The 72,089-nt window shown below is 41.0% G+C and overlaps 1 protein-coding gene across 4 annotated transcripts; it reads right to left on the reverse strand.

Moving 5' to 3' along the window:
- Positions 1-2,592: 2,592 nt before the first annotated feature.
- On the reverse strand, positions 2,593-52,819 carry insyn2ab (inhibitory synaptic factor 2Ab). Of its 4 annotated transcripts, none has more exons than XR_010795353.1 (5): positions 52,764-52,819; positions 36,604-37,726; positions 24,147-24,221; positions 4,472-4,921; positions 2,593-2,714 (listed from the first exon to the last, which is right to left on the reverse strand). XR_010795353.1 is itself a non-coding variant. In XM_066644355.1 (4 exons), the coding sequence occupies exons 2-4, from the start codon at positions 37,719-37,721 to the stop codon at positions 4,738-4,740; spliced, it is 1,377 nt and encodes a 458-aa protein (XP_066500452.1). In that variant the 5' UTR covers positions 37,722-37,726; positions 50,148-50,207; the 3' UTR covers positions 4,368-4,737. The 4 variants fall into 4 exon arrangements, 1 of the variants encoding a protein (XP_066500452.1); XR_010795355.1 differs by lacking the exon at positions 52,764-52,819 and adding an exon at positions 50,148-50,207 and having other exon boundaries at positions 24,147-24,218; XR_010795350.1 differs by lacking the exon at positions 52,764-52,819 and adding an exon at positions 50,148-50,207.
- Positions 52,820-72,089: the final 19,270 nt, after the last annotated feature.

Here is a 72,089-nt window from a genome sequence, read left to right on the forward strand (position 1 = left end):
TCCACACTGTGCAATTCCCCTGTACATCTGATCTGATCATTTGTGTGAATGAAAACTCTAGGTTGTGTCTTACCACTCTTTCAATAAAGGGTCCTAGATGGTCCAGTCATGACCTAATGGCTAGAGGAAGAGGATTTGTTTTCAGAAGTGTGCTGTTTCAGACCCTAGAACCAGCAGGAAACATGGTGGAAAGTGGAGAGTATGAACAGCGTTTCCTCCTCCATCAACGTGCATGGCTGAAGGGCCCTTGAGAAAGCCATTTAAATCCCAGCTGCTCCCCAGGTGCTATGGCTAGCTAGCCACTACTTCGGCTGCTTCAGGGTGATTTGATACCAAATGAATTTTTCTGGAAGAAGCAAGTTAACTCCGAATTGTTCAAAATGGTGGTGATAGGAACCAGACATCTGATGCATTCAGTAAATTTAAAGGAGCCAATATGTTACCGATATTATGCATGAGATATTATTTTCTGTTATTTCTGGAATTAATTTTCACAATGTGCTCTTAAGTATGTGAAGCACCTATTGGGCATGACTTTTAACTCATTCACATTCTCACTCTGCTCCGGTTTCCTCCCACAGTCCAAAAACACACGTTGGTAGGTGGATTGGTGACTCAAAAAAAGTGTCCATAGGTGTGAGTGTGTGAGTGAATGTGTGTGTGTCTGTGTTGCCCTGTGAAGGACTGGCGTCCCCTCCAGGGTGTATTCCCGCCTTGCGCCCGATGATTCCAGGTAGGCTCTGGACCCCCCGCGACCCTAAATTGGATAAGCGGTTACAGATAATGGATGGACATTCTCACTCTCTTACACAAATAACAGGCTAAAAATTCTCCAGAAGGGGGCACTGTTAGCAAATGATAAATGACACTTATACAGTGCTTCTTATGCTTCCCTAGACCCCGTAAGCACTTTCGATTCTTTGGGACATTAATTCCAATGTTGCCTCCACCACTGGTGCAGCATCCAGTGTCCCATTCACTTGGGTTTTGGGATCCACACGGACCACAGGGACAGCTCCTCCTGTTGGCCAAACCAACACCACCTCCAGCAGCCACCCAAGACTAGGAAGTTCACTGGATGTTCAGGTACTGTAGCTGCTACTCAAGCTTTTGGTGTTTTGTAAGAGGGGCACATTATGACAGTGACGCTGTGTGTCCTTGTTATCTCTGATAATGGTGGAAGGGTACATGCAGGGTACTGCGAGGCAAAGTAGACCCTATTGAAATGTTGGGGGTGGGCAGGGGGGGAACTGTATAAACTATGATGAATGATAAACAAAAGATGATACTTGTTTTTTTTTGTTTGTTTGTTTTTTTTTTGTTTTTTTTGTTAAAAGGTGCATAAAATGGTTGTGTTTAGACATAGTAACTCCTGGTTCATATTACCACCACATTTGTTTACATGTTACTAAATGAATTACTGCTAAAAAATGATTTGAGTTCACACATGAAAAGATTCTTCATTCATCTTATGAACATGAATACATTCTGTCATCTATCAAAAGCTTCTTTAGCCCAGACAGCAGAGGGATATGGGCCACGTCTGTAAAGGTGGGACACTGCTGACCCAGGGTCGGTGCTGGTAATCTGCATGAGAACCAAACAGCTTTAGCCCACTCCTGGCAAAGATATGGCTGTGCTGACCATGGCAAACTGGATGTGAGTCAAGTGGCCCAATCAATAATTTGGTGTTAATCCAATTACACCACAATTAATTAAACAATTAATGGGTGTTTAGCCCTCATGTGTCAAGGGCCAAATGTAAAAATGTGGGCCAGAATAATGTTTTTTGGAGGGAACCAAAAGGGTTCCTGTATTGTAAAGATCCCTTGGCTACCGTTATATTTAAGAGTGAATATGAGGATAGTTCCTCCAGTATTTTTAATGGAGCACTAACTAAATATTTTATTTGGTACTGGAGCAGAAGTAGGCAGTGGCTTTTGAAGGAAGTTGAAATTTCTTGAGCTGATACAAAGCTGTTGCAAGTGACGACTGTCTAAAATATAATATATCATATAAATAAGATATTTACATAGCCCTCTTTTATTTCTGTCACCAATATCTTTTCCCTCTTCAGGTTCTGAGGTTTTGAGGATTGTATGGACAGACGCACAGATGCAGGTCCAGGGGTGTGTGTTGGGGACTTGGGTGAGATTGCAAAAGTACAAAATATGTTTCATTTAGCCCATGGAGAGACAAGGCATTTGCTTTCTTTGTTTCATTTTGGAAAACCCGCCATCTCCACAATACAACCGCAGTCATTGTTGAGTGTGAAAGACAGGCCTTGGCTTGAAAATACAAAAGAATTCAGTTTTGTTTATAGAAATAATTTTTTGTTTTTGTTTTTTTGTTTGAAGAACACTCAAAGGGAAATTGAATTCTTACTTAGTTCACAGCATCTTACAAACTACTGACATAATGACTTCATTGTCCTTAACATTTTTATTCATGAAAAATTGCTCTGTAGTCTTCAGCTATTGTGCATGCAGTCAATGGAGTCTGCATTCACACAGCATAACGTCCACCTTAGAACATTAACGTTTATGTTCCAGCCCCTTTTCTGTGACATAATTGGAGACAGAAAGAAAAGAAGATGAACAGAAAGACGTTGTCATATTTCCCCATAGTTTGTGCTTTGCTGATTTGATGCCTCTGATGCTGCGCTTTCAAACTAGGCTTTAAGCTTTGAAGTTCCTGCTCTGCTCTTTAGGGCCCTGGAGAAAGAGACAAGCATTAGGGGGGAGACAATACAAAACTCCAAAAAACTGGACAAATTCTCCCACAAAGTTTCTACTGAAATATGGAGCACTACCTTGCTGCAGTACACTGTCAGAAAAACTCCCACTGTGGTGCTATCCTTAAGTACATATTCGTACCTTTTAATTAGAAACCATAACTGTACCTTATTCTACAGCGTGAGTCAAAATTCACAGGACATCCTTTTATTTCAGAAATAAAAGGGGAAATGACATATCTGAATACCCCAACATGTAATGACTGAGGGGCCTATCTTTTAGACTATGTCTGAAACATGGCTGCCATCTTGAAAGCCGCCATATTGAATCAAGGGCAAGTTTTTCCAAAGGGTAGTATATCAAAGAAGACCAGAATTGTGTCAGAAATCAATTTACACAATCAGATTTGCAATATCTCTTGTGGTTCAAAAGTTAGCAACCCATACATTTCAAAACTTGTGTTGTTCATTACAGGCTCGACCAGACCCTAAATGCTTATGTTTGGTGAGAATGGATGGGAAAGAGCCTGTAATGAACAACCAACACTCATTAAGCAAACATGACTATTAAACATTGATTTTATTCTTTTAGTGATAGCATTACACAAACACATGGCATTCTCATTTCTAATCTTTTGGAATTTACAGTTTGATTCAGGGCTAAGTTTAGAGTTAGGATGTAAGTTTATGGTTAGGATTAGATTTAAATTAGGTGCCTGCTGTTTCTGACGTTTCAAAAGTTTGTTATTTACAGTAAGTTTACAGTTTAATTCATATTTAGGTTAAGGCTTAGTTTAGTTTTAAATTAACAAAAATTCACAAGTTTAAATGTAGGCATTTTATGAGCACCAAATATATTTTGTACTTATTGTGTGAATCTTAGGAATTTTTGTATAATATGTACAAAACAAACTTGAGACTATCCTTTTGATACCCATTTAACCCACACTGATTATAGGTCATGATGACGTTAGGCTCTTGCTTGACTGATACAAAACATATTATTCTATTTCATGGGCACAACTGTTCATTAGGGTTACCATCACCGTAAGGGAACGGAAAGAAATATTTATGTCACATTCTGCCAGTGGTAGCTGTAGCTGTGCCTGTTCTAGATGATTTGTCCTACCTCAGGATCAAGTGTTGTTACATATAGCAATTTTGGCCAATTTCAGTATGGTTGAAAAGTGTCCAGTTTGCTCTTATAGTGTCATATTAAGCTTTTTACCCCAAAATTGTAGTGGTGTAATGCAGCATAACCTGAAGCTCCAAATGGCTCCTACTCACTATTCTGTATGTTACTCACTATATTGTGCACTATTAAAGGGAACTCAATTCATGAGTAGTGTATGCCATCTAGTGCTAACTGGTGTTATAGCAACATGAGGTGACCAGAACAAAAAAACTGCTCCACATCAGGTAAGAGTGTCAAGTAAGTGTCCTGATTTATTTGTACACAGCAATGTGCCAACTGTTAAGATGGCTAGCTTCATTGAACATGTTATCTTAGCCATCATCACAACAATTGTCTCCTCTAAGAGATTTGGCAGGAGCCACCACAGTTCTACTGGCAAAGCATATCTGTAGATACATTTGTGTCCACTGTGGGTACTGAATCTGCTAATTAGAAGTAGTGTCTCCAAAGGTTTGGACATATGATATAGCAGAGAAAAAAATGAGAGAGAGATACAGATAGATAAATAGAAAGAGAGAGAGAGAGATAGAAGTTATCCTTACCTTGCTAATGAAATATTCATGGGGTCCGCTCTCAGTAAACATGACAGCAGGTGAGTTCTCAGCAGTTCTTCAGTGTTTATCAAAGATTACACAATGAAAACAAATGTTATTCCTCTTTAAAATCCCATCACCGACAGTAGCTCCCGGCGCTCCAGTCCCTAATCGCTGGATTGTGGCAGGATGGGACAGATTGGGCTCTGAATGTTCCTCCAGCCTGATGGCGCACTAGTGCAGCATCCAAGAAATACGTTCGGAATGTGCGTCCATCAGAGGAACCACAGTCTCCAGCGAGCGTGCTTCTTGGCCTCACTCTTAGACTTTCGCTTGGGAGTGGATGTGGTGACTTCGTGGGAGTAAGGCAGAGACGGGTACGGAGGGTCAGCGGCAGGACACAGTCTTTTCATCAGCGGCTGGAGCTTGTCCTCTTGCAGCTTAAAGTCCAGCTCCACGCTAGAGACACAAAGAGATGCAGTTATATTAGGTGGACATTCACAGGTTATTAAAGCCCTGTGGGAATTTTTAAAAATACTGGGTGAATCTTGAGATAGTTCATGCTTATCATCTTTGCATTTCTGTGCTATTGCATGTTTATTTTTATTATTATGTAATTATTCAAATAAAATATTTTAAGGCAGTCACGCAGTTCAAAGGATCTGGGGTTGGGGGTCCCAGTCCCACTCAGCGTGACTGTCTGTGAGGTGTTTGGTGTGTTCTTTCAGTGTCCGCGCAGGTACACTGAGAGATGTACACAGAGTGGGTACACTGAGAGATTGTACACTGAGAGTACACTCCAGTTTCCTTCCACTTGTCCAAAAACAAGTTGGTAGGTGGATTGGCAACGCAAAAGTGTCCGTAGGTGTGAGTGAATGTGTGTGTGTCGGTCTGTGAAGGACTCTCGCCCCCTCCAAGGTGTGTTCCTACCTTGTGCCCAGTGATTCCGGGTAGGCTCCGGACCCACCGCAACCCTGAATTGGATAAACTTTAACAGACAATGAATGAATGAATGAATGCATATGTTAAGGTGAAATGTGTTTGTAGCCTATACTCTAGTATAGTACTAGTATAGTAGTACATTCAATATTTGTGATATTTTTCACAGGGGAAGCCCAAGAAACTCAAACTGGAAAATGGGGGGTGGGAGGTCTGAAGGTGGGAAATTTCAACAAGGTAAAACACAGCCATATTGCCCTTAAGCAAAGGGAAGCCTCAACACACTTCAAAACATACATTTCCAACCTAGAGCAGAGGTCCTGAAGTCTGAACCTTGAAACAGCATTTACATGTCCACCACAACACGTTCAAAGGTTTTTCCAATTCCTGCTCACATTTTGTGGAGTGTTCTGCATGTGCTGAAGTGTCCCACTGACTGACGCTTAGACTTTAATTAGGATTGCTCACTGTTCACCTGCCACTCACTCTAATTTATTAGTCTTCTCTTAACACACTCAGGGCGGCACAGTGGCGCAGCATGTAGTGTCGCAGTTACACAGCTCCAGGGGCCTGGAGGTTGTGGGTTTGATTCCCGCTCCGGGTGACTGTCTATGAGGAGTTGGTGTGTTCTCCCCGTGTCCGAGTCGGTTTCCTCCAGGTGCTCCGGTTTCCTCCCACAGTCCAAAAACACACGCTGGTAGGTGGATTGGTGACTCAAAAGTGTCCGTAGGTGTGAGTGAATGTGTGTGTGTGTCTGTGTTGCCCTGTGAAGGATTGGCGCCCCCTCCAGGGTGTATTCCCGCCTTGCGCCCAGTGATTCCAGGTAGGCTCTGGACCCACCGCGACCCTGAACTGGATAAGGGTTACAGATAATGAATGAATGAATGAATTAACACACTCAGAACATACCATTACTTTCTGTAATACCAGTTATAAAAAGCAGTCTATAAATAAAATAAACTTGAATTGAATACTAGAATGAGTGGCAATACTCAAACAAACAAGGCTTGCTTTATGAGAATGGATGCTCTCATTAGCGTGTCTAACTTTGCGGCTATATGCGGGTGTATCTAATTCTGTAATCTACAGAGGTAGTGTAAACAAATCCCCGAGACATGCTGAGTGTTCCTACCTCTGGAGCTGTGTTTATGAATCTGAGGCTTGCAGCTCCACCGCCCCCCCCAAGCAAATCAATTGCTAGAGCCACTGCCGTAATTGTCCAAACAGCGAAAACCACAGCACATCATTAATAAAGGGGCAAACAGTTAATGCACGCGGCGCACTTTCCCGTAAGACCCCCTCCTGCTAATAACCAAGGCAATTGCAGCAAGAAAAATCAATATACACCCAACATATCATCCAATATCGTCCAGCGTGTCTTCTTATAGGCTGTTGTTCACCTTCTTCTCTTCTGTGTGGGGTGTAAACTAGATAGTGGAACATTACTATGGGGATTTGATTGCATTGAGTGACAAGAGCAATGGGAGGTCAGCTATTGATGTCAGTTGATTAGTTCTGGATCCCAAACTCCACCCAAACTCATCCCAAAGGCATTAGAGGGTGCTCGGTCATTCTAAAAAAAAAACACAGTTGCCCTGTTCGACAGCCCACTGATGGAAGGCTTTATACTCCTCTAACCGACACATATCTGCAGACTGAATTCAAACACTTGGAATGTCTGTATATTTATGTTTATGTACTGTATATTGTGGGTGTGTGTATGGGCTGTTTTGCTGTTACAGGATACAGTAGCCAGTGGGTATTTCTCAGTGTGTCTCACTGTGAGCCATCTGACCCAGTCTATTGGCCACAGTTATAATTCCTTAGCTGATCAGTTGATCTCTGAGGAGCACAGCAGTTAAACTCTGAGATTAGCGCCTTTAATCTGATCCAAATAAAATCACTGAACGAGCGCTGTGTCCTGTGAGCCATGACTCATCGATAAGCAGCGGATACCATGCAGCTCCACATACCATAGCTCTCTCAAGCAGCAGAGCATTCCCTCAGGGCCCTGTACAGACACTGTCTGTGAATCAGATATGAGTGGATCAGACACAGCAGTTGTACAACAGTTGTATATCCTTGAACTCTGATCCACTCGTACCAGCGCAACACACACTACCACACCACCACCACTGCAGCACTGAGAATGACCTGCTCTGTGTTAGTCCTGTAGGGGCTCTGTCCACTGAAGAACAGGGTGATAGGGGGGCTAACAAAATATGCAGAGCAAATGATGGACTACAGTCTGTAATTGTAGAACTGCAGTTGATCAGATGGACAAAGAGTGTAGAAACAAAGAGGCCATTTTGTTGTTATGGCTTGCAATTTCTGTCCCAGATTTCTGGCCTTGACTTCTTGAGGTTTAAGTGGTTGAATGCCATCAAATCCTCACAGCAATGTTCCAAAACCTTTATAGAACAATAACATCAGTGTGGTGCTATCCCACCTTCCTTTAAGCTGTGGCTCTTGTTCTGTCATTCAGTGTATTGTCCTCTCTCTCTGTCTCTCTCTCCTCCCCTGCACCTGCCTAGCCTTCATCTGCCTCCTCTGCAGCTTATTAGACTGCAAACAGACATAATGGAGTGGAAGTCGATACAGTCATGACCATTGATTACATTCATTTATTAAAGATTAGAGGGAGCTCTAAGCAAATCGGAGCAGGCGGTTATCCACACCTCGCCGCAAATCCCCCCAGCTTTATTCTGTTTGTTGCAGCATGTCTTTGGCATCGGAGTGCTACAGTGTGTCAGCCGGCAGAACTGCGTTGATCTTCTACAGCATGCTCTTTCTGTGGGATTTTTTATCCCAGCAAATAAAAGCCAGCCAAGGAGCCTCTGAGTTTGTCTCCTCGTTTATGGCCTAGCGTGTGATGTGCTTCGTCAACAAACAGCATTTTCTTAACAGGAACACGGCTTCCTAGATCCGGGTTACTTCGCAAACCGTCAGAGTAAACTTTTTGTGGTAAATTTAGAATCGGAGTTCACCTCGTCTGTTCTCAGCTGTGCTGAAAGCTCAGCAGTTCTCGGTCTCTTACGGAAGCCCAGAGTAGAATAACTGCACCAGTGAGTGCATGCATAGCTCTACGACGCTATTAATCAGGAGCTAGATCTGGACAATTACTCTCTGTGTACATGCTGCCCATCTCCCAGGAGGCACCCTAAAGCCGTCAAACAATAGAAAGTGAACTGCGTTTCTTCTCTTTTCTTTTCTTTTCTTTTTTTTTCCTGCTGAGATGACTTGGAACGACTGAAATGTGACTGAGTTAATCATCCTCTTCCGAAGCTGTTAGAGCTTCTTGTCTAAAGCTGAGCTCTACTTTTTCACAAATGAGGGACTGTGACTTAGTCATCATTATCCACAAAGAACTGCAATCCATACCAGAAGACTTTCCCAGAAAAGTGATCCTAATTGATCTCTCTGTGCTCCACCCACAAATGAGGCGCTTTCATAAAAATGGCTAAGAAGGCTTTACACCAGATGTTGGAAAACTGTGGTGAGAATTGTATTGTACATAAAAACATTAGTGAGGTCAGGTATGGATTTTGGAGAATTAGTCCTGGGTTTAATACACATGTCTAATTCAGCCTAAAGGTATCAGATGGGACTCTGTCCCTCCAGAGAACAGTTCCAGGTCAGTGCATACATGAATGAAATATGTCTTATTGTTTGGATATTAATTGTTGGAAACCAGTATAATTTAATAGCAGTACAAGTGGTGGCATTATCACCAGGAGATTACTGGGTTAGCTCCCATGTGGTGTCTCAGTTGCCCAAGGCTGGGAGTCCTATGGCATGGGAGTGTCCATTGCATGGTACTTACTCAGCTTGTCTCTACACTTTTTTCAGTCCATGGTTCATGGAAACATTTCCACTAGTGTGACGTCGCAAAACACCATCTCCTAAAGGGAACCATGGGCTTTGAAAACCACAACAATGGCAGTGATCTATTTCACCATTTACTAGTTGTGTATTCATGTGTTGTGATTCAAATGTGATTGCTGTTATAAATTAGATTTTACAAACAGTTAGTTTGCGCTGGATGTCTGCATTTTGTCATGACTGATAATCAGTAGTCTTAAAGGTTTACACATCACATCTACTCGGCTTGTTTGGGACCAGATATCAAATTTACCTAATGGAAAAGCAAAAAACCTGAATACAGCCAAGCCAAGAAGGTAACATGCAGTGGAAATGCCCCACTAGAGAGCCCAACTTGCTCTCCGGACCTTGCTTTCCAGGAGGGTGAGACAGCCCCTGCTCTCCCTTCCACAAGCTACCACGAATGTCTCTCATGTGACGTGACAGATCTGGGCAGTTTGCATTCTCCTCTGGCACATTAGTTTGTCCAGTGACATTGCATCAGCAGCAGTTTCAAAATAAACAGTGGGCTAGTCTCACGTGGTTCGGAGGAAAGAGGGGTTCGGGCCCACCATCCCAAAGCTGGTGGCGCTATGTGTCTTTCAATAAATTGAAAGAAAATCATGCAAAAACTGAGGATATTTTTAAGGTAATACAAAATAATTGAAAGAAAAAAATATAAGTATGTTCCCTTGTACAAGCCCTGTTTGGGGTTAAATATATTCTGGTTATCAAAATCAGCCATTTACTGTTGATAATATTCACTGAATAGAATTGTCTCCACATCCACATTTCTGTTAAAGTCTGTACATGGGAATGCTGTAATATTCCAGCATATATTACTTTACTATGACTGACAGCATAGTTATGGATACATGAATGTTAAAATAACACTTTCTATTGTTAACACCACGTACAAGTAACCCTGGGTCTTTCTCAATTATATGCTCGGCTGCCTCACGTATACACATACACACATACACACACACATACAAACTCCGACTCACTTACTAAGTAGGATTCAGGGAGTATTCTCCTGAGTATTCCTTCGCCTGAAAGACAAGCATAGCTCTGTATACAGCTATAAATATTTGAACAATAGGTTTTCTATCAGGCCACAGCTTGCTCCTCTGCTGGCACCAAAGTGCGATTGAGAGACTGCGACTGATTGAGATCGATTGTGTTTTGTTTACTTGGCAAAATGCTGGAACTTTAGCAGAGACTGAGTTGGAGTACCAGCTGTCTGTTAAAGTAAGTTATGTAGGCGGGAAGCTGATTCTCATTATTCTGGACTAAAGTTATGGGCTAGAGCCTTGAAGCCCATTTCCACTGGTCACTAAAATGTACCCTCAAAGGTATGAGAATAGTCTTAAAGGGGAAACAGTGCATGTGCACATTAATTTGGGAATCTGGAGCTTACCAACACACCCTGTGAAACAAGACCACGAATTCAGTTATTTGTGGGTTATTAAGTCTAAACGAATCTGATTCAGATTTTGCTCTGCTTCCTAGGTCTTTTAGATTTTTCCCATCTCCTCATCTGAGATTCTCCAGTCACAGTGCTGGACCCTCGATTGTGTGAGAGCACAAAGATGAGGTCAAGAAGAGCAAAGCAAACCCAATGAGTGCTGAGAAATATGAGCACTGAGTAAATATGTGAAAGATTAGAAAAGAAAGAGAATGAAGTGAACATGGCTAAAAAAACAGAGCTTCTGCTCCTCACTGCACTCGCACTGAACTGAGCAGTGGCTCCTCATTTAAAGGGACAGGCGCTGAACAGGGCTCTTTAAACAGGGAAAGAACACTGCTGTGGGGTTGGATCCTTGAAGTATTCCGACCAAAACATGACACTGAGATTTCATTAAGATGCCAGAAATGTGTTCTCTTGTGGAAAGGGGTACTTTTTAAGGCCCAAATGTGCACCTTAAATACATTTCCCAGTGAAAGGTACATACCCTAAACTACACCTGCTCCTCTGACTTCTGAAACAAGTAAATTTACTTTTTATTTTGGTGTTAGTTTAGAAAATTTGGAGAATTGATGGATCTCAAGCCAGGTCTCAGGGTATGTGTACTTATATGTCCCCCTAAGAAGATGGAAATTTGAATTTCTGATGTAAAATCTAATTAATCCCGATGCCCAGGGAGCAGTTGGGGGTTAGGTGACTTGCTCAAGGGCATCTCAGATGAGCAAATTGAGGGAGGAGACAGTGTTGTTCCTTCACCACTCCAGCCCCCAAATGTCCTGCTGGAAAAGGGGATCGAGCAGATGTCAAGAGCTGGCAACATGTATGTATGAACAAAGCCTTATATCCAAAATAAAGATACTCAAACCACTGACCCACAGGTATAAAGTGGCAAAGAGACAAACTCAGCTGCACAACCAATTAAATTCTCTGTTTTGGCTTGGGGGTAGGGGGCAGTATGCAGGGGTTGGGATGTAATAGAGGGGTGGCAGGACAATTCCCAGTGAAACATAGCTAATAATGTGCTGAGCCAGAAATCTGTAATGCTTAAAAAGATTTTAGAGCAGGCTAATAGTTAGTGTTGCTGTCACCCAGCTCCAGGGTCTTGGGGTTGTGTGTTTGAGCCCTGCTCCCGGTGACTGTCTGCGAGAAAACTGATGTGTTCTCCCAGTGTCCAAGGGGGTTTCCTCTGGGTGCTTCGGTTTCCTCCCATGGTCCGAAAACACACATAGGTAGATTGGTTGCTCAAATGCGTCCATAGGTGTGAGCAAATGTGTAAGTGTGTTGTCCTGTGATGGACTGGTACTGCCTCCAGGTTGTGTTCCTTGTGGCTAGTGATTCCGGGTAGGAAAACCATAACCCTGTACTGGCCACTGGCCAAATCTGGTCCCTGGAACCAGGTAATTTTTAGTCCCTGGGAGCGCCTGGTTCAAAGCAAGCTGAGTAGGTACTAAATGTGATGTGAAAACCTTGCAGAGTGCCGATTGGTCAGAGAGACCTGCAGGACCACGTTAGTTCATAACATTACCCTGTGGTGTTTTGAAGAGTATCCTTGGATCAGCGGCTGACGAAAACTCAAGAGACTCTGCAACAAGGAAAACTCTGCTGATCTGTGAGAACTGGGTATCAACACATGAATACACAAGTAAACAGCGCCATGTTACCACTGCTGCTGTTGTGGTTTACATAGCTTGCGCTTCCCGTTAGAGACAGGGTTATGCGATGTCACCAGTTCAATTTTGTGGTGGGGAGGGGCCTGTGCTAATGGAAAACAACCAGGGAAAACCGTGTTGAACCGTGCTGAGCCGAGTCAAGCAGATGGCATGCAGTGGAAAAGCACCTCTAGATACTGTCAGGTAATGTTGTTGGATCATTAGCTCTGGATCATAACTGCCACTCCAGCAAACAATACTGGATGGTGGATCCTAACAATACGGGATGGTGTTCCATTACCTCAGAGAACACATTTTCACTGCTCCATGGTTCACGGCTTGGGATTTTAAACTCCTCTAGCCAGTGTTTGGCATTGAGCCGGGTGATTTCTGACTTCTGCACAGCTGCTCCAGAGCATCCCATTTTATTTGCCAATACTTTTCTAACAGAGAAAAACCCATGTGTGCACAACTTTCAGTCCTCAGTTCACATTATAAAGGGTGTTCCCTGGAGAAACTCAGAGTGTCTGCGGGAGGAGGAGAGAGGGGAGCGGGGGACGGCTGATGGACAGATTGCCGCTTCACACTAATGAAGAAGACAAACAGGCGAGGAGGAGCACAGCAGCTTCATCACAATCCTGCAGCACTGAGCCAACTCAGGCTCTCCAGACCTCACACAAACAAGTCAAAAACCCATGGATAAACCCTCACACCCCCAACAAAAACCTTACTCAGACCTCGTACAAACAACTCAATGTTCTCCCTAAAATCAGCCCCCAAAAACCTTACATAGTCTCACACAAACAACCAAAAAGCCATCAAAGCCCCCCAAACCCCCTCATATCTTCACAAAATCCTGACACAGGCCTCACACTAAACTCAAAAACCCATCACAGCCTCCCAAACCCTCCTCACACTGCCACAAAAACTTCACACAGACCTCAAACAATCCCCTTAACCACCTCGCCCTCACCCACCCCCAAAAAACCTCAAACAAACCCCTCAATAACCCATTAAAGCCCCCGGAAATCCCACCGAAATCCCCCTCACACACTAACACCTGAAAGACCATCACAGTCCTCAAAACCCCACCTAACTACACCTCACAAAACCATAACACACACTTTTTTTTTTGTTTCTTTCTCTCATTCTTTCTCTTCTCTTCCATGCACCCCCTGCTCCTCCTACCTCCCTCCCTCCCTCCCTATGTTAACAGCTTAGAGGAATGAGGCTAATCACACGCAGAGAGAGCTCCTAAACTGGGAGAAATCATCTGGATCCTCCATAAAGCGCTCAATTGTCTCGATTTATTCTGCCACCATAAATACTTTAATGGAAAGCGATTCGTGGCTTATAATGAGGAACACGGCCCGTAGAAGCGTCTGCGAGAGAGCTGACCCGCTGAGTAAATAATTAAAGCTAACAGGAGCGTCGCCCTGATTACCTCCGAGAGAAACCAAGAGTTGCAAAACACTGCCTCACACTTCCGGTGTTGAATCTTTGAGCATGTCATGAGACGGATAAATATTTCATACGCATTTTTTTTTCCCTGACAGATGTGCGTGGACTGCCACTTCAGTGTGTGGAGACGTGACATGAATCCGGTCCAATGTGGAGGGCACTAAGCTCATACTGATACAAGCTGTATCTCACAGACCCTCTTTGTTTCTGATGGTTTTAAAAACAAAATGTGTAGTAAATATATTGGTGGATCTTTATGTGAATGTCTGGCTGCTCTTTATGTGATTGAAGACCTTCAGACTGGGGCTAGGGGCATGTGCTGAACTTTATATGTGTCAGATATGTGTTGCACAAGATTTTTATTTTGAAATTCAGTTGGTCCTGAAATTTTCAGACAGCAGATTTGAGCCTCTGACACTCTGGCCATAGTTATATTTCTGAGGAGGTGTGCAGTAGGCTATGGCAGAAGAAATGGTGTAGGATGTACGTGAGTTAGTCTTCATTTTAACATTAGTGTTACACAAGCTTTAGGATTTTTACATTTGGATTATGGCGTCTGACAGTAACATTAATTAATTAATTAATAGCAGTCACACAGCACCAGGGACCAGGTGACTGTCTGTGGGGAGTTTGGAGTGTTCTCCAAATGTGTTGCCCGCGTGGGTTTCCTCTGGATGCTCCGGTTTCCTCCCACAGTCCAAAAACACACGTTGGTAGGTGGATTGGTGACTCAAAAAGTGTCCGTAGGTGTGAATGTTGTGAGTGTGTGTTGCCCTGTGAAGGACTGGTGCCCCCTCCGGGGTGTGTTCCCGCCTTGCGCCCGATGATTCCAGGTAGGCTCCGGACCCACCGCGACACTGAATTGGATAAGTGGTTACAGATAATGAATAAATGAATAATTAAATAAATAAAATAATAAATCACTAATTTCTCATTCTCAATTTTCCTATTACTTTCTTTGTTTAATGTCCGATAGATAGATAGATAGATAGATAGATAGATAGATAGATAGATAGAAAGAGTTAGAAAGAGATACAGTGTGAGAGAGAGGAAGAAAGAAAATGGTTATAATGTACGTTTTTTTCCAAGGAGAAGTGAAACGTGTCTGTTTTTTTTTTCTGTGTGTTAATTGATTTCTCTGGCTGTGTGAATGAGGTGCATATATTTGAATAAATCTGATTAATCCAGATAAACGAATCCCCCCGGCATCTGTGAGGCACTGGAGGTTTGTGATGATGTACAGGAAACAGTCGCATGCACGTTGCCACCACATCAGATTTAGGAAGAGCATGAGGACAAACAAGGAAAATGCTTCTACATGCAAAAAGTGTGCAGTGTGCTTCCTCACAGGCACATACTGTCCTTCTATAAACACACACACACACACACACACATACATACATCCAACTGCCAAGGTGTTAGTACAGTGTGGGTGTGTGTGTGACAAGGTCATTGCGCAGTAAGCTATAATATCCTTTTCGGCCTTGGTCGGCAAAAACATTACAATCCTTTTTAAATGTAACATTCATCAACAGGAACCTAAATGTTTTTTTTAAACTGCCATGCTCTCTCTCTCTTCCATTTTTTTTTCTTTTTCTCTTTCCATTTTGTCTTTCTGTCTTTTTTCTTTTTTTGTTTCTTGTCCTATATCTCCCCCCTCATGTCTTCTCCTTTATTACACTTCACTTCATCTTTCTCTCACCCTGTCCCCCCTCTCTCTCACTCACACACACACACACACACACACACACACACACACACACACACACCTTAATGTGGCTTGTAATTACTAAACGATGTGAATCCAGTGGTCAGTCTTTTTCTCGTTTATCTCTCATTGTCTATGCATTTCTTTTTCCTCTCCCTTATTTCTGTCTTTTTTATCGTCCTCTCTCACTCTTACACAAACACACACACACACAGTGTGGTTTGTAATTACTTAATGATGCGAATCCAGCAGTCACTGTTGTGAGCAGAATGCCCTCTGGCTCTGCTTTACATATAAAAGCTGCATTTACTGTATGATGCAGCCCAATGAAGAACGCTGACTTTGTTGTGTCCTTGATGAAATAATGCTGCTTTTATGTGTGTTTTTTTCCCAACAATGTTCTACACAGTTGTTTATTACTTTGTACATGTCCAGCATTTGCAGAGACATTCTCCAGAGCCTCCACCTAATTCTAATGATGTTGCAGAAGTGTTAGGAGATCTGCCCAAGGACTCTTATAAGCATAGAACAGTGAGCTTAACTGTGCAGGGAATTGAACACTGATCTGCTGTGATTAACTCAGCAGAGTAACCTGCTGGAATACACTAATGACCCCTTGTCCTTATACTATCAGTTAATGACTAATGGCCTGAGATAATGAAAGAACTCTAAACTATGAAAAGCATGAATCAAGGTGAGGATAATGCTCTATTCCTGCTCCATAGGTGGGTAATATTGACTTATTTTAGCTGTTTTGGATTCCATTGGTGGAAATGTCTCCAAATTCTGAAGGCAGCTACTGCATGAAAGCAAACACAGACCAAAAGTGCTACAAAACTAAACAACTCGAGTTACAAATGAGTTTCTGTGGTAATTCAAACAGTGAACAAAAACTTACAGATAAGTTCTACTTCAGACATGTACAAATAACAGTAGTTTGTTTGTTTTTTCTCCAAAAACACACCGTTCCACTTTAAAAGACTTCTGAGTGTAAACAAACTAGAGAGAACTATTTTCCAAAAATTCAGAGCTGAGATCTTGGAGTTCTCTGAGCTCCCTGATGCAGGAAAACTTGAGTGGTGTTGGCGGAGGGACAGAGTGCAGATACATACAGGAATGCCACAGTCTGAGGGAGAGTGGATTAGCACAGCAAACAGCTCAATAACATCAACACAGTGTCAGCAATGATGCACAGAATACAGTTAAACACAGTGTAAATACATAGTACATAGATGATAAAATAATCACAACATAATATTAATATGAAGGATTAACTGTTTATATATTTTTTATAAATATATTTATTTTTATTCATTTATGACTTATGTTTTATTATAACAACTGCTATTATTGTTATCTTATTTATTCGTTTTATTTATTAAATTATTTGGCAACACTGTAACTTACATGGTCATGTGAATAAAGCTTCCTTGAATTGAATTGAAGTGAAATTGAGAACAGCATTTCCCCACCATCGTAGGCATTCCCTTAAGTGAATGGTGTTGAGGCCTGTGGTGATGCCCAGAATGTTGTGTACCTTGTTACTGTAGGGCATTGTTCATTATACCACAGTTAGTTGCGAAGCTGCAATGTGATTGGCCATTCCAGGAGTGCCGATATTACACAATAATGGCACTCTGACCGAAGCCCTTCAGGTATCACTCCGCAAAATACATGTAACCTAGCAACAACACCAGCGCTTACAAGACACAGCTGTGCCTGGACTTTTTCACCCTACAGGGAACTGGTTCATGCACCTTATTTTGAACAGAGTAAAGTGCAGTAGACTGTGCTTTCTGATTTGTAAACAAAAGAAAATCAGAGGGGAAAAAAAACAGTAAATTGCTATGTCCATGTGGTGCCTGTGATTGTGTTTAATAATACACAAGGTTCGTGCTATAACGTGAGATATTGGCACTGGTGTACTGAGCTTCATGTTATAGCACTCCCTCTCGTATATTATTGCATAATTAGGCACTACAACGCGTACAAAAGTCCCTCATAACTACTGACACACACCTAAATAACATTTATATCGGCATAAGTGTCATAACACTACCTATGGTGAAACTGTCTGGTCTTTTTTGATGGCCCATTTTATTCATAAACCACTATGCGCAGACCATACAACAGTCCTTAGCTCCATTGTTTACACAACCAGGTCATGAAAAAAAACCACAAACATTATAAACACTACCCACAGAGAATCAGCTTAGTTTAGCTCTAGCAAACCAAGCCCACAAAGCTTCAGCTAGCTTTGTAATGAATTGAGCAGGTGTGGAGGCAGGAAGCATGTGCAGAAGATGGTTCTGTTTATGTACACAAGACAAAGTTCTTTCTACAAGAACATGAATATAAATTAAACACTACTCCCACTTGGCCTGACTGAATCTCAGCAAATATTACCGGTACTACAGCGATAGACCCTGTATGTCTAGGAGTAGATCAGAGAGATGCCTTTGACACTGTGTGTTTGCAGCAAGTATCGCAGCACTGACATCACATTCAAGTTGTACCAGACCAACTGAACCATGCCTTGGTCCAAGAGGCACTCGCACTACTCAGACAAACTGGATTGTTGGTGTCAAACATGCCCAGTACATGTTGCCTAATATGAGTATACCCTGGGTGTCACAGGGGGTAAAACATGTCTTCTTGCGTTAACATATTTAACCCACAGGACTTCAAGAACTCCTGGATCTCAGAAACATGAATGGCGGGAAGCACTGAGAAAGGGGCAGTTTAATTTTAAGGAACAATCTGGAGAGAATAATTCAAACCCTGCTGACCTTAACCAACCATGAGGAATAGAGTGGCCTTAAGCCCAATTTATGCTTCCACATAACAACTTCCACAACAACTGTGATTGGTCTGTAGTTAGACAGACATGGATCAAACTGAGCCGAAGAGGTTCAGAAACATAAACTCCTCAGACTCAGATTTCATCAGACATGATTTGGATGTCATGAAACGAATAAAAAGTTTGAACAAAGCAAAAATATGGACATCTCAAAATATTTTGCAACAAGAAGCTGCTCCACATGGAAAAAAGTCCCGGCTTTTTATTTGATTCTTTGCTGGCACCACATGTAAACTATGCTCTGCTCCAAACAGTGCCTCCCTAAATAGTGCACTTTAAAGATTGTGTACTACATAGTGTAGAGGATGATGTTTGAGATTGAGCAGTCGTGTTTTTGCAGTGTAATTGCAGAGTGATAAAGACAACAACGCACAAGTATAAACGCTCACAACACAAAAGCATAAATTGGCCTTTACCCTTAAGCAAGGGTGCCTCATGAACATAGCTCTGCTGTCTGAGCTAACCTTGAATACCACCTCAATACCATATAAGGTTTGTGTATTCAGGTGCCACAGGAAACAAACCAAAATTGTATATTTCAGGACATACATGACAACTAAACACATAGCACAAAGATTAGAGCACTCCATCTCTAAGCAGCTACTTCCAGGGACTGGATTAAGACAGGGAGCCAGGGAACTGAGGGTAGATACAAGGACCAAAACAAAACAGAAACCATAAGGAGACGGAAACACAGTGAGACTGAGGAACATGTGGGCAAAATAAACCAACAGCAGACAGGGACAGTGCGTGACAGGCTAACATGTCAGCCATGTCGTTGTTGTTGATTTCTCCACTATTTTTGCTCCACTGAATAGCATATATTTCCCAACTACAGTCAGACTGGTGAACTGATTTTCACAAGCAAGAAACATGCAGTAGAAGCATGTTCCACAGGCATGTGCACAGACAAACCCTGGGAGCGACATGAAACCCTGCTTGTCTTCTCCTCAGATTGTGTCCACTTGGTCAACATGTCCAATAATTGTGTTTTCTTCGAGATGAGTTTCAGAGAGACTGAGCTCAGCCTCGTCCGGGGAATTGAGCTCATAAATCAGTTCAGGTTTCATGAGTCTCACAGGAGCAGGCCAGTCTTGTACAGAGAACATCTAGGGACAACCATGAGAAATAATGGGATTAATGTGGGTGGGATTGTAGACTAATTAGGAAACCATGGGTGTAGGTTTGCATATGAAATTTAGAGACATGTCCTTACCAATATTTAGGATGGAAAGAATTGTCCCTACCAATATTTGAGCGAAATCTTTGGAGTGGATCATTCAGAACTGGGAGGCACAGTTTTGAGGTGACATTTAGGCAGGCTAACATTTGACTGGCTGAAAAGAAGGGGGCTATCTGAAGGATGAAAGCAAGACATGCATATATTGTATTTACTGCCAGGCTCAGAGGAGGTGAGAGCTGATCAATGCTGAAGGCGATGAAATCCTCACAACAATGTTCCACCTTGTAACATAAAACCTTCTTAGAAGTGTGTGAGATGTTACCGCAGCAAAGAGGCACTTACTCCATTTTAATCCCCCTAATGTCAGATGAAGTGTCCTCTTTTTTCTGTACGTAGCTTATGCGCTCTCCTTTATCATTTGAAGAGATGAAATCTCTTTGAATAATATTGTTCATGACGGTCAGTTCACTGGTGGGTGTGCGAAACAGTTTGTGTGATTATGATTTATAATTCAATATCTTGTTTACGGCCACTGTGGAACTGCTGGTGCTCTGAAAGAAGCAATAAGAGGAATATTAGATTGTTGATCGGTGCAAAACATTCATTCCTTCCAGCTTTATATTTCCTGGTGTACTCTAAGGTCAGGGATGGCCAATGAGTGTTCCCTCAAAATTGATCACCAGTACTTCAGTGATATTGCATTATAGGCAGGGCAAAAAGAAGTGGTGGTCTGGCTTCAGGTGTCTCAGGGGTGACGTCTTATTAAAAAAGGCACTCACTCTAAAATTAACTCTAAATTAAATGTTAGGTAAAGACTCTCTCCAGTGAAAAGTAAATGCTTAACATTGTTAGCAAGTCGTTGTGGTGTTGTTTGTATTGTAGAAAGGAAAGTGCTTGAAAAATGCCATTTATTATTAGAAGAAGAAGACATACCATGCACAAATTAAGCCATCAGTTTCATGGTTCAATACTTCTGCTTTGAAAATCTACTGTTACAAAGACAGTCTCAGATGGGCAGATTCAGACAGCCTGGGTGTGTGATGTCATAAAGTGGCCTGGTGGTTAGGGAACTGGGCTTGTAACTGGAACACTGAAGCGCCCTTGAACAACATACTGACCCTCCAACTGCTCCCCGGGTGCCATGGCTAAGGCTGCCCACTACTCCTGACATGTGTGCTCACTGCCCCCTAGTGTTCACTAGTGTGTGTGGAAATGTGTGTTTCACTGCACGGATTGGGTTAAAAGCGGAGAACCAATTCCTCTGTGTGCTAGCACAGTGGCCAGTAATGTCATTCTAATTCTAAGTCTAATTCTAATTCTAAACATCAGGAACAAGTGCCATCCACTTTCAGGGTGGGACCTTCAATCTGCAGGCAAGCATAAGCAAAGACAGGGCCAGGACTAATTGCATATTCATAGATCACTGGGCGCAAGGCAGGAACACACTCTGGACAAGATACCAGTCCTTCACAGGGCATCAAACACTTACCCAGTCACACACAAGGACACACTGAGAACACACCAAACTCCTCACAGGCAAACATTTGAGGCAGGGCTTTAACCCAGAGCCACAGGATCTTGGAAATATGTGAACATAAGATAATATAAAGATAAAAGACTATGTTTAGGGTGGTTTCTTTTTAAGACATCTTTTTTTCTGTAGTGGAGGGACATGAATGTCAGTGTGAGCATAAGGTAGGATGACTCATGAATTTAGTTGTTAAAGACCACATTAAAAGTAATGGAGAGCCTTGACAGGAAGGAGAATTCCTGTGTTGTCTATCTGCTGGTGCATTGCTGCGTGGGAACATGTGAAGACATCTACAGCTGCACTCAAACACGCACCTTCCTTTAACAGAGGCTAGAATGAGTAGAATGACATGAAGACCTGTAGCTTCTACTCAATTCTTCATATTCAGGGTGTGTTTACATTTGTGTGTTGATTCCATGAATTAGAGCAAACCAGAACATGATACAGTGTGTCATCCAGTGCTTCTTCTGAAATGTGTTGTATTCATAGGTAGCTTGACCACTATTTGCTGCAGCAACAACCACAAAATTCCAGGAATATCTTTGCTGTAGAGGTACATTATTGGTCACTAAAGGTATAAACTGTGTAAATGTACCTTTAAAGGTACCGCAGTATGTAAAACTCCAGTTTTGTTCCTTAAAGGTACATTACATTCTCTTCTTCAGAAGGAGAGATACATGTTTGTCAAATAAAAAACAAAACAAAAAAAAACAACATAAAAGTCCTGGAGATGAAACAGCGCACATGAAATCAACACAATTTTAAAATCTACAGTTATAATAAAATAAGGTACCCATAATTAAATGAACAAAGTTGTACCCTTGAGGGTACCACCACAGAGACAGTCCTTCACAGGGCAACACACACACTCACACATTCACTCACACACTCACACCTACTTTTGAGTCACCAATCCACCTACCAACGTGTGTTTTTGGACTGTGGGAGGAAACCGGAGCACCTATAGGAAACCCACACGGACACAGGGAGAACACACGACACTCCTCACGGCTCCCTTACTAAAATACAGATTAAACCTCAAGCTCCATTGTTGATTATCTCGAATAAATTTGTTTCAAGATAGTACCATGGTGAATTTGTCCAGAACTGAAGTATATTGAGTGCAACGTATCAAATCAAAAGTGGTAATCTAAAAGCAAAACACAGAACTTCTAACCAAACAAACAAGCAAACCAAAAGAAAAAAAAACATATTAATACTGGAAGACAAATACAAAATTAAAATTGTATGTAACTAGCCAGGGGAGTCCATACTAGCACATACAACTGTATATATGTAAAGAATTATGCTGTGCTTCTATCTGCTGCTAGGGGGCCTAGGAGAGCAGGTGTCACAATCTCTCAGAACTCCAATTCCCAAACTCCTCAGTGTTAATCAGCACTAACGCAGCACACCTGCAGTGCTCTGAATATATATGCTCTAAAAAAAAACAGCGACACGTTTGTAGAGGGGTGAGTGGAATGGTACTCTTGGGAAGGAAAAAAATAAACTGAAATAAATAAGATCTGATTTTTCCTTACAGTCAGGGAAACATCCTTTGAGAGCTTCATTTTAGGATGTCCTTTGTTTGGCATTTCCTGCCTTTTTCCCGCCAATTTTTTTGTGCTTACTCCACCATTTTCTTCACCTTTCAGTGGTGCACTGGTAGAGCACTTTAAACAAACACTCTTAATCTATTTATTTTCTGAGTATGCCCATATATATTATAACAATATATTGTCACTGTCCAGAGAAAAAAAACAGGAGCTATCCTTCACAATGTGTGAAAATCTCATAATGAATGGACCAATAGAAATGCTCCAAAATGATTTGGGCTAAAATCTTTTTACACTTACTTCCACTGAACTTTAAGGTTTTTCCTTCTTGTTTCTATTTTGGAGACTTTTTTTACAGAGACAATATAAAACAAAACACTGTACACACAGTAACACCAATTAATCCTCTGGGGTCTGTTGTTATATATCACCTTATATTTGCCTTTACATGCATTTGATCTCCATCTTTTTCATATTAAACTAATAACAACAGTCTCAGCTCTCTCTGTAATGAGCCTTGTTTACCCAGAGCACTGTGGACAGAGATAATCAGGCCCTAAATCAGAAAAGCAGAAGTCTGTTTTTAGAAATTCTCCATATCTCTTGTGTAAACAGTTTTATTTACGAGTGTCCACTGGTCAGTCAAACACAAAAGACGGAGATGGATGCACAAATGAATCACTCAGTGAGAGGCAAATGTCTCCTGCATCTCAGCCCCTCTTCACAGCCTCATAACTTTCAGGTAGATGCACAGGGACATTTGAAGAACCCTTATACACCAATCAACCATAGCAGAATGACAAACTCTTTGTTTCTACACTCACTGTCCATTCTCTTAGCTTCATTTTAGTGGTGAATACCCCCACAGAGCAGGTATGATTTGGGTGGCGGATCACTCTCGGCGCTGCAGTGACACCTATGTGGTTGTGGTGGGTGTGTCAGTGTGTTGTGCTGATACGAGTGGATCAGAGACAACAGTGTTGTTAGAGTTTTTAAACCCTTTGGTGTTACTGCTGGACTGAGAATAGTCCATCAACCAAAACCATACAGCCATGAGCTGCTGTCTCTGACTTTACATCTACAAGGTGGACCAAACTAACAGAGAGGACAGTGAGTAGAGACAATGTTTAGAAATTCCAGCAGCACTGCCTTGTCTGATCAATTCATGAATAGAGGCAAACAAAGTGGGCAGAGCAACAGATGGACTACAGTCTGCTTTTCCAGAACTAGAGTGCTCCTGTATGGTCAGTGGAGCTGAGAGAATGGATAGTCCTTGTAGAAACATAGAGGTGGTCATATTTTGGTTGATCAGTGAATATTTATTTTGTTGGCACATTTACACATCATTTTTTATTACTATTTTATTCTATGCCAAATATGGTTAAATTGCTTAAACAATGAAACTCCTATTATAAAAAACACCACACTAAAAGCATGCTTTCCTCAATCTAATCCCGCAGTGTCTGACCTGTAGATGATGCAGGCACTGTTCCGGCACGTGTCACAGTTGGCTGTGTCCTGCCCAGTCCGGTACGACAGTCTGCTGAAAGACAAACACAGAAAAACACCTCAAAGACTCATCCTCTTTCTTCCGGCACAAATGTCATCATCTACACATGTTTTCATCGCTGACATTTTGTCCCGCTGAAGGTCACAAATGAAGGCTAAACACATTCAGAGTGGTGCACCTTATGGATCCGGACACCTGTTCATACGGAGTCCCTTAACAGCCTCTGCTTTTCTAGGAAAACTTTGCTCTGGATGTTGGAACACTGCTGTAAGTATTTGATTGGCATCAGATAGAAAAGAAAACCAGAAGAAAATGAGAGAAGCGAAAGAGAAAGAGAAAAGGAAAACAAAACTAGAAAGGTAAACAAGAAAGGGAAGAAAAATGAGAAAAAAAGAACAAAAGAAAATGATAGAAGCAAAGCAAAAAAGAACAATAAAAAAACAGAAAAGAAAAAAGTCAGGAAAACAAGAAAAAAGAACAAAAACTAAAAAGAGAAAAAGACAAAAGAGAACAAGAACGATAAAATGAAAAACTGGGAATAGGCAAAAGTCAGGAAAATGAGTGAAGAGACATAGGAAAAACAAAATGAGAAAAAGATAAAGGAGACAAGGAAAATAGGCTCGACAATGAGAAATTGCTGTGAGGATTTGCTGGCCTTCAGTTACAGACATTGAGGTCTGATGTTGGATCCTGGGTTCTAGATCCAGTTTCTAAGGGTTTGGATAGAACTCCATCATTCTGTCAAGGGACCGCAGTCTTCTAGTTCTATAGCCCGGAGTGGAGGGTCTTCTAAGGCGACCATACAAGATTAAACAAGCTGTGTGTGTGAGAAATTGAACATTAATGTCCCCACTCGCTGCATCTTTTGTACAGGGAATGTCTACAGCTGTTTGGACCCGGTGTGTATGGCTCGGAAGTGAGATTCTGATGCAGGAGAATGTCCTGTTGTGCGCATGGTCTAATTTACAACTGGCCCAATAGCTCCAGGGGATTGGAGGTCTTCCCAGCATTATGGATTGCCGTTAAGTGTCCTGAGTTTTTTGATGCCGGCCCTCTGGCTAGCGGGTGTACGAATCATGCATCTATCAGCCCGGCCCAGTCTCTGCACTCTCTGATGTATTATTTGTGTGCCTCTGTGGCGTGAGAGTTCACATCTCTCCCGAGACAATAAGCCGCCACACCCGGAAGCCATATAGTTATGTGTTTTCATTAAAGCTTAATGAAAACTTAATTGGATCACTTTATTTTTGCAGTGCACCGAAGCACAGGAGTGGTCATTGATATTCCACGCCCGGCCCCATGTGTGATGTAGCTGGAGTGTTTGTGTTTAAACACCAGCCTTTTTCCCTTTTTCCAATTTCCCTTTTTAGCAAACTAATGTTTTTGTTGAGGTGTTTTATTTGTCTTATTTATTTATCTGTGGCCCTCTAAAGCAACAATCACATGTCATTACTTCTGCGGGATACAAAATGGTGTCTATTTTTGGGCTCGAAAATGCTCTTACATGAGTACAGGCTTAAAACCTTGGAACATAATTGAACCCTTGGAAAACTTTCAATTATGAGTTTTTATTTGCCAAATTATTTTCAAACAAAAGCTTTTTTTTTTTTTTGCTTATTTTATCCATTTGCCTCATATCTAGACTATTTTCCAGCTGACTTCTTGGACTCACCGATGAAAATGGCACTGTTTGAAGATATATTATGTAATGGTTTTTCAACTTTGGAGTGTGGCATGGCTCAAGATTTCAAATCCACGATCATATGTTTTGTCCCTTTTTCCACTGCCAAGACACCCAACCTACTATGTCACTGCACAAGCTGAATTTGGTTACTCTTTTTGTAGGTGTACCAAGCAGGCTGACCTGCACTATTGGGACTGTGCTGCCTTAGGAAATGGCATAAAATGGACAAGAAGTTTTGTTTTTACCTGCCTTTTTTGAGGTATTTTGTGGCCAATGATATGACTAGTAACATTTTCTTTTACTAGCTTCCATTTACTGGTGAAACGTAATGGTGTTGTATGAAATGCTGCAGTAGTAAGTTCCATGGTGGAAAAGGTTTAAAGAAATAAAAAGAATTAACCACTGAGCAAGATTAAAATCCTGTTAAATATATAATACAACATTTTATTTTCTGCTTTAGGACTTGATGATATGCATCGTAACATGACTTCATCATCTTCATCACAGCCTAAATTTATATTCATAATTATTATTGTTTGGGACAAACATTTTAATGTAATTGAAACTGCTGCAGATCCATTTTTTTAATTTACACCCAGCTTACCTTTGCAGTTAGGACGGTGTTATCACAGTACTTTGGGGAACCCTGCACGAACCCTGCCCCCAGCCACTGGTGAAATGCCTCAGGTCTTTAAGAGATTTATAAACAACCCATTTCCAAAAAATTGGGATTCGGTGCAAAATGTAAATTAAAACAAAATATACTGTGCTCAATTTAAATAGTGTTTAAATTATTTGCACAATGTTGTTTCAAGAGTTGAAATGTTGTCAAAATGGGAATATAATGATAAGCAGCACATTCCAAAACAGCTGGGACTGTGTCAACAAAAGACTGATAAAATTGGGTAATGCTACAAAAGAATACTTTTGACAACAGGGCAGTGTTATGATTTGGTTTTTAAAAAAAATCTAAAAGGAGGTTGATTTATTCAGAGTTAAAAATGGGGAGGGCTTCACTATTCAGTGAAAGACCATGTGGGCAAATAGAGAAACATCTACAGTATATAATATTACAAGTTTCAGAGAATTCAGAGGAATCTCTCTGTATGCAAGGGATGAGGCCCAAAACCAGTATTGGCTGTCTGTGATCTTTGGACCCTTAGGTCTCACTGCATTAAAAATAAACATGATTCTGTAGAGGTAATCACTGCAGGGGCTCAATTTGAGAAACCATTGTCTGTGAATGGTTATTCGCTGTATCCACCAATGCAAGTTAAAATTCTGTCATGCAAAGAACCCATATAGAAACTGTCCTGAGATTCTATGGTCTTCTCTGGCTCCAAGCTCATTTACACTTTACTTCAGTCTGTCTTAAAAGTGTCCTGTGGTCCAACAAACCAAAATTTGCTATTGCTTTTGTAAATCATGGATGGCATGTCCTCTGGGCTAAAGAAGAGGCATCTGTGTAGGCGCTTTTGCTAGGTTTGGTGCAACATGCTACCATCCAGACCTTGTCTGTTTTTGGAGAGGCCTTACTTAGCTTAGTAAGACAATGTCAATCTACATTCTGCATAACTACAACAGCCTTGTCCTTTAGTAAAAGAAAGGTGCTAAACTAGTTCTGACTCACTTAAAATTGTTGGTGCATTATGAAATGAAAAATAGCAGAGAAAATAGAAAATGTGAGACGTTATCCCTGTCCCGAACTGGACACCTTTTAAGAAACCTTTTTGTCAGTTTAAACATTATGAAAAGTTGTCTTTGTAGTTTTTTCAGGGTTTAAAAGATTTTGACATCACTACATTGTTTTATTTACAGTTTACAAGTAAAGAAATAAGCCAAGTTCTTCAGTTTTCACTGCACTGGCCAATGTGACAACACCTCAGAAATGGTACATTGGACTGACCCAGACAGAAATGTGCAGAATGTTAATGGCATTAATAAGAGCAAAGCCATCTATTAATACCTTTCTTTTCTGAACCTGCAGATGTCCACCAACCTTTGACCAGACACTTTACCAACCTTTGTATCAGAACTGAATTCTGTTAGGAAACATCTTGTCCTGAGGTAATTTTGAGATTTGATTTATTTGAATGCTTTTCACACACAAACACACACACACACACACACACACACACACACACACACACACACACATTCCCTTTAATTTGATACTGAAAAACAGTTTGTGCATTTTTCACTATGGCACATTTTTGAAAAACAGTTGAACAAACTGTGCTCTTAAATATAGAATGGCTACAAGTCTGTTTTTTAATCACAGAGGCTAAGGATTGTTTGTGGCCCATTTGTAGATTCAATGGGCATCTATGCTGACCTCTAGATGACCTTCATTTAATCATTCATAGCTTTCTGTGTTGATGCCACACAGAAATGTGGTTCATATTCAGGTGGAGTTTAACATTTAATAAGATCTTCTGCAGTGCTAACCTGCAGTGCCCATATAATCCATTATTTTCATGCAACCAGTACTGGATAGACGTTTCTGAGTGGTTTGCTTGCGGTTAGTGATGGAATTTTAATAGAGGTCAGTCACATGCCCTTGGTCAATGATCGTCATGGCTACCCACAATATGGTGGCTTGCAATGAGCTGAAGGCGGCAGATCCGGGGGGTCCATGGACACAGGGAATTATAGTATACTGAGACGCTGGTGCTGTCGTCCCGCCGCTTCTCGCGATCACTCAGGTTTGTTGACGGTGGAGCGGAGGGATGCCAGTGTTTCAGGATGCTCCCGTGTCTGTGTGTCCTTCTGGTTCTCTCCTTTTAGTTAATGCTGTCATAGTCAGATCTGCCGGAGTCATTAGCCACACTCTGGAAATTTTCATATTTTCTACTTTACAAACACAAAACAGTTCAAAACTAATTCCATCCCTTTACATCTTTCCGAGTAAACGACTGCCCACCTGTCTGTCTGGACACTGATGGATGACTGTCGAGATCCTCCTCCACGCTTCAGACCAGCTGCCCACGCTCCAGCAACCACCAAGTGCCTTGAAGCTGTCCCTACACTGAAGTTCTCATGGACTACTAACTATCATCACCAGTAGATTGACCAGAGGAGGATGGGTCACCCCTTGTGAGCCTTGGTTCCTCCCAAGGTTTCTTCCTCAGCTGGGGGAGTTTTTCCTTGCCACTGTCGCCCCTGGCTTGCTCACTTGAGGGTTTTACATTTGTCTTTACATTTCATGTCAAATCTTGTCTTACTGGAATTCTGTGAAGCTGCTTTGTGACAACATCAGTTGTGAAAAGCGCTATATAAATAAATTTGATTTGATTTGATTTGATTTTTAAATAAATGCTTTTTCTCCACATAGCATTTTTTCCAACATGTTTGTTTGTCTCATCTGTTCACATTATTTGTCCCAGAGTTCCACAAGCTTTTTTTCTATGAGCGTTTATTCATTTACAGAAATTCCATTAGTCCTTTGGTGTCCCCAAGCCCCTAAAGGCCAGCTGGAGAGGGCTCACTACACCTGCGCTGCTGAGGACCTGAAGATGTTGACAATCCTAACACAGTTGCTGCCTTTTAAAAAAGTGTATCAGGGACTTTCATGTCATAATGCTGCCTTCTGAGGCACCAACTCACACCTACTGTTTCAGACACAGCCTCAAGTGTGACACTCATTATCTGTAGGCAGCACCTTAAAGTGAAACACCTGCAAAGGGTGTGCTTGGGTGTATGTATGAACAGAGCCAGGAGGAGTGAGAGTGGAGGGGTGGGGGGAGAAACAGAGACCACTTTTAAAGACAAAAAATGTGAAAAATGTGTGGGCAGCTGAAAGCCTGTGTCCTCTATTGTTTCATTCTGAGCTCCAGGGATGGTATATGGCATGCTTCGGACGGATTTTTTAAAAGATTAAATAAAAATTATATTTTTTTAAGGTAATTAATGCCATTTTTAAGGTCATTAAGGACATACTGTAAGTGTGCTAAAACCTCACTATTTCTGGATCATTCCACCTCAGACATTTTACACCTAACTTTATAATAAGGTCGGAAAAACTTTCCTCAAGTATAAGTTTAACTTCTTAATTGTATATGCTATAAAAATGACAGGTGAATGTATGACTGCCCACTTGAGCTTCTATAAATACAGGAGCAATATTTACCTAATCCTCTGAGCTCGAATGCCAGCAATGTCAAAACCACCTATAACGTAACTTTCAGGAAAGCACCAGTCTGTGGCATGGTTTCAGGGTGCTTTCAGACATTCCTTACACTTGAGAAACACTTGAGAAAAATGCTGCTATTACATTTATTCATTCAAACAATCCTGAGCAACTTGGAAATGTTCATGAGAACTATCAGGAGAGGTTTGGTTGGGTTTACAACATAACACAAATATCCAGTCATTTCAAATACAATTATGTTTAGTCTCAAATTGAATTCATGAATATTTGGCTGAAAGAGTGTTCTCAGGATGCGTACAATGTGTACCAAATATAGTTTAAATATTGTGGATGAAAATGGAGCCAGAAAAATCACATTTCAGTATCTATCCCTTAAGTTCCAAAAGGACTTCTTATGAACAGTTACTGTGGAGTTAACTGTAGACATAGTTACAATACACATTTACTATGGACAGTTACTGTAGACATCAGCTGAACTGAAAGGCACATTGAGGCTGGAAAGACGCCCTGGAAGAGTACAGAAGTGCTGTGCCGTGCTCCAGCAATAACCTGTGAAAAATGCCCTGGCAGCTGCAGCATGACTCAAATTACACACTGCATTAAAATAATTTAATGCACTCTTACACCATAGACGCAGGTGATGAGATTCACAGCACCCTGGCGAAAGCTTACTGGACACATGTTAGATACTGGAGCATTTCTGTGAGGACTTGATTGCATTCAATTAGTAAGGCAGAAGGCTACGTTCACACAGCAGGTAAAAGTGGCCCAAATCCAATCTGTTTCATTATTGTGACACAGATGTGTCGTTTGTGTGGCTGAGTGAACGGCACAAATCGCATCGACTTTTTAAAATCAAATTTGGGACACTTTCACATGTTGTATTGAGATCCAATCCATATCCCATCTATGGCAATGTGAACCAAGAAATCTGAATTTATCACGAAATCAGATTTGGGCCACTTTTACCTGCTGTGTGATCGTTGCCATAGTGATAATCAGTTTTGAATTTCAAACTACTGCATCCAAACGCTGGAGGGCTCTATGTTGCTCTTGCTCACACTTATCATTGAGCATGGTTTTCAGTGCATATTGGATGTCTTTACACTTGCGTTTTTCAATGTTAATAATTTTGCCAAACCAGTCATGAAAAAAACAGTTGAAAGTTGGGCCTAGGCCTCCAGAAAACCAATACAATTTAAATTAATAAATGAAATATGGGAATTCAACCTCCATAATTGACCATATGTTGAGGCACTGAAGAAGTAGGGCTCTTTTAAATCATGGCCTATGTGAGTGCTGTTGTACAAGTGACCGACAGTCTGTTGCCTGTCTGGAGCAGCTTCAGTGTAATTGACACAATAATAAGCCGGCGCTGATAACGATCAAAAAAGCAGTTTGGGCTGTAGAAGCTCAGTTTGGATGCATCACGTAACAACTGTCCTTGAAAAGCATCGCTCCTGAAAAGGTCTCCTGCCATCAGCTAATGCACCAGTGAGATGAATTCCATCAAACAAAACCACTGCCTGCTCAGACAGTGATGCATTGTAGCCATTTTGTGGGTGTGGGCGAACAAAACAAAGTCGGGTTCAAATCCAGGTCTCTAACTCGAAGGGGCTAGCAGTAAAGCTATTAAGCCCAGGAGTCAGACGCAGTAGCTTAAGTACTACCCTGTTGTTTTTCTGGTGCAGAAAGCCTTTGAAGTCTAAATACAGCAATGCAGGCTTTTTAAGGCTTTTCTCTTTATCAACTGCCCCCTGTTTTGTTGCCACTAGTTACCAACCTACAAACTGAAGACCTACATCATCACAATCACATCATGTCAAGCCACATCAAACCGTTAAAGGTTAAACGCCTGGGGTTGAATGTGGTTTATCTTCTTAAATTTGCCTTTAACTCCATTTGATCTCCATATGATTCATAGCCAGTGTTCACAACAGCCTCAGCTCTCTCTGTAATGAGCCCCGTTTGATCCAGAGTGCTGTGAACAGAAACGATTCATCCCTAATTCTCAAATTTTTAAGTGCAGTTTTAGGAATTTAAGTCACATGTGAAAACATACCGCATGGGTTTCCTCCCACAGCCCAAAAACAGACGTTGGTAGGTGAATTGGGTTTACAGGGTGAAACACACACTCACATCTATGGACACATACCAGTGTGTACGTCTGGATCATGGAAGGAAACCAGAGCACCTGGAGAGAACACACTATACACCTCACAGTCAGTCGCCCGGAGCGAGGCTCGAACCCACAACCCCAGACCTATGTGACAGCAACACTACCAGTTGTGCAACCCAGATCAATTATTTCAAATAATAAAACACTGATTAAACACAAATGATGGTACTCCATTCAGTGCCTCAGGGACCTGAGAAGTAATCATCCAACATCAGTACTGACCTCAGTGTTCTCATGGCTAAACATCATCAAACCCTCACAGCAGTTCCAATATAGAATATAAAGTCTTCACAAAAGTTGTTACTGCTACTCAGAGGGACAAATTGCCTATGAATCCCCTTTGGCCATATCTTCAGAGGAGTTGGAGAGACCCGCTGCTACAATGCCTTTTTCTGGTTTCCAAAACCTTCAGTATTAGGTGAGCTCACTTAACAGAAAGAGTACACTCTTCTCAGATTCAGCTTAACACTAAGCCTATTTCCTGAGGCATCCGACAGCCAGAGAAGCACATGAGGTCTCGTGCACATGCCCTGGCCAGAACTGGACACTGTGCACCTTTCAGAATGTGCCTGTCTTGCCTGTGTGGAGCATGCTGCTGTTTTGTTTGCTCTAAAAGCACTGCTCTCTGCCTGAGAAACACATAAAACAACAACCCTTGGCTGTAGCACTCCTGGTCCATGGAGACTAGCGGGGAGCTTTCATGTGCCCCCTACTTACTGCTTTGAAGAGACGGCACGAGCTTGAGTAGGGGGAACAGAGGTGGCTTGCTCTAATAATAACCCTCAGAGTGGCAGAAAGGCACTCTTACGTGCACACACAAACACACACACATATATATCCACAGAGTCCCCCACTCTTTGAGAAGATGAAAGGCCTGCTTGATGAGGCGCTGCTAATTGAGGCTGTTTGAGTGGTGGTTTTGTGCTTCCAAGGCCAGGATGGGGCTTGTGTTGTTTCTCCCAGCACAGGATTTGCCAGGACTGCACCACTGCCCTGGTCTGTGTGGAACAGGCTTAAGGGCCATTAGCTGCCCTCCACGCTGCTTGAGGGCCCTTTAAATGCTCTAAGAGATGTTTTAGCCCAGGTTCGAGTGGCCAGTTTAGCATACTTTGAGGAACAAATTCAACTTTCCTATATATATATATATATATACTCTATGACCCCTTGTATATGTAAATTGTGCTGATGTACTTATGTAATTTTGGGGCCACTAATTTGTAATAATTCACTATTGATATGCCATTTTATTATATTAATTTAGGCGTATTATACACTGAGTGTCTAGTCATACTTCTACAAGTATTGTACGTTTTAATACTGTTTTTCATATTTTTTTTAGGGCAGCACAGTGGAGCTGGACGTTGTGGGTTCAAGTCCCACTCCGGGTGACTGTCTGTGAGGAGTTTGGTGTGTTCTCCCTGTGTCCACATGGGTTTCCTCTGGGTGCTCCGGTTTCCTCCCACAGTCCAAAAACACACATTGGTAGGTGGTAGGGCGACTCTAAAGTGTCCGTAGGTATGAGTAAATGTGTAAGTGTGCCCCCTCCATGGTGTTGTCCTGCCCCATGTGCCCCATGATTCCCGGGTAAGCACCGCGAACCGGAACTGGATAAGCGCTTCATTTTTATTAGTAACTTTGACATGTTCTGTTTGTTCATTTGTATTAGTGGCTGATTTTTATTTTATATTTTTACATTCAATTAATATTTAAGCACAGTTTTAATGGGTTTTCAGTTGGGGAGAATTAGTGGTGAAAATTAGTGGTGACTTTTATACCCAAGATATATTAAATGTAATTTTAGTGGGGTTATTCAATTAAAAGAAATTAACTAATTAATCAAACAATTTGTTGCAATGAATCGCATTGGCCATTACTAAGACTTAAGCTTTTAATAATATTCTTATATTTTACATTAAATATGTGTAAGAAATACCCAATGGAATTGAATTAACATTTTTTTATCTATAGACACTACAAACATAAGAAAAATATAAGAAAAAAAAAACATTAAAATACTAATACTTCCTTGTAATTGAGATAATTGAGATGGGTTTGAGATAAATATGTAGTGTGATGCATGACAAATTTGAAACTATTAGAAACTAGAGGAAACTATTATCTTTTACTGTATTATATTGTCTTTTTGAATTACGATCTCCTCCTACAACTACGCTGGAGTAGCGAAATCAGGTACCCATAATGACCGATTAGATCTGGATCGCAAATACCACTCCAGCTCATGCCAAAGATTTTGAACAAAGCTGAAGGTTCACCACTCCACAGCCCAGTTTTCAGAAGCTTTATACTCCTCTAGCCCACAGTTGGCACTGAGCATGGTGACTTCAAGCTGTTCCATGGTGTCCCATCATGATTCAAGCTTGTCAGTAATTACACATGAACTTAAGGCCAATATTATCAATGCCAAGCATTTGCTAGAGAGGTGTATTGGGCTGTGGAGCATTGGGAATTCTCTTGATTAATGGAGCATCATTCAGTAGCTTTAGGATAGTGGTGTTAAACATTCCACTTATGCCTTTAGGGCCAAATGCAATTCAGCACAGTCAACACAGCAATTTTCTTATATTTAGTCCAAATGGTTATAAGCAAATCGGGAATAGTTGCCTATTAATACTCCTTCATTTTAGATGAAATGTTGACGTCAACAATATGTTCTCTGTATAATGTAGTGGGCACATTCTTTATAGCCGTCTACTGATCAGTAGGCAGTGCAATATCTGGTCTTAGTAATTGACAGTTGCATATAACCAAAACATTACTCAAGCATATGACACCAACTTGTTTGAAAATAAAACATGTGTCTAACTCGAACCTGTGACAAAGTGCTGATAGCATTTGGCATGTCCAGAGTCCACTCTCACCGACTTTCTCAGAACTGTCACATCCACTTTAGCCAAGAGCTGAGTCAAGCATTATTCAGTCTTTCAGCTCCATGTACAAGAACAACAGGCTTAACGGAGAGGCATTATTAAACATGAGGACCACTCATTATTCGTCATGCTCTTTACTTTAAAAGCTAAGGTGGCTTTAAAGTTAAGGCTGATGAAACTGATACACATAAAACTGAGCACCCAAAACATTGTTCCACTGACTATATAGGCTCACATTGTGAGTTCTACAATTACAGATTTTAGTCCAATCTGTTCTCTGCTTACTACCATTTTACTCTGTTCTTCAAAGATCAGAACATGAATCAGAAGAAGCAGAGAATCCAACTAACTTTTAAGACCGAACCTGTGAGGTATTTCCAAAAGAGTGTCCTAGTACAATACCCCTGTAATAAAACCCAGAAAACAACCCTCTCAATAGGATAAGAAGATCAATATGTGCAAAGGGCACACCCACTACTGCTGCTCGTTGTTTTTTCTTTCTTTCTTTTTTTGGCTGCTCCCACTATAATTTGCCACAGCAATTCATTACAATCACCAAATTCAAGTTGCCAATGGTCTTACTGCACTAAATATGTGTTTTGTCTTTTGTATCTTTGAACTAGAAGTCAAACTTATTCATCTCATGCACCACCAAGATGATGCCCGAGCCTGGCATTGTTAGCAGACATTACGTGAAGGTTGGCTCCATGCCTGTGAAAGAGAATTCACATTGTGCTTTCTTTGTTGCAGGCCGTCACTGTTTTTAAACAACCCTTGAAAGGTTTTCCTGGGACATTTGGCCAAACCCACCAAAAGCCCAGATCTAATACCAAATCCTAGGGTTTTTGACATATCAAAAGTTAATAAAGATGTTGGCTGGAGCGGGAAAGAGCAGTTAGAAACGTGGGTGTTCGACTTTAAGCTGCATGATGTTGGCAGAATGGAGGTTTCATGACTGTGAAATTTGGAGATGTATCCAGTCAACTGAAAATGAACCGATTGCCATCTCGTACTTCCTCTAGACACTCTGCATGTCTTCACCGTCCAGAGAGATTCATCAGGAAAACTAATCAATTTTCAGTTGCAATAAAACCTTATATTACTGAGCTGAAATTGCAATTTAATGGAAAACCAGACTGAAAACAGATTTCTAGGTCCTGGTGGATGCCTGAATAGCAGTTTCTTGTCTGCCTGCTTTTATACACACAATTCAAGTCATGTCGAGGTGATAATTAACAGAGTCAAATCAGCTGGTAAAACAGGGAATAGATTAAACTCTGTAGTGCAAGATCACTCAGGACTGCAACTGAGAAGCAGTATTTTATCACCACAACAGGTCAAGTAATGTCTGGTGAACCACACTGAGATTCATTTGATCACCAGTATTTGATCTCAGGCTCTCTAAGGAGACAGCCTTGCACTTAGGCAGCTGCAAGAAACCAGCAGTGATCCAGCTTTTGTGTCAGTGTAGCAGTTACCTAGATGTATAGATGTTAATACATAGTGTGACTCACCCTTCCCGCTGCGCCTCTCCTTTCTCGAGTTCCTGAATGACCCCTAGAAGCACTTTGATGGTCTCCTGGCTGGAGCTGATTAGAGTCTCCATGGCCTGCAGTCTGGCTTTTATGTCCCCTTCCACCCCAGGAAGTGGAATAACCTGACCGTACCCTTGTCCTGCCACATCTTCCCGAGTCCCTGTGCTACCAAATCCATGGCCGCCATGATAGTGAGCCTGGCTAGTTTCCTGGGCTGTACAACTGGCACCATGTGGCAAGGTCTGAGACTGCAGGCCGTTCATCTGTGCACTCTCTTTCTTGCGTTTGCACCGCACCGAGGGACTCTCCAGGCATTCCACTTGCGTCAAAGATGTCCATGCAATAGGGCCGGTGACTTTTGAAGTTCCACCCCTGTCCTGCAGAGGTTGTGTCGAGGAAGTGGACGAGGAGCTCTTGGTGCAGTTGCCCTCTTGCGCTGCCCCGAATTCACCCTCATTGTGCTTAGATCCTAGGGTACTCCCCTCTTTCCTTGAATCAGGCTGCTCAGAGTTTGTGGTGGGATGCCTGACTTGACCTGAGGGATCTGGGCAGAGATCGCGATCTGGGCAATCAGACCCAGTACACAAGTCTTGTACATCACTACATGGAGGCATACTGTGCAAAAGTACCCGAGTCTTCTGTACCCTTCCCCCGCATGGCCCCTCCTCTTCTGTACTTTTCACATCACTCAAGAACCCATTGTTCTGGCCCTGGTAGTTCTCCACCAGAGCTGTGTGTTTGATGGTGTGCCCTTTCTTGCGCTCGAAGGGGAAAGTCTGATAGCGCTTCTTCAGGTCCGGTGAGGTTTGCACGGCAGTGCTCTTGGTTACATTAGGGATTGATCGACGTGCTGGCATAGTCATGTACCTCCTGTGCACAACCTTGCATGAGACAGAGCGCCCCTTTGTGCCTCGGGCTAGTCGAGCTGCCTCATTCTGAGCCTCACAGATGTCCTTGAAGCGAACCTGCAAGGCTTTGTTGCGCTTGCGTACCGTGTCCCCACGCCCTCCGCCTTCTCCTCCCAGGGTCGGACCTCCACACTCAGAGTCCGACTCTGAGTTCGACAGGGCACACCGGCCTGCCTCCTTACTGACCATCACTCCTGAGAAAGGAAGATAAAGAGAGAACAATAAGCAAAACAACTATGATTGCAGATCTAGCAGCGATGGCCTACTTTTGTCTATTCCTTAGCCTATAACATCCTGGCAGCCGAAAGCTTTTTAATCGTTCTGTTTAGCAGTGGATGCTGAGGATGATATGGAGCAACCTGCATTCCAACTCTGTGTAGTCCGGTTTCATCTCTCTAATGATATGATGCTTCGTGTGCAGAATAGCTGCGAACAGTGTCTGCAGCAAAGCTGGATGAAATGGGGCTTCTGTGGTGTAACATCAGAAATGCAGCTCAGTGCTGGATAGTAAATATAGAAAAACAAAAATGCAATTAAGACTTTTTTTTTAACATATGCAAAACACTCAAGCATTAAACACAGGTATCCACTCTGTTTGAGGTGTAAAATCTGCGTGAATAATATAGTATTCCCCACACAGTATACTGTATGAATACAAATTCTCCTTGACACATCCTCAGCTACTTCAAAGACACTGCTGCCAATTTAAACTTTGGTGTGAATAATTAATTGATCCTGGCCACATACACATTCCTGTCCATTTGGATCTGTGTGGAAAAGGGCAAATTGGCTGGCAGAACACCCATCCAGACATCCTGATTCATATCAAAAGACTGTTTTCTCATTCTCTATTATAAAACAACATCAATGCTTGTCTTTTATAAATGTTAACATTAACCATCAACATGTTTCTATTATATTAATTGATTTTGAAAGAAATATGAGACCTCTAACATATTAGGAGAATAATAAAACAAGTGTGCGAACAGCAGGATTACTTGTGAATCTGTCCACAGGTGTGTGTGTGTTTGAATGATTGTGCAGGGTGTGTTCTTGCCGTGTGCCTGATCATTCCAGGTAGGTTCCTGTTTGTCTTTTCCTACAAAGACAAGCAAAGGGAAAACAGAGGCTGGGTAGTGGTTAATAAAACACAAGATGAGGTGAGAAGAGAAACAAGGTGAGAAACAAAGCCTAAAAAGGAAACCAAGTGAGACAAGATGTATGAAATAATATACTAAAATCTAAGCGTGTGAAAAAAACCTAGAGACAAAAGCAGAACAGGAGCATGAAACGAGATGACAGCTCCAGTCTCACTGTGACACTGATCAGGATGAAGAATTTACAGAAAATGAATGGATGAGTAGATATGTTAAAACATTTTAGATCTAAGTTTATGAATGTGTTAATTAAATGACTATAATACATTTTAACAACTAGTTAACTCTTGCATATATTTGTATGAATTTAATTGTATAGCATAAACCTTTAAAAAAATATTAATAGTCATATTAATATTACCAAAAATTAAAAATAGCTATTCATACTCTGATTAGTTAATGCATATAATTCCAACATGCCGGGTAACTAACATAATCTGTAAACCATAGCGTCACCTCAAAACCTTAGTGAAATGACCCAAAAACAATTTTTTATGATACATATAATAATATTAGGAGTACCCAACAGAAGGAAAAAGTCGCAGAGGTGGTTTCTGGCAGTGGAACACAGTGTGCTTTGGCTGGAATCTAGTTCCCAGCACAAGCATGTGGGTTTGAAGAAAGCTTTTGTGTACTACCACTCACCCTACAAACCCCAGGGAGTTAGGACAGCCCACTTTTCAATGCCCTGTTCTTTTTATTTACCGATAGATTAAGCATATTATATGACACAGTCCACTGACACAGTCCGCAGTCCCAATGTTTCATAAATATGTGATAAAACTAAATTGAAAGGCATTGATCAGCCTTTCGAGTCCTTGGAAAAAAGGTTGAAAACAAATGAAGGAAACATCAGAACATAGTACACCCACTCACAGATGCCCGAGGAGCTAATTTACTGTGTGAAGTAATGAGTTATCATAATTTTGCATACACTTGAATACTGTATACAGAATTGGACTTCTTTCTATCTTCAAGGTATATTCTTGACAAATGTAAGAATGATGAAAATGTCAGTAATGTGTGATATATATATAGTTTGGTGTGTTCCCCCCGTGTCCATGTGGGTTTCCTCCGGGTGCTCCAGTTTCCTCCCACAGTCCAAAAACACACATTGGTAGGTGGACTGGTGACTCAGAAGTGTCCGTAGGTGTGAGTGAAAGTGTGTGTGTTGCCCTGTGAAGGACACCGCACCCCCACACCCACCGCCGCCCTGAACTGGATAAGGGGTTACAGATAATGAATGAATGTGGTTATACAGAATTTATACAAGCACCACGCTTACTGAGAAGGTATTAGTTTATTTTATATATAATTATCTTAGGTGCCTAAGACTTTGGCACAGTACTGTAAATCCCATAAATGTGACTTTGCAGGAGAGGGAATATATATAAGTGAATTTTTCAAATAGGGCATATAAGAAAAAATTAAAATAATGGGTCAAAACTGGTCTTTTTTCACTATATGGTACCTAATCTACTCAAATTTTCCTGGCTCTACTCACTTTTTGGTCCATGGTCCCTGGTCCGTCTCCCCCTAAATGTAGCCTATGACAGTGCAAAACCCTGTCTCTAATGGGAACTGCAGGCTTTGGAAACCACAACAACGGTGGTGGGAATAAGTGCTGTTCTGACAGGCCAGTGTAGGTTTTTCATTCCTTGTTGTACTGTCTAACTCTTGCTGGAGTCCACCAATCCAAGGATCATATTTACTGCTTCAAAAGACCACAGCATAATTTTTACGAGATGTTGTTGTCAGTCGGATTAAAACACATATTTTCACAACTGTAGTGTGGATATTTTACATACGCCTAGTTTGTGCTGGGTGTCTGCATTTGGTGGAGTCTTTCTGGCCGGTTAACGCTCTACAAGGTTTACCTGTCACATATAGTTTCTCAGCTACTCGCTTGGAACCATAAGTGAGCAGGGACCACATATCAAATTTGCCTAGTGGAAATCACCATATATAAATGACTGTCCACTGACAGCCAATTTCATTCCCTAAAGTAACTATCTTTTTTATTTTAATAGTGCACCTTAATTTCAGCAAACCATGAGTCCTTTTTTCCCCCACACAGAACCACTGGACCTATAATACATGGAAGTGGTAATTGACTGATAGTTAAACTGTCCAAATGTTTTCACACTCAGTGCTTGGTTCAGCACTGGATATCCGTGAGAGTGACGTCTGAATGACTCAATAACTGAGATCACTGCTGGCCATCTCCTCAGTGTGTTAAGTACGTCTGATTTCCAGAGTGTGAGCTCGTCTGAGTTGACAGTGATACACTTATCCTCGGCTCGTCATTGAGCTGTCCTCTCTCTTGATACAATCAGTTCTATCCTGTCTCTCAAAATAATGACGTCAGTCTGAAAAGCCAGCAGAAATAGGAAAGATATTCCTGCAACTGGCCTTAACGCACACTGCAAAATGTGATATGGCAGCTCCTATGCATTTACAGATGAAATCTCATCATGCGACTGCATACTATGCAACCAGTGGCAGTTATCAGAACCCTGATAAAACTGAGCTCTGTTGGCAAGACAGGCCCAAGGCTCTCTATAGCATCTGCAGTCTCACCTATCTCTCATTTACTACCATCTGCCTGCTCCAAACAGATGGCACTGCCTGATTGATTCATTGATCGGGTAATTCAATTAACGTGGCTCATCCGTGAAGTGGCAATGACTGGCCCTCAAAGTGTTTACAAAATGTTTATTAATACTTATCAAACACATTAATCATACCTTTAATAAAATGTTATAACACATACAGTATGAAAAATAATCAGTATCATGTAGCTTGCCAAAGCTGTACTGAACCTGCCTGGAATGAAAAAATATTCTACTCCCATGCACAGTGAGGAGGATGGTTGGAGAAGCGGAATGTTCTCCACAGACCTCAGTGAGATATTTGCAGAAGATGGTAGCACCTTAGGGTCACCAAGTCTCCAAAACTACATTTAGACACCACCTCCATGCCAACAAACTGTTTGGAAACCATGTTAGAGGAAATCATATTTCTCCATCTAGCCAAGTAAGTGCCTGGAGCTCACTGGACACTACCAGAACTGACTAAAAAAGCAGGATCTATGGCGTGATGAGACCAAAATAGAGCTATTTCACAGCACTCAAGGAAAAGCCTGTACAACTGTTAAAGGTAACCTTCACGATTTTAATCAAAAAACACTTTTTATAAAATTCTGAGTCTGTTTGTGTGCCTGAAACCAGTCGAATGTGTTTACAAAGCCCCAACGTCTGTAAATGGGTAAAAAAAAAATTGTCTCAGTCGTTTATGCTAGAATTTCACTCTCTGCTTATGGCAGAAAAAACTTTTGGTTTTTTTAGACAATGAAGAGCCCTCCAAATCTTGAAAATCATGAACTGAAATGAGGATGTGCTCTATTCTTTCTCCATTGGTGGGTAACATTGATTTATTTTTGCTGTAGATAGAACTGACTCTAAAGAGCATGCTAATTGCATGAAAGTAAACATCGACTGAATGTGCGACAAAACTGAAGTTGCAAATGAATTCCTCAAATGAGGTAACTCAAACAGTGAATAAAAACTTTCAGACAAGTTCAACTTCAGCCACGTACAAACAGCAGTCAGTATTTTCCACTGAAACATATTTTCCCACCTTAAAAACATGAACGTAAACAAACTAGTTTCCCCACAATCATAGACATTCCCTTTAAGTGTTATAGAATATCTGTAATGTTCTGGGGCTGATTTTCCTTCTAATACCTTGAAAAAAATGTCATCATAAATTAGATATTCTTGCTCCTTCGGATGAGAAAAAAAAAACCTGAGGCAGTGGAAAGGCTTCCTACCCTCCTCAAAATATTACATAGTGCTGTAACTAATGCTCTGTTCTCCATATTACAGGTCAGTGAATCATCACAATGATTCTGAAGCAGTAATTTTAAGGTAAAATACCATATAGTGTACTATCTACTATCCTTTAAAACCTAAGGAGTGAAGTCAGGAGTCCACAAGAAAAGATCCAGGTGAATCTCCAGAGAGATTCTGTTCTGGTTCCGGAGCGTCTGAGAGTCCTGGCACTGGGGGATATTACACAGACTTGCATTTATTTTGTGAAGACTTGTTTTTTATGTAAATGCTTCTAGCCTAAACCTAGTCTATACTTTACCCCTTACATTCAAACAAACCTTCACCTTAAAATTTACATTGTGAGGTCCCCACCAGATAAATCTGTAAGTGTATAAACTGGTTTTCATCCACACAACAAAATATGGTTCTGGTATACATTGCATAACCATAACATTATGACCACCTACTTGTTCCTACTAATTTTGACACACACACTTGAAGAAAACCTTTACATTAGTGAGTCACTGATTGAATTTCAGCGTCGCAGGAAATTCTAATCTGTGCTTGAAGTGTGTCTCTATCGGATAATGTAAGATATATATATATATATATATAATGTATGTGTGTGTGTGTGTGTGTGTGTGTGTGTGTATGCTTCTTCCCAGGAGAGAAGCTCTAACTGCAGCAAATGGGGACAAACCACTTATTTAAAGGGGGACAAACAGCCTATTTGTGGCAGGCGAGGCCTAAAGGTTAGAGAAGTTAGCTTGAAACTGAAAGGTTAGAATTTGATGTGACTAGCGGCATGTTAATTGTACTTAATCGCGTGTGTGTGTGTGTGTTTACAGCAGACAATAGTTCAGTTCCCAGCTCAGGCAGGAACACTTCTATATTTTTGCAGAATTTGTATTGTACAAAATTGTGATTATTTTTGGATTGTTAAAGCCACTCCGACTCTAAGGTTTTCAATTTGGCGCCATCATTCCAGAGAATGTAGTTCCACCCGACCACAGCCCGGATTTAGGGGGCTATATACCCCTCTTTTGTATAGGTAGCCTATATGTGGTATATATATATATATATCACATACAGTTGCTGTTGAATAAAGAGAATTAAGAGAATAAAAAGATTTTATTCCAAGTAACTTGGAGCATGTGAAGGGCAGCTGCTGGGTCCAATGTATGTGGTAAACTGAAATTTGACACATCCTGTTTAAAACATCCGTATCATATTAATACTAATGTTACTGTAACGGACAAACATTTACTGTGTTTAAAGAATTATTATATTTTTCATTCTAAACACATATAATTTCATATAGTTTCAGGGACTGCAGCAGAATAGCAGTAATGTGTTCATTTCTTCAGATTAATGATGCATTTCAGACTGTTGCCTTACAATTAACACAAAAATAAATTAGTTCAAATCACTCCTTTGTGGATGCTTCAGTTGCATAAATCAGTAAACATCTCTCTCTCTCTCTCTCTCTCTCTCTCTCTGACCCCAGTGATTTGGCCTCAGTCATCCCCAGGATTATGAATAATGCTTTGAATCTAAAATTGCTAAAGTAATCCTCTTATATCTTTTCCTGTACTCTAGTGGACCACGCTGTCCACTGGTGGAAACGCCAAGCAGTTCCTTCTGAAACAGTCTGATAAAAATTAAACATGCTTCACCCACCACAGTTGAGGTTCCATTACTGTAATTGTACTGTAAAAAAGAGAAAAAAACCCACTTGCTCTTTATATTCCAATAATAGAAAAATAGATATGGCTTTCCAGTGACAGAACGGTGTAAATCTTCTTGTGCTGGAAGCTTTTGTCCTGTGGTTTCCTTGAAACTATTTCTCATCCAGTAACGTTTTATTCAATGTATTTATTATCATTTTCAGTGTCTTTTGTATCTTGAATTTCCTCATACAGAAATATGATATATGACCATATACAGATTCCCCATATGCATTTGTTCATTTTCTGAAATCACTTGATCCTGATCAGGGTTGCGGTGGGTCCCAGGAACACATCCTGGAAACCCTAGATCCATTACAATATATTATGGCATACATTAGAATACATGGATTTCAACACTATGTGAATACTCGCTCACACGTTTACACTTATAGACTATTTCACACTTGGCCAGATTCTCACACACTCACCCACTGGGGCATGTCAAAGAGCTAATAACTATGATTTTAAAAAATGAGCAATAAAAATGAGTATGTCCTACAATACATTCTTTCATGAGACAACGTGCATCATATGGTAGTCTAGGAATTTAATAATACACTAGACATCCAAACAATGGTAGACACTCACAGCTTTTTCAAGCATGAAATGCACACCACTTAAAGGTCACCATGCCCAATGCCAAGTGTTGACTAATGGAGTACATTTCCTCATACAGAAATATGATATATGACCATATATCATATTTAGATCTATAGCTTTATAGACAGGGTGGCACGGAGGCGCAGCAGGTAGTGTCGCAGTCACACAGCTCCAGGGACCTGGAGGTTGTGGGTTCAATTCTGACTGTCTGTGAGGAGTTGGTGTGTTCTCCCTGTGTCTGCGTGGGTTTCCTCCGGGTGCTCCGGTTTCCTCCCACGGTCCACAAACACACGTTGGTAGGTTGATTGGTGACTCCAAAGTGTCCGTAGGTGTGAGTGTGTGAGTGAATGTGTGTGTGTGTGTGTGTGTGTCTGTGTTGCCCTGTGAAGGACTGTGAAGACCCTGTGAAGGACTGGCGTCCCCTCCAGGGTGTATTCCCCGCCTTGCGCCCAATGATTCCAGGTAGGCTCTGGACCCACCGCAACCCTGAATTGGATAAGCGGTTACAGATAATGAATGAATGAATGCTCTATAGAGTTAATATATATAGTTAAGCAGTGGAACAACATTCCCTAGAGTAATGGAGCTCCATCTAACACGTTGAGAATGGACTAGAGAGGGGTTAGTGTTTGTGATCCACAATCAAGTACCCCAAGCAATATTTCACCATCGCTGTCTCAGAGAGCAAATGGGGCCAAACAGCCTATTTGTTGCAGGCGAGGCCTAAAGGTTAGAGAAGTTATCTTGAAACGGAAAGGTTAGAGTTCGATGTGACAATGGTTCAGTTCCCAGCTCAGGCAGGAACACTTCTATACCTTTGCAGAATTTGTATTGTACAAAATTGTGATTATTTTGGGATTTTTAAAGCCACTCTGACTCTAAAGTTCTGGATATTGCACCATCATTCCAGAGAATGTAGTACCACCCGACCACAGCCCCGGATTTAGGGGGTTATATATCCCTTTTTTGAGTAGGTAGCCTATATGTACTCTTTGTGGTTTTGCTTAGTGGTATCATCAATACTATTTTCCAGTTTCCCCTATTAATATAAGAAATATTGGGAAAAACTACTGCAGTGTTACTTGCTATCATCAAAAGCATGTTTCCTATTTCCAGAGCAAAATCCCCCCGAGCAGAAAGCGCATGCTCACCTGTTAGTAAAGACTGCGCTTCAAGGACACCGCTGACAGATTTACAGTTCTAGAGTTCCAGCATCCCGTCTCACTCCATTAGTCAGAATGTATCTAATCCCCGTGTGATTTATTTTTCTCTGAATAATCCCAGACTGCAGGTGGCCAGTGATAGCTGATCTCTCTCTCTCTCTCTCTCTCTCTCTCCTTTCACACTAGACTCAGTGTGGACCGCAGTATAGCCCTAAACCTTTCACTAGCCAAAATATAATGATTTTTCAAGCTAGCGTAGCATTGGGTTTCTTCCACGTGGTTGATCAGACTCAAAATCCCACACAAGGACACTGCAGCTAAGTGAAAGAAAGTTGCTGAAAAGTTGCTTCAGTGTAAATTCTATAACTTTTGCTGTTTACAATTATTTTAATCAGAATTTTGGACTGAGATGTTGTACAGATTAAAGTTTATAATCGATGTGTTGTAAAGATTCCAAATAAGTACATTTCTGTGACACAGATTATATCTCACCACAGTCCCTCACCTATCCATGGCAATCATACCTCATATTTGTTTACAAAACCTATTCTGTAGAGCACAGGGCAGTCAGTGCATTGGCCCATGATGCAGAGCAAGCCTGGCTCATATATCAACTCTGTCTCTCTTGCAGGGTACGAAGCATAGCTTATAGGGAACATCTACGATTATGGTGAAACACAGTTCTCTCGACTGTTGTTTATATGTAGATGAAGTTAAAATTGTCTGTAAGTTCTTATTCAATGTTTGAATTACCACAGAAACTCATTTGAACTTGAGTTGTTTAGTTTTGTAGCACTTTATATAATGGAGTTAGCAGTTCCGAGTTTGGAGACATTTCCACCTTAAATGATACAAAACTGCAAAAATAATCCAATATTACCCATCTATGGAGCAGGAATAGGGCAATATCCTCATCTCTGTTCATGCTTTTCAATGTTTGGAGTTCTCTCCATTGTCTAAAACCACTCCAGATGCCTGTGTCATGAACAAAGAATGAGAACCTAGCATACTATACCGAGACAATTTTATTTTATTTTTTTTCACATTTACAGACACCAGGGTTTTTTAAACACATTAGACCGGGTTTCAGTATACAAAGAGACTGGAGAACTAGCAAATGGTGAGGAAACATCTTGTGAATTTTATAAAAAGTGTTTTTTGATTACAATCAATAACATTGCTTTAAAGGGCAAGACTGCCCTGTTCCTCCAGGTTGCAGTTCCTCCTTGACAGGGGTCCCCAACTTCTGAGTTTCAGAGGATCAGAAACTGGGGGTCTGCATTGGTGGTGGCACGAACAGACCAGTGGCATCTCCATGACAACAATTTTGATGAAGAAAGGTGAGTTTTTAGGGCTTTAATAATTGATTACTGGAGGGGGATTTTAAGGCTTTGGGCAGGGCACATTCTTATGCTAAAAAGTGCAAATGAAATGTGCAAAGGCGAGGGGCCTTTTTTTCCATAGTTTCAAGCTTCTGCACACAATATAAAGGTTCAAAAAGATTGTGAAGGCCCAGAAACATCCAGGCCAGGGACTTATTAGGTACCATTTATTTATGAGACTGTAGGCCAGCTCTAACAGTGATGTGATATTGTATGGGGATCATATGACTTGTACAGATGAGGTTAAGCTGCTGCAGCCTCCTCCCATGGGGTCATAGGTTTAGCAGTTGTTCTAGTGGATGCCTTTAGAGCCGAATGAATGAGATTTCAGCCGCCACTCGCGTTCGCCCATGCTGTATTGAGATCAGCTGACCTTCTTTACTGCCTCCAGCTGCTGGCTTCACATGAAGGTGTTCTTGGTGACACTGGATTAGTGCCTTATTGGCAGAAAGTACACTTTCAAAGTGAGCAGGAACCCAGCGGGATCAAATGTCTGCTATTTCATCTGCCCTGGACAGAAGAACGCGAATGAGCTAATCCCGCTAACAAGCTGAGATACAGAGGAGTGGGATCCTCCTTTGTATCTGGGATGTACTGAGAACAGTGGTTAAGTCCTTGTAGGACAGAAAGGTTAACAATGAGAAAATGGATGTTTTCCATTCCCTTGCTCTCAAATCTTGTAGAACAAAGCTTCCTTGCTTTCCTTGTTATTCAACACTGCTAAGCTTTGACACTGAGCCATTCCCCAAACATACGCTGGTTTTGAGATGTCACAAAACCTACCTGTCGAAAGAAATTAAATGTATCTCCAAACTAGTAACTTTTAGGTAAATAAAAAACAAGCTTAGCTTTCTATGGAAGTGAAGGTAATAAGATTTTAGTCCAGATAGTTTTGGAGCATTTCTATTGGTCCATTCCTCATGAAATTTTCACACAATATGATGGACAGCCGCTGTGTTGAAATAATGCAATAAGCTAAAAATCAACCAAAATGGAGGTGCATGTTTTTATTTGGATAGCAATGATTTTCACACATGGTCAACCTGCAAGAATTTAGCCCCTCTCATTCACACTGAAGTCGTAAAAAGTGTTTCAGCCTGCGTTTTTAATCAAAACCTAACACAGGGCTATCATTTTGGAGAGGTCATCTACATTTGCTTTGTCAGAAATATAAAACAGAATATTCTAGACCACTTTTTCACAAGTGACTTCAGTTCTCGATCTTGATCCAACATCTATGATATGCTTTGTTCAAAATGCCACAGTAAACAGCAAACTCACCTGTGTTAAATGAACACTATTAGTGTTAAATATGTGTGTAAAAACACTAATAGTGGTCATTTAAAACTGATGAATTTGCTGTGTACTTTCCTCCCCCTGGGCACTAAGGTGGCGCAGTAGATAGTGTCGCTGTCACACAGCTCCAGGTTCGAGCCCTGCTACTGGTGACTGTTGGGAGTTTGGTGTGTTCTCCCTGGGTGCTTCGGTTTCTTCTCACGGTCCAAAAACACACATTTAAGTGGTCAGTCCACCTACCAATGCGTCCATAAATATGAATGTGTGAATGTGCGTCAGCCTGTGAAGGACTGGCAACCTTTAATTGAATACGTGGTTACAGACAATGAATGAATGAATGTTCTCCCCTTGTCTAAACAGCCCAGTTCATAATATTCCAGTTTCCGCCCCTGTTCCTTTAAATGATAATGAGCCACTGTTCACCCAGACCCGAGCACATAGTGAGGGGAGAATGGCAGTAGTCATTTTCTCTCTGTTCTTTTACACTCTTTTATACTCTTTTCATCTCTGCATTAGTTTTGTTAGTTGTGCTATATTTAATCCGATCTCTTGTGTAAATGCATGTCCCGTGAACTAATAAATATTTTCAAAGAGCAAAATAAATAAATTAATTAATTAATTAATAAATGACTACTTACTGCATCACTGTATACACTAATTGTTATAAATCACTAATAATAATAATAATAATACACTAATCACAAAGTGCAGTTACTTAAAGTAACATCAGAACTACAAGAATTGACTGGATTCCTTAGAAAGATGCTTATAGCGATGCAGATTTGTTTTCATTTTATTGTGCAACCCTTCTGCTTGCTTTCAAACATGGAAGATACAGGCCTGCCATTTTAAGGATCACATAGCCACTGCAAAATTAGGAATAATTATTGTCAGACAAAATTATATCTTTTTATTTATTTATATCTATTTTTTCCCCTCATCATGATCAAAATGAGGGCGGCGCGGTGGAGCAGCAGGTAGTGTCACAGTCACACAGTTGTGGGTTCAAGTCCCACTCCGGGTGACTGTCTGTGGTGTGTTCTCCCCGTGTCCGCGTGGGTTTCCTCCTGGTGCTCCGGTTTCCTCCCACAGTCCCAAAACACACATTTATAGGTGGATTGGCGACTCAAAAGTGTCCGTAGGTGTGAGTGTGTGAGTGAATGTGTGTGTGTATGTGTGTCGCTCTGTGAAGGACTGGCTCCCCCTCCAGGGTGTGTTCCTGCCTTGCGCCCAATGATTCCGGGTAGGCTCTGGACCCACCGCGACCCTGAACTGGATAAGCGCTTACAGATAATGAATGAATGATCAAAGTGAGTCCAGTGCAATGTTAGTTAGAAACACACCCTGGACAGAGTACCAGATAATCACAGAGCATCGCACAGTCACCCAGTAACTAACACACTCACACTATTGGACAGTTTCACACACGCAGCCAGTCTCTCACACACACTCACCTGTGCACAATTCCACATAGTCACTCGAACACTTTTTGTTTGTGGGAGGAAACTGGAGCCCTCGAAATATACCTATGAAGACACAGGGAAAACACACATCTCCTCACAGACAGCGACCTAAGGCATGGTTCCAGCTCAGAACCCCAGGACCCTGAAGCACCAATATTACCTGTTGTGCTACCATGCTTTTCCTTCTTAAGTTCCAATATAGAAATAATTTAAAACATTTTAATCTAAGCCATTTTGCATTTTAGATATTTGACAAGCGCTCTTATTCAGAGCAACTTTAACCACATTACAAAAGTATCATTAAGGGCCTTCTCTGAAGTGTGGCATGCCTGAGCTGGGGATCGAACCCTTGTCTTGTGAATACATATTAGTAGTAGGCTACACCAACCACTATGTATACATCCAGACATCATGACATCATCACGCCATACAGGGCAGCTGGTGTTTACCAGAACAGGGATACAAGGTATTGCTGTGATGATGTTATCCATGTTGTGTGATGGGTTTGGAAGCGGAAAGGCCCTGAGGAGTGACCAGGCTTGTGCTTATGACACAAACAGACAGCGAGTGATGGAACAGAACCTGACTCTGCTTGGGATCAAGGGGCTGACAGCTCAGAGGTTTTTTGACGGAAAAATGGCCCGTCGGAGGATTGGAGCAGAAAGAGGACATTGACGGTGCATGAGTGCAAGAGAGAGCAAAAGATAGAGGGAAAGAGAATGAAAGAGAGAGAGAGAGAGAGAGAGAGAGAGAGAGAGAGAGAGATGAAATGAAATGGTTATGGAGAAGGAGAAATAGAGGTGAGTTTAATCTCTTCGCAGGAGAGAAAGATGAAAAGTAATATGGTGTTTCTCTCAGCGAAGAGGGTGAGAGCGAGAGAGTTATTTTCTGAGGAAAGAATGTGATCGCCTGTCTCATAGCGAGGCACTATCATCCTCGCACAGAGAGGATAGCATCACACCAGCACAGTGTGACAAGGAGGACATCTCTCTCTCTCTCTCTCTCTCTCTCTCTCTCTCTCTCACACACACACACACACACACACACACACATTTAGACTGTTGCATTCCTCACAGACCACGTCTGTTGACCTTGCTGACCCTCAACAGCATTAGGGCTTCTATATACTCTACATCCATGCAGTTGAAGACACCTGCTCATGCAATATTCTTTCTGAAATCACAGAAATCAATGTGTAGCTCTCCCCTGTTGCTGGATTAATACCTTCTGCTCTTCAGCAAAGTCTTTACACAGCATATTGAAACATTTCTGTGATGATTTAATGGCATACAGCCATTAAAATGGGTACAGATAGCAAACTATTAGTTCTGGATCACATAACCACAACTCACCCAGGAAGTATTAGGTGGAGCTCCATCACTCCTGAGACACATTATAACCCTCTTTTGACATCGTGCATGATGACATGATGAAAGTGGAGATCTGTGATGCAATGTATGCATCAGGGGGTCAGCAGACTGCCCACTCTTCATCAACTTTTCCCACTTTCTTCAAGTCTCTGGACATTGGGCCAAATATGTGTGTTTTTTTTTTTTTTTTTTTTTTTTTTATTTAACCTGAGGTGTTTGAGGATGCTGCTCACACAGAGCATGTGAGAATGCAAGAACGCAGCCTACCAGACCACAGCCGGCAAGGCGAAGGCAAGACATGAGTGAAATGAGGACAAGAATGATTTGGAAAGACAGGAATCGTGACGGTATTTAATGTGTTGAAAATGCAAGAAAACCAGTGGCAGAGAAGTCAGTCCCTGTGCTTTCTACTGTGAAAAAGGTACATTCTACCATACTTGGCTGGTGAAAGCAAGCTTGGTTCTGCAGGGGTTTACAATGCATTTATTTGGGATCTGTTATTTGTTTTAAATACGGATTAAATAACTGAGCGGATCACTTCAATAACTTGATGACTGATCAGCATCATCAAGCAGAGTGTTCCTGGTAGTATTGCCGGATGCACGATTACATCAGAATAATATCAGCATCACGATTAGTAAATATCAACATCAGATTTACACAAACTATAGTTGTTGGACACCTGCTTAGCTAGTGCTTCTTCTGAAATGGAGGGTTGCTATAGGTAGGAAGGGCAGAGCATTCAGGGGAAGGCTCAGTTACTGCGCTTACATTTTTCTGTCATGTATAATTCTAAAGAAATTACAATTCCATTTCCAAGTGGACCTTGTCTCCAACTTATAATTCTGAGGCTAATATGTTTACAGATGTATAGGTGGGTGGGAACAACCCTGCAGGTCCCATATAGGAATATCACCAATTATGATCAAAGAACATGCAAAGTAATGTAACCAAAAGCCTGCTCCTTTTCCACTGACCAGTTTGTCCTCAAAGGTCAAAAAGTGTCATGAAATATTGGCTTAAAATGGAGCAGTGGCTAGAACAGGATTCACGACTCTGACCAAAAAGGCTAACTCACCAAGCCCCTGTGCTGCAAATAAGCACCCGCCAAATAGATCCCAGAGCAGTTAAGCTCTGTCTGGAGATCTGTGTTCCTCCCAGCATTCCCCATCCCATCATATGGCATGGGAAAAAAGAGAGAAGGAACAAGGGAGAAGATGAAAGAGGACACACTCACCCTGAGAGGAGGGACATCGCCGTTCTCTTCATCCGATCACTCTGCTTCTCACCGGCTTTGCTGCAGATGAAGGAGGCAGTTGGAGTGACTCGTACACACACATAAATACACACACTCACACTAACACAATAGAGTTCAAGTGTCCAGTTACACAAGGTGTTGCACATCCAGAGTGTTACAGACCAAAAAAAAAAAAAAAGAAAAAAAAAGAAAGAAAAGAAGGTCCCCTCTCCAGAGCGTTCAAATTCCTAAATGGTCCAGAAGGGTATCCCTGTCCACAACCCTCTCCAGCCACGCACGCAGGCAAGGATGTGTGGAGGACTGCTTCTCTCCTGCTGCTGCAGTCCCTGCGAGCACATGCATGAGAGAGAGAGAGAGAGAGAAGGAGAGAGGAAGGGAAGGAGGGAGGGAGAAGAGGTGGGCAGGGGAGGTAGAGTTGGAAAAGAGCGACAGTCAGAGAGAGAGAGAGAGAGAGAGAAAGAGAAGGAGAGACAGAGGAGGAGTTTAAAATGGGGAGGACACAAGCTGTTCGGGGAAGTCCACCGTCATTCTAGTGGGTGCACACTCACAGTGGCAGCAGCACACGGAGCTGATCTGATCTGAGCTTCCAGAGAGGGGTTATATAATCAAGAGGAAAAAATAAGGAGAAAGGATTGCATGCGCGTGTTTGGGTGTGTGTGTGATTTTTTTTGTTTTCATATCTTTTCAGGACAAAAAGCACATAAGCCTAGTGGACAAAATGTATTAATAATAATAATAACAATAATAATAGTAACTATTATTATTATTATTATTATTATTATTATTATTATTATTACATTAGTACACATCACATCCCTTTAAGACAATTTTGGGGTCTTAATGAAATCTTTGACATGCTTTGGTCAAAATACCACAAGGACCAAACAACACATCACCATTTTCCGCTGACTAAATAGCCCTGTTCAGAAAGACCAATTTCAGCACCTGTTCCTTTAAATTGTAATGAGCCACAGCTCAGTTCAGCATGAGAGCCCAGGAGTCTGTGGACAAATTTGAACAACTAACCCAACTACCGTGTGTTGTTTAGACTGACCCAAGGGGCAGAGGACTGAAACCCTGCTCCAGAGCCCCAGTTAAAGAAACACTAGGTAATATTTTGACCTTAAAATTACAGTTTGAAAATCCTTGTGATGATTTTCTGACCTGTAATAGGAAGAATAGAGTCTCTGTTATTGCTGCGCTGGGCTCAGCACTGCAGAAACTGCACTTTGTAACTTTGGAGGAGGGTGGGAAATCACCTACCCTCACTCCCCTCTGTCTTGATTTCAGGACAGTGCTTGCATATGCAGGGGGAGCCCAGGGTCAAAAATACCAAATCTTACCTATTGTTTCTATAAACAGAGTTTATTGTTGTTGTTTTTGCTTAGTTAACTTGCAGTGTGTGGGTGAGTTTATTAAAGGCACCTTTAATCACCAAGCTCAAACTCATAGAGTGACAGCACTGCTTAAATTATAAAATAATTCTTCTACCTTTACCAAATGTTTCTCAACAAATCTCCATGGCACTTCTGGGAGTGTTTCACTGCCGCCGCTCACATGTCAGACGTCTCTCAGAGCCTTATTAGTTTCTGCAAGGTGCTGAAGAGGAGGATCTGCTGCTCCTCAGCATCTCTCTGCTGCTGTAAACACAGTCTCAGCTGGTAGGAACACACTGTGATGGAATTGTCCAGAGTGATTTGGGCACCTTGTGATAAACCATAGTACAAATCATACAGGACCACCTGTACCATCGTCCCGTGTGGTTTCCTGCAAAGGGAATCATAGTTCTCGGTATAGTAAGACACATGGTATGTCCAAATGTTTGTAGACACTCCTTCTAATGCATTAGTTCTCATTTTAGGCATAAAAATGAAACAAAAATTAATTAGAATCCCTGACCCATTTATCCACATCATGGTTTTAAACAAAGCTCTGTTCATTTTGATCTTTTTCACCTCATTATGCAAGTCAGTGCGATCTTTAACCTCCTAACGCAGTGGCCTTCTGTGCTTCTGAGTGTTGAAAGACCCTCTCCATAGCTCTGTGTATGAAATTCATTCATTCATTCATTCATTATCTGTAACTGCTTATCCTGTTCAGGGTCGCGGTGAGTCCAGAGCCTACCTGGAATCATTGGGCGCAAGGCGGGAATACACCCTGGAGGGGGCGCCTGTCCTTCACAGGGCAACACAGACACACACACATTCACTCACACCTACGGACACTTTTGAGTCACCAATCCACCTACCAACGTGTGTTTTTGGACTGTGAGAGGAAACCCACGTGGACACGGGGATAATACACCAACTCCACACAGACAGTCACCTGGAGCGGGAATCGAACCCACAACCTCCAGGTCCCTGGAGCTGTGTGACTGCGACTCTACCTGCTGCGCCACCGTGCCGCCCTGTGTATGAGATTAATTACCCCAATTTTCCCATTCATTTAAATTTGTGCTGCAGTCTGAAACCAGACAATCATTCCCCAATATGGCGAACACGCCAAAAAAATGCTGACAAAGATGCAGTGTGTATTATTTTCATAAAAGCATTGTTTAGTAGAATTGGAGTAACTACAAATGACGCTAAGGTCACTTTACCCAATACCAAATGTTTTGGAGTGGTTGCTGAAGTCAGGGACTTAAGCTGTATGATTTGTTCTGGCTCACAACGTGCCCGTTTATGTCATTAAATAACATTTCAACGAAATTGTGCCTTCAATTTTTGTGAATTGTGACAGGTGGAGCATATTGGTGACCTTCCAGTCCCAAGCCCACTTAAGGCCATGGCTTCCAAGAAGAGTGGTATCTATTGCTCTAGGAACAGGGGTAGGTCTATACTCTCTATTTCACTCACACTGTCTACAATGCCGCTACTAATAGCTGTCACTTGATTTTGAGTCCTTACTAATTATACTTAATGCTTTAATCATGTCAGAAATGATGTATCACTCGTCAGCGTTTTCATAAAGCAATGGATTCATTTTTCATACAGGAAATTTCAAAGTACTCAGCACATGTCAAAACATTCACAAAACATTCAAACTATTTGAGGAGTGCTATAATTATGAAAATGTTGTTTGACATTCATGCCATGCTGAATTATAAGTATCTTAATGAGCCTATCTGAAACTGTAGTGTTTGAAGTGTTGGCTTTCTGGTTAGTTGTGAATCAGGCTTAGATGGTTTTTGGCTGTACTTATTCCTGGAGCATCCTTGTTAATGCTCATGTAGCACATAAGTATTAGATCACTGCTGGATATAAAATTTATTTCACTATAAGAAAAAAATTAAATCAGCTACGAATTGTCTTACCGATGTGACTGGTAATCATATATCCCCAGTTCACTGTAAATTCACATTTAGCAATCTGAAAAATCCCCCTAAAGTGGGAGCTTTTAGAATTCAAGTCCCTTAGATGAGCATCACTGGAAAATGAAAGCCATACCAGGACAACCTCACAAACCCACATCGGTTTGCATTTATAAATGTCATGTATATTGAGTAAACTTAAATGTTTGATATTATACATTCGATGCGTATAGTATTTTTATTATTTTAATATTTTAGAAATAAATATTATTGCTCCCAGTTGGCACAGCATTCTAAGCCACATGGGGCACCAACCTTATCCACAAAGGGCTGCTGTGGCTGCAGGTTTTCATTTCAATTAAGCAGAAGCACACCTGATTCTACTTGTCTGATCAACTGGTCTCCTTCTCTAAACAGTTATACAGGGTGTGCTCCTGTTTGGTTGGGATGAAAACCTTTAACATTGGTGACCTCTGTTCTAAGCGTTGGCCCATTCTCCAGGTTTCATTCCCAGCCATAAAGAGCACAAATGGCCTCACTTTGGTGCACAGGTGTGTGTGAATGACTGGGTGAATCAAATTGTCTGCAGGTGTGAGTGTGTGATGCCCTGTGATAGGGTGTTCCAGATCCACCATGACTCATAACAGGATGAATATTAACTACGAGATAAGTAATATAATTGATAGCAACAGCCCTGATTAGATTTATACTTACATCTAACAACATCACCAGGGTGGATTTCAGGTAGGTCATGACACAGTACAATTTTAGTTTTTTCCTCTGCTACATCACCCTCTCTTTTGTTCTCAGCAGGTTTTCTTTGATTTGTGCTTAATTTTCAGGCTGTGTGCAGGGTTGCAGAGAAGCCACTCTCCAGGGGGGTGGTGCAATACGCCAGTAGGCTTTTGTAGAAATAATCTCTGCACTTTATTGTTTGCACTGGCTTGTCCAGCTGCTCATTTGACTGTGGGAAATGTGGACTTGAAGTAAAAAGATATACAATGTGGAAGAGAAATACTTATTAAATTGATGTTGGTAAGATGACAACATTTATAAGGAAACCAGACCAACCAATGTGCCTTTGTATGGGCGAATTTAAGCCAAGCCAGGCTGGCACCATGAATATCTATGTCATCTCTTGTCTGTCCATCCTCTCTGACATTTAATATCTTATTTCTCTGCAGTGGAGTTTTCTCACAGTTCAGTAATTCTCAACCCATGTTAAGTTCTTGTCATTTTATATGTAGGTCAGTGATATCAAAGAAGAAGTTGATTTATTGGACAGAATTAAGTGGCAGTGAAGTTTTTCTCATATGTCTGTCTTTTTTGTCGCTTCTAATCACCATCAGTCCACTTAAAAAGACAACGCTAATCATAACTAATGCTCTTATTGCATCACATGTTATGAATCATTTGTCACAGCAGTCATATCTTCACTACCTGACAGTAATGTAGAGGAGAATTCATCAGTGTCTTTCATTTCTGTGCTGAAAATGTAAATTCAGGCTGTTTTTCTGAGCTTTATGCTAAGGTGGCTAATCAAGAATTAAAGGCAACCAACCAGCGCTAAACTTCTAACCAATGGCACCATGCAATTGAAACTTTAGTTTTCATGGACACCTTATCTATCTTTAATTGGCCTTAATTTGTATTTACCCTGTAATGCTAGCCAATATGGGTGAACAAAATAGAATTGGCAGTAGCCAATACTCCTCCTAGAGCTATTAGAAGATGGTCAACCTTGTTAAGTATAGTGTATATATAGTATTAATATATAAGCAAATTTATTAAACGAGATTTCAAGAGCCAGGTAAGGTGGCAGGATGCAAGTGAAAAGTGGATTTATTTATTTAATTATTATTATTATTATTATTATTATTATTATTACAGGGACAGGAAATAAAGACTGGGGTAAATTGTGACAATTAGTGAAAAAATATGCGAGTGATTATAAAATGAGTGAATTTGATGACAAATATTGAGCGGATTTCAACTTCATGCTAATTCTAAGTAGCAGCTTTGTAGCGTTTACCATCAGGCTAAAGCAACTTTCTGTTTTTCCAAACAAATTTGTACCAACCTGACTGCATTTAATCTCTGTCCAATTAAAAATATGTATCTCCATTTTTGGGGATTTTTTGTTCAGAATTTCATTATTAATGGACCAATAGAAATGCTACAAAAGTACTTGGAATAAAATGTTCTTACATTGACCTCCACTGAAAATGAAGAAGGTTTTCCCTTGTTTTGTAAAGCTGATATTTTGAGGGATACATGTTTTTAAATGGACAGCAACGAATTGTTACATAAAAAGCTTATTTTTAAAATTTACAGATCTAGATTCCCCCCACAGTCAAAAAAAAAAACATATGTTGGAAGGTGACCTGGCTATGCAAACTGCCCATATATGTGAGAGTGTGAGTCACCGTGTTATCGTATGACATTGCCCATTTTATTGAAATTTAATGGACATATACAGGAGGTTTGGGTGAATGCTGCTGGGCAAATAGCTCACAATTTTGCTTTTTAGCTATGATCAATTTACTCCACGTATTTGCAGATGGAGTATTCCCTGCACAGATAGTTTTGGGCTGTTCCAGACCTCATTGAGAACGACCAAAAAAAAAAAAAAAAACAACACTCAGCTCAGCAGGGGAAGCCAATTGAAGAAAGAAATCCCCAGTAGCAGCAATGTCTCATTATTTGAACATGCATAGCCTCTGGCTGACTGAATTTGAGGCATGGTGGGGATAGGGGGATCAAGAGCCATGGAGGCTGTTTAACTAAGACTCACTGAGATAATGAGGAGATTCTGGAAGAGATAAGGAAAGAAACCCCCTCTTCTTGCTCTGCATTGCTCTCAGGCTGGGACGTCTAGTCCTACACTCGTTCTGTATTGTCTCTGTTGAGATTAAAGTCTGTTTGACTCAGCTCTGTCCTTGACAGCTCTTTTGCTTCCTTTTATTGCAGGGATGGGAAGTTTACCACCCAGTCATTGTAATAAATGTCATTGTTCACTTTGTCTCAAGACATAATTATTTTAGACATTACACTGTTCACAGGTACAAAGGGATTTGGCCACAGTGCTGCCAGTAACTGTAAATGCATCTGAAAGATGCTGATGTAACATGCCTTGAAGCTAATAAATCCAGCTGGTCCACAGGGCCCAGCAAACAGTTCGCATATTTTTGCTCTTTCTTTACTCCTGTAGCAGCTTAGCCACTGCTGATAAGCTGCAGGGGGTTGTTTGTTTGTTTGGGTTTTTTTTTTTTTTTTTTTTTTTTTTTTTTTTAAATCTGCACACGGTATCTAAGAAAAAAGAAAATGATCCTTAAAATGGCAGACAAATTCTCGCTATACCCACCTGCCTCATTGTTGTTGTTGCATTAGCTGAAATTTATGGTCTGCTGCTGGATTACATCAATCTCTACTGTGGCATCTCACTTCTGACACCAATCTAGCATTCCTGCTGAAGACACTGTTGTAGGTAGCAGGTTTTCCATTTCACTGGCTGTTGAAGAATGTAACCACATGCAGTAAATCCAAAGACCCCACAGAGCCCCACTTCAACTAACTCAGCACTCCCTCCCAACAGCACTATGTCAAACACAACACCCCCTGATCACTGCTTGACTCCTGGTACCAGTTAGAGTTAAGCTGATCCCAATAGTCAACCAGAGTCTGCTGGCCAACTTCTCTTTGGCCAAGGTGAGCAAGACGGTGTACAGTGATTTCTTGAATCTAGCACTGATTCCTTCCTCACTATTGCCCACGGCCACTTCTATCTTCCATTGACTCCCAACCCAAAGTTCCCTTACCTGACACTGGCAGTTTTTGCTTCTTCAAAGCCAGTGGGTTCTGTCAAGTGAGTTAGAGGTAATTCTGGCGGATCATAATTCAGTCTAATCAAATCGTCAGTTCTTTCCAATTATGGTTCTTTTCCACTGCATGGTACCTACTTGGCTTGGCTTGACTCTGCTTTTTTGCTTTTCCACTAGGTAAATCTGGTACCTGGTCCCTAAAAGCGAGTACTTTTTTTTGTGCCAGCATGCGCCTAATCCCAAGCGAGCTGGTTAAGTACTGAACGTGACATGTAAACCTTGCAGAGCACCGACTAGACTTGTCAATCACCAAGAAATGCAGAGCTCCAGCACAAACTAGCTGTCTGTAAAATCTCCATGATACAGTAGTGATTACATTTGTTTTATCCTACTCATAACAGCAGCTCGTAAAGTTACGCTGGGTCTGTTTTGAAGAGTTTCAAACAACTCCAGCGAGAGATGGACATGCCACAATGAAAACTCTGCTGATCTGTGAGAACTGGGGCACAGAGCCATGTTCAATCCAAAAATAAAAAAAAAAAAACATCACATGAATAATAGACAAGTAAACAGCACCAAACGATATCCCTGCTGTTGTTGTGGATTTTAAAGGCCAGATGGGCTTTAGCAATGTCAACGGCTACAATTCGGGGGGGAGCTGTGGTACAGGAAAAGCAACCTAGAAAAACCCCATTGAGCCCTGCCATGCCTTGCCAATCTGAGCTGATACTATACAGTGGAAAACCACCTTGAAGGAGCTCACAATGTCCTACACAGTACTCTATTTTTTCATTTGTACACATTGCAATATTTATTGAAGCATTCACTGTAAAGCTGGAGTATACAAATTAGAAAAGAATACTTTACTTGAATGTTTTACAAGCTTCAAATATTTATTGTAAGTGGTATCTAATGAAGTGTTAAAAGCTGAATGTACAACACAGTTAAATTGGTCTTTGTATAACATTGCAAATCCCTCTTCACTCTTGTTTGTATAACAGAGTGTAATGGAATACAGTTGCATTTTGTAGCCTGATTACACAATGCCTTTACACAAATTCCATTATTACATCTCTTCCTGAAAATGCTGCAGTGTGTCCTTGATCGTTTGTTTTAAGTAAATGTTGTGGGACTTGAGGGATTGTGTTGAATGTGAATGCTCCCTAGACTGCAGTGTTCAGATTCTGACAAACATGACCATGGAAATAGACTATGATTAGCAGCTTCAGTGCTGACTGTTTAAACTCTCTTTGTAGTGTGCAAAGAGCAATATAGTAGATAGGGTGAAACTGCACAGCCATGGCAGCAATAAAATGATTTTTTTGTTCACAAAACTGAAAACATCAGCTGCAATTTATGTGGTTTAACAAAAACCAGGAGAAACAGTCCAGAATTTGGTTTATTAAATCTATATGTATTAAAGCTAAACACAATTGTGTCCTATAAATATGCCATTTAGGCTTACAAGGGACCTGTACAGCATGGAAGCTGCCATGTTCTAAATACGTTTGTTACAGGACATCTGTTTTATCTCAGCCAAGGGGGAACAGTTTAATGACTGTTTCATAAGATGAAGAAGAATAATTGGCGAATGGGACATAATATGAAAAAAAAATCACTTGTTTAGTGCTTTTGCGGATGTGGAGCTTACCAACCAACACACTGTGAAGCAAGATAACCCAGCCAGTTTGTTTGTGTGCTGCATAAGTCATATGAAATAAAATGGGCTGTTTTATATGTAAAGTGGAGAGGCTCCTCCTTATTTAATATCTTCAATCTTGGTACTAGACTCGTGTTTATGTGAGAGGAAAAAGAACAGAGGCTAAAAACCAGAGCTTTTGCTCCTTGCTTCTCACTTCTGGGCCCTTGTGTTTGGAGTAAACAGACGCACATTCTCATTTAAAGGAACAGACAATGAAACCGTGAAGAAGGCTGTTTACAATATGTGGGTATAATACTGGTATAATATGTCTCATTTATTGTAGTCAATTATGTAAAAACATGCAAATATGATACATGTATAATCAGTGTTATCTCCCTGATGATATAATGGACAGATTGTCTGTGTATAGCTAAATGACTAAAATGGCTGTAGATTATTATTAACCACTAAAGTGCTCAGGTTATGCAGCTGGGGCCCATTAAGTCTCAGGGTGCCAGTACCTCTGCAGACTCACTACAGACCTTAACGCTCATTAGTATGAAAGGACCTCACATAGCCCTCTTTAGAATAGCCCGGTACCATTTGTCTGAATGTGCTGCTCTGTTTTAGCCAAGTGTCAAACAGAGAGTCAAAGTCGTTGTTCAAGATATCCAGAGGTTTATTGAGTGACTTCATTCTGTCAAGGCATCCAGTGAGTCCAGTCTGGATCGTAGGCCAAGAGTCAGTTAATCAGTTTATTGATCTTGCTGGCATCACCAAGGTTTACACCATTGCATATTACAGCAAATAACACTGCACCAGCAGAAAAAGCCTGACAGAAGACTTGTAGGTTATGGTTGGTAGAGTATGCTTGGTAAAGGACTGCCAGCAGACTAGGGTTAAGTTCCCAACTTGGGCAGGAAATCATATATGATATACTTTACCAAAACTTTGCCGCAGCATGCTAAAAGCCATATTTAAAATATTGGTAAGTCAAGTCCCAAATGGTGCCTCGAACTGTCATAAGTCCACATTTTGGGTACATTGTTGTGGAGTTGGGTGTAATGTGCTTAGTTTTGTGTTCTGCTCTGTTTTATTTCTTGTGTGTGCTCCCCATGTCATGTGACTGTTTCCCCCTGTCTTGTGTCTGCTTCCTGTTTGTTCCCAGGTCATATGATACCCTTCCTTTGTGTTTCTAGTGTCACGTGTCCAGGTGTCTCTTGTTTGTGTGGTCTTTATATAGTCCTTTTCAGTGTTTCCTGTTTGTGTGTCATTGTATGTATGTTTGCTTTCTCTAATTGATGTCGCTGTTCGTTAGCCTTGCTGTGTTTAGTCCCTTAGTTCTGTATAGTCCTTGTTTAGTGTTAAGCCTTGTTAAATGTTTAATGCTTAGCCGTGTTTAGCTTTGTTTATTGTTTAGCTTTGTTTAATGGTTAGTGTTTAGCTATGTTTAATGTTTAGTGTTTAAGCCCTGCTTATAGTTTAGCCCTTGTGTTTAGTGACCCTCTGTCTAGTTTCCTTTAAGTCATTGTAATAAAGCCTCCTGCATATACCTCCATCGCTTACTCCTACACGCCCAGCATTGGGGAAATATGAGATGAAAAATGTGGCTTGTACCTGTATTCTTTTGCACACTAAAATAAAACAGTGTGTGAAATAGCAAAGTTAATGAAGCTTGTCTATAATCTGGATCTAAAATGCTAACAGTTTTCCATTAGATCCTATGATAATAATGCTAATATGGCTATCAGAATATAACTGTCTTTATTTATTTTCCTTTACCCCCGATGCATCTATATAATCATCTTTCCGATTTGTTTACATTAGTACTGTGCTATGAAACCAGACAATCACTGCACAATATAGTGCCCATGCCAAAATCAAAACATGTGACTAAAACCCATGGATACAAAAATAATTGGTGGCTGGCTTCACATGTCCTGGAGGAAGTCATTTGGAAATGACTAAGTAAGAGGTACAAACATAAATAACAATAAGTAATTAAAAACTGCAGAAAACATAGTGGGCTTGACACTCCTAATATTCATCACAGTCTCCAGCTGCAGATGTTCATTCAACGGAGTCATGGTGTGTGTCTGAATGTGAGTGCCAAGGTCAGTGTGTGAAGAGAGAAATGGAGATGCCGGTATGTTTCATATTTGTTCACACAGAAATAGCAAGGTATTGTTCCCTATCTTCAGATTCCTCCATCAGCTCCACTCACACACACACACAAACACACAGAGTGAGAGAGATTTATCTCACTATTAACTGTGACTGTATGGCTTGTTAGACACAGATGGTGGCTGCACAAATGACCCAACTTTAATTGTTTGCTGTTCTTGTTATGGCAATACTGACTGGATCTCTCCAGAGAGAAGCAATGACATTTGAGTGTGGCATCCACAGAGGGCAGGTTCACGTTCTCTCCATGACCACGCACACACACACACACATCGGAAATGAAGAATGCTGGAGACCTTAATTGATACACTCAGGTCTTTACGCAGCACCCCGTCTCTACATTTCTTCAACACTTCCTCTTAATATCAGCACTAGAGTCTTTCAAGATTCTTTCTCATGGGTTAAAGTGTATGTAATGGAAAGATCAGATTAATGCAGCTCAACCGCTAATGGATGAATGGGCTTAAGGACTGATGCCATGTTCTTTTATTATTATTTATCTTTCTTTTGCTACTACTTCATTCATTCATTCATTTTTTGTTACCAGTTCAGTATCTCGATGGGTCATGAGCCTACCCGGTATCACTGGGCACAGGGCTGGAACACACACATTCTCTCACAACTATGGGAACTTTTGAGTAGCCAATCCACCTATCAACATGTGCTTTTGGACCATGGGTAGAAACATGATGAAACCCACATGGACATGGGGAGAACACACCATATTCCTCACAGACAGTCACTCTGGGCGGGGCTCGAACCCACAACCACAGGACCCTGGAGCTGCAAGACAGTGATACTACCTGTTGCGCTACCTACTACTTCATCTTCTAATTCTGTGTTTCTTCCTAATCGTCCCACCACACTTCATTTTCAGGCATTTCAACATGCTTGGAGGAGCTTGCTAATATGCAGGCTCTTCACTCACTATCCACATAATACCATCATGATTAACATATGGTCCTTGTCTGTAGCCAAGTCAAACAATTAAAATACAGTGGAATTAAATGGAATGCCTAAGTGTGTAGGGAACTGCAGTTCTCTTTGGTTTGTTAATGTTCAGAAACTCCATGTCTTTAAAGGTGGGGTAGTATGTATGAGGAGAAAATTTTATCATTACCACGTTAATGTCAGTAACCTTAAAATATATAGTTCTCCAAAGAAGTATTCCTGTATTTGAGATAATTATGAAGAACCCTTCCAAAGTCTAAAGACCCTAGGGGCTAGTCTTGATTTTTACATCCAATCCAAAAGCCATTGAAGGAGTGTATATTATGAATCAGTATTTTTATACTGGAAAAAAAGCCAAGCCCTGAGGTTGGAACATATGAGCGCTCTTTCCTTCAGAAAAGATGTTTCTTTGGCCAGAATGCTGTAGGAGAGTGGGATGCTGCTGTCAAATACCCCTGTGTGACTATGGAAAACAAACAAGGCAAACGTTTCAAAGCTAGATCTGTTTGTAATGCAGTGCTGGGCTGTTTGCTCTAGTCGAGAGAGTAACAGCAGAGGAATGACAGGGAGATGAAAGCAGATGCCTGTTTACACTGAGTCATTGGTGGTACATATTTACTCATGTTTGTTTTTTGTTTTTTTTATATTGTCCATTCAGATGTAGTGAAAGAGAACAGCAGCATATGACAGAATTGAAAAAGGTGGTATCTACAGCACTGTGGTAGAATCAGAGACCACCATTTTATTTCTTTGATGTACGGTGAAAAACACTAAAATCAAGTTCAAGTGCAATCAAGTGCAAGAGATGTGATTTCAGTTTTTCTGAAAGAAATATGCACAAATTTTCACAGTCTTTCAAAGTTCAGTCTTGGAAGTTGGTTGCAATTTCACCTCGCCCTATGCTCCATATTCAGTGATCCTGCGGTCTGGGTTCTGAAGTCAATATTCCATTGTTCCATTAGTCGATTTTGTTCTTCATTGTTGTCGATTCACTTTCTCAGTAATGGCTTCTTGAAAGCTCCACCCCCTTTCTGACCCATAACATTGTTTTGTTTTCTTACAGAGCAAAGGCATATTTAGATTTTGCTTATTGAAATCTCTGCGCCAGAACTCATCTCAGATGGTCCAACATCCAATGTGCTCTGGTCAGACAGTCCATATTTCAGCCTGTTTTGTGATGTTAGATGTTAAGTGTGCCAAAGACAAGCGAGACCATTATCACTGATAGGTACAAAAGCAGACCCGGTATTAGGGGGGAGGGCATCAGCACTCAAAACATGGATCGCTTGCGTATGTGTATATTAAGGTTTTAGAGAGACGTATGCTGTAACCAGGGTGATTGTCTTTTCCTGGGAAGTCCATGATTATTTCAGCAAGGCAATACCAGACCTCTTTCTGCACATGTGCAACAGCATGTCTTCATTATACATGAGCTTGACTGGCATTTCTGCAGTTCAGGTTTGTCTCCTATCATGAAGATGTGAATAAGATAATGTCAACCACGGGCTGCTGATACCACAAAGTCTTGTATCAGACTTGGGCAAAAATCCCACACGCAAAACTGCAACTATTAGTCTCCAAGGTCTTCCTCTTTGAGAGAGATGATGGAATACACTACTAGTTGTTAGAAACGAATTGGCGATTGCTGCATGCTCTGAGGCAGCAAACATTTTAACTGAGTGTAGACATTCAGTGTGACTTGACAGTATATTGCGACTCACTGCATTATATTATACTCCAGGGTCAAGTGAGGGCCAATTCCCACAGTGATAAGCACTATGTTCATAATACCATTGCACCATAACTGTGCAGTAAGCATGAACAGCCCCACTGATATTTCAGTAATGAACTCAAGTGAGTGGATGGTCTCAGATCACCTCATTACTCATCTGCTGCTAGACTCAGACTCACAGGACGCCATGTCAATACTGGCAACACATCAGACTGAACGTGACGGATGGTTCTGTGTGTTCCCGGCACAATTGGGCGCAGTCAGTTATCACAAGCATTGTTTCTTTCTGTGGAGCGAGTGATATATTATAAGGTGAGGCACCAGATGCTAAGACTTATTATGTGCTAATCTAATCTTGTGCAGTCGTCCCGCTGCCTGGTTTGTTCAAATGCAATTATAGGCATTTAAATTAGATTTAATGTGTCTGCAAATGACTTCATTGACTGAGATTGAGAGAGCTCAGCCAATCACACACTGGTCAAGTCTTCGTTTACAGAGAGACACACAATGAAGATGATGATATCATGATGATCTGTACATTCTTTAGTCAGTGTAAACTTAGACCAGCCTGTTAATCAAATGTGGCAAGTAATTAATTACACCTACATGGTACTTAAAATTAACATTCATGATTTTAATAAAAAAAAACACTTTCTATAAAATTCTGAAGACGTTTCCTCACCATTTGCTGCTCTCCAATCTGTTTTTCTCTCTCTGCTCATGGCGGAACAAAGACATGGAGAGTTTTTTCAGACAATGCATAAAACTCCAAAAGTTAAAAAGCATGAACTGAGTTGAGAATATTGCTCTATTCCTGCTCCATCTGTAGGCAATATTGACTTATGTTTGCGATTTTGCTATTTTATCTCCAAATTCAGGAGACCACAAACTGCATTAAAGTAAACTCAGACTGAAAATGACTCTAAACCTCAAACATACTGTCCCATCTTATAAGACATAGAGCTTCTGAATGTTAACAAACCAGGGAGAGCAGAGTTTGCCTACAAGTAAAATAAGCTAGTAATGAATCAACAATTGTGGCTTTCAGCTTTGCTTTATGTAGAGATTTGAGTCCCAAAATCTTTGGTTGATGTCATTTGCTGTAGAGGGTGAAATGCCAAAATTCAGTTCAATAATTGATTGAAGAACATTGTTTTAAACTAATTTATTTTTCACTGAATTTAAAATTTTATTTGTTTGTTTTTTGTGTTAAGGCCATTTTCTGCTCTTTTAATATTTTAAAACATTTTGTTATTTTCCTTAATTTATTGAATTCCCATTTTTTGTACTGCTGTATTTTTCACATGTCAGTATGGATTAATAAACCACTGCCCATACAGAAACCTGACAAAGGCAGGGCTTGGTCTGTCCACTCCACACATTGACCCACTACAGGAGCAGTTTTTGGTTAAATGCTAGAGAAGTGGGCTTTAGACAAAGGATGTCCCTGGTTCAATTCCGGAATTGGCAGCAAAAGAAAATAAATAAAAATGGGAGTAAATGAATTGAAGGAACAGCATATTGTCCCACAAAGTGCATGTCAGAAGTGTTCTTGAGCGAGGAAACAAGCTCCCAACGTCTTCCCAGGCACCATGACTAGTAGCCAGGCACAATTCTAGCACTCTGGGTGTGTATGTGTTCAAAACCCCTAGTATGTGTGCAAAAGACCTTCCCACTTGTCTGTGTGTCCATTTCATGGATGGTTTAAAGCAACAATATATTGCATTTTTACCTTAGAAGATTTAGCTTTAAAACGTCACACAAAAACCAATTTGGAGGAAGCAAGGAAGAGAAAAAAACAAAATATTGCCATACTGCCTACAAAGTGCACAGAAAATAAAACTGAGAGTACTACAGGGAAATGTGAAACTTATTGTGGAATATAAACTATTTTATAATCTGACATACAACAAATTACATGAGAGCAGAAACTGATCTTATGACCTACACTGTGAATTACATAGTGTGGGGATATGTTTGACATTCAGTCAAAGATAGTGACTGAGAAAGGATCAGAAAACTGTAACTATTCAACTGGATTTTACTCATTGGAATGAACTAAAACAGATAAAAAAAATTCAAAACTGATGCCAAGCTGAATTTCACTAGCTCATGCTCAACATTTAAACGCTTAGCAAACAATGTCATCTAAATTGTTTAAAAACATAGCAGCAGTGTTTCAGCAAAGGTCAAAATTTGTCATAATTTTATGTTCATTCATTTTGTTATGTTAGTATAATAAATAAAACTGCAGCATCATATTTATGTAGAATTTTTTTAATATTACTCTACCTGATCAGTCAATATGTTCCTTTTGCTTTGGATGTTGTCTATGCTGGCTCTGTATTCTTTTACTCATCAGCAAATACATGTGCTGACTTGTCCAGAGGGTGAGGGTGGGGATGACTTGATTTCAGACAGTGCTGTAAAATGAAATAAATATAGTCAATATTTAAATTCGGTATATTGCTGTTTATCATATTTCCGTATAGCAGACATTAATTTTCATTCTACATACTTTCAAAACTTGGTTTACATTTGAGGTTGATAAGTACACAAGAAAACCTGTAACTGTATAAAGTTTGGGGCGGCACAGTGGCACAGCAGGTAGTGTCGCAGCCACATAGCTCCAGGGACCTGGGTTTCCTCTGGGTCCTCTGTTTTTTTCCCACAGTCCAAAAGTGTGTGTGTCTGTGTGTGTTGCCCTGTGAAGGAGTGGTGCCCCTTTCAGGGTGTGTTCCTGCCTTGCGTCCAATGATTCCGGGTAGGCTCCGGACCCACCGCGACCCTGAACTGGATAAGCACTTACAGATAATGAATGAATGAATGTGTAATGTTTTATCATAACTCCAGCTGATGTTTAGGAACACTGAAGTACTGGAATATTCCTTTAAGCTTTAAACTTAGACATGTTAATATTTCTAATACCAGAAACTGCTACAAATTATTCAGTAACTACTATGAAATGAAGATGTACATTATAAGAGTGAGTAATGGAAGTCCAGAATTGCCCAGACACGGCTACTTCTGAGTCATTTAGCAGTTTAATCATCAGCGGTGTGAACTCTTTTTAAAATAAGTTTCAGGGTTTTTTTTTTTCAGCTGTCAGGAAATGAAAGGAGAACACATGATTCTTTTATGAGCTCCGTGACTGTATGGATGTGGGTGGTGTGGAGTTTTCTCTCACACTCAGATGCAATGGGAGCTGCTGTCTGAAGCACATTCTGCATCATTAATTCATATATTTCTTTTTTGTGATAGACATCTACCCTCATTTTGGTCCTTCTTACATAGTTGCAAAAGGTTCTCTGATTTTTTTTTTTTACGAGAGAGCTTTGTTGAACGATTGCATTTTTGTGACAACATTTTCCTTCAGAACCTTGTGAATTCTGAAAAATTAAAGAGCATATTCATTTATTCATTTTCTGTAATCGCTTCAGGCTTACCAGAGCACATGGAGGAAACCCACGCAGACACAGGGAGAACACACCACACTCCTCACAAGGAGTACCTCGAGGCAGGGGTTGAACCCAAGACCCCTGGAGCTGTAGCAGCAGCACTACCTGCAAATAAATTAGGTAATTAAATATACATTAGTCGTACAGATGCTACACCACCCAACCTTTAGCCTTCTGCATAAACGCCTTCATAAAACACATCCATGAATTTTGTAAACAAGAAAAAGGTACAGATGTGGCTAGGGAGGGGTCAGATCTTCCAGTGAGTGATTTCCCAACATGGCCTCAGCTCAAATACTGGAAAACAGCAGCAGCCTACCATTTTTACTCCATTCAAGTTTTGTCCACTGGTTATATGTGTAAAGGGGCCCGCAGATTGAAGCCCTCTGGTCAGTGATGGGTTAAACAAAATGATCACCTGATCTGTACAAACGAGTGTGGGCCACATATGTAGAGTTATGGAGCTGCCCACATTTGTGCATTCATTCATGTTTTCATTCGTATACTGTATCTACTTCATAATGTTCAGGACCGTACACAGGATCATTGGGTGCAAGGCAGGATCACATCTAGGACAGGGCACCAGTCCATCACAGCCCTCGTGGGTCCCAAAAACAGCTAATGTACCAACACATGAGGAGCCACTTCAGCTGCAATGCTGTGTCTGATCCACTCTGACAAGCCCAGCACACACTAACACACCACCACCATGTCAGTGTCCCAGCAGTGCAGAGAATGATCATTCACACAAATAACAGTTCCTTTGTGGTTGTCCTGAAGGTGCTGACCATTGAAAAACATCATGAAAAGGGGCTAACAAGTATGCAGAGCAATATGCAGAGCAATTGTTCCCCTTTTCAGTAGGTAGAACACTAGAACAAGCCTCAGAACGATAATAAAGATCAACCATAGCTCAGAGTTGCCTGGAAAGCCTGCTGCTGGCACTGTGATAGTCTCTGTGGGTGTTTAAGTCTGGAACAGGATATTCTGACATAAATATCATAAGGCCTACCTGTAGATTCCATACAACCACATTTATAATTCTGTAACAGGTCTCAAATTCACTATATGGCTAGAGGTTATTCATGTTTCCTCTACATTTAAGGTGGATCCTCACAGGGATTATTTGAGTTGTGAATCACTCTCAGCACAGCATTGAAACTGACGTTGTTGTGGTGTGTAAGTGTGTTGCACTAGTATGGGTGGAGCAGACACAGCAGGGCTGGTAGAGTTTTAAAGCCCCTCAGTGTACCTGCTGGACTGTGAATAGTCGACAGCCAGAAATATCCAGCATTCTATGGGCAGCATCCATTGACCACTTATTAATGAGAAGAGGATGAACACAAACGGTGCAGCAACAGATGAGCTACTCTCTCTGAGAGTGTGAGCAATGAGCGAGTGTGTGAAATTTCGACACGTGTGAGTGTGGGATACCCTGTGATGGTCTGGCGCCCCATCTTGCACCTTATGAGACCCAGGATGAAGTGGTTGCAGAAAATTAATAAATAAATGAATGATTTGTGTTACACTACATGTCATTTCTGTTGCTTTTTTTCTTACACCTCATATCATTATATATTTCATAATGTGCTCTGTGTCTAATTACCACAACCTTCTCTGCATCAAAGAACTCTATGCTAGTTTTCAGGAAGCAAGAAGCAAAACCTCCAAAGCGAACACGAATATAACCTTCCAACAAATAAAAAACACTTTTGTCTCTGAGACTCCACAGAGAATAACTTGCTTGAAAAACAATAACAAATTGTCCACTGAAACAGTGCGAATTTCTGTGGTCACTATAGAAACCGTTAAGATGAGTGGAGGAGCGTGGGTTTAGCCGGCGACTGTGATTGGCTGTTGTCCACAGCAATGGACGATCAATGGAATCTGGGTTTGTGGCCGATATGAAAGTTGGTTCAAATATTTGGCAATCATATATATCATAGTGTGTGTGTGTGTGTGTGTGTGCATGCGTTTGTTTGACTGAGATTTGACTGCATTTGGGTTTCTGAGTATGTGTTTTTGTGCATGTTTCTATATGTGAATGCCTACATGTGTGTTTTTTGATTGTGTGTGTGTGTGTGCGCATGTGTGTATCCTTGTATTTGTGTGGATGCATGAATGCATGCTTGCTTTTTTCCCCACCTCTGTGCCCTTGTTTCTGTAGGTGTGTGTATGTATTTGTGTATGCATGCACGTTTGAGTGT

Source organism: Hoplias malabaricus, chromosome 1 (genome assembly GCF_029633855.1).
Source record: "Hoplias malabaricus isolate fHopMal1 chromosome 1, fHopMal1.hap1, whole genome shotgun sequence".
Taxonomy (NCBI): domain Eukaryota; kingdom Metazoa; phylum Chordata; class Actinopteri; order Characiformes; family Erythrinidae; genus Hoplias; species Hoplias malabaricus.

What these genes read in the sequence shown, in the direction of transcription:
- insyn2ab (XM_066644355.1), bottom strand. Translation starts at nt 37,721, where the DNA reads ATGGTCAGTAAGGAGGCAGGCCGGTGTGCCCTGTCGAACTCAGAGTCG. An exon ending in GGAGAGGCGCAGCGGGAAGG is followed by an intron (nt 24,222 to 36,603) that starts GTGAGTCACACT and finishes TTTGTCTTTCAG; the next exon opens with CAGACTGTCGTACCGGACTG. An exon ending in AGTGCCTGCATCATCTACAG is followed by an intron (nt 4,922 to 24,146) that starts GTCAGACACTGC and finishes TTGTGTCTCTAG; the next exon opens with CGTGGAGCTGGACTTTAAGC.